Source organism: Podarcis muralis, chromosome 2, assembly GCF_964188315.1.
Source record: "Podarcis muralis chromosome 2, rPodMur119.hap1.1, whole genome shotgun sequence".
Taxonomy (NCBI): domain Eukaryota; kingdom Metazoa; phylum Chordata; class Lepidosauria; order Squamata; family Lacertidae; genus Podarcis; species Podarcis muralis.
This window is the reverse complement of record NC_135656.1, coordinates 6971064-7034330: the sequence shown is the minus strand read 5'-3', so window position 1 is coordinate 7034330 and position 63267 is coordinate 6971064. Positions and strand designations below refer to the sequence as shown.

The 63267-nt window shown below is 46.1% G+C and overlaps 3 protein-coding genes across 3 annotated transcripts; 1 reads left to right on the top strand and 2 right to left on the bottom strand.

Moving 5' to 3' along the window:
- Window positions 1–2772: 2772 nt before the first annotated feature.
- Window positions 2773–27919, bottom strand: LOC114593008 (keratin, type II cuticular Hb5-like). Its single transcript, XM_028721470.2, has 11 exons — window positions 27452–27919; window positions 19389–19597; window positions 17875–17935; window positions 17111–17206; window positions 16496–16660; window positions 14978–15103; window positions 14188–14408; window positions 11622–11653; window positions 11275–11498; window positions 3243–3725; window positions 2773–2784 (listed from the first exon to the last, which is right to left on the bottom strand). The coding sequence occupies exons 1-11, from the start codon at window positions 27917–27919 to the stop codon at window positions 2773–2775; spliced, it is 2097 nt and encodes a 698-aa protein (XP_028577303.2).
- Window positions 27920–32174: 4255 nt separating this feature from the next.
- Window positions 32175–46517, top strand: LOC114593007 (keratin, type II cuticular Hb4-like). The gene is made up of 9 exons (XM_077925304.1): window positions 32175–32333; window positions 36298–36506; window positions 37488–37548; window positions 38154–38249; window positions 38961–39125; window positions 39357–39482; window positions 41921–42141; window positions 43761–43792; window positions 46113–46517. The coding sequence occupies exons 1-9, from the start codon at window positions 32175–32177 to the stop codon at window positions 46394–46396; spliced, it is 1353 nt and encodes a 450-aa protein (XP_077781430.1). The 3' UTR covers window positions 46397–46517.
- A 3164-nt stretch (window positions 46518–49681) lies between these two features.
- Window positions 49682–62765, bottom strand: LOC114593005 (keratin, type II cytoskeletal cochleal-like). The gene is made up of 9 exons (XM_028721466.2): window positions 62295–62765; window positions 58519–58727; window positions 56754–56814; window positions 55341–55436; window positions 52815–52979; window positions 52249–52374; window positions 50824–51044; window positions 50033–50067; window positions 49682–49920 (listed from the first exon to the last, which is right to left on the bottom strand). The coding sequence occupies exons 1-9, from the start codon at window positions 62763–62765 to the stop codon at window positions 49682–49684; spliced, it is 1623 nt and encodes a 540-aa protein (XP_028577299.2).
- Window positions 62766–63267: the final 502 nt, after the last annotated feature.

Genomic DNA, 63267 nt, shown 5'->3' with positions numbered 1-63267 from the left:
AACCATTTACAGACTGCTTGATATTTTAAAAACCTGTAAACCATTTATGGTATAAAATAAAACAAGCAATGTCATTAAAACAAAAAGAAAACCAAAAATCAACAAAACAGCAGCATAAAAACAAGTAGATGCATGCAAAAAGAAATGTAAAAAAAATTCAGGGGATTTGGGCATCTGAAAAAAAGGTTTTTAAAGTAAAGGGGCAACCCAGGCAATGAGTGAAGTGCCATATTTTCCCCTCTATAAGACGCCCCCATGTATAAGACGCACCCTAATTTTTTACATTATTTTAAAGGAAAAAATCCTAGTCTTATACACGGAAAAATACGGTGTTTACATGACTTTATTTCATGTGGTCCTTATCAGGTACTTGTGCATATCTCATCCAAAATCATTCTGCTCATGTTCATTTTGGGATGACTTTGGAAGACTGACTTTGCTTAATGCTGAGTGAACTCTAGGCTTGACAAATCACAAAAGAGAGAGCTGGTCTGTAGGGTTAGTCTATGTAATACCCTTCAGATGCTGATGGGCTACAGCTCCCATCATCCCTGACTGGGACAGGTGGGAGTTGGATTCCAACAACATCTGGAGAGCTACAGGTTCCCTGTCTCTGCCCCAGAGCATAGGCACATGAGGCAGAGTTGTGGCTTCTCTTGCCCATTCTGCCTTCCATCCCCTCCATGTCTTCTGTAATGAACAGGACTCCAGATGTGTCACACAGCTGGCAAGGGAGATTTCACACAAGGCCAGAAGAGGCATGACCAGAGGTAGCCACCATTTACCGATCCGCTGGTGGGCCACCATACGTAGCTTATGACTGCATTTGGACTGAACAGGTCTGGTTTGGGCTCTGCATTTCATCATGTCCTTCTGCTAGCAGGCTGAGATGAGGGATCTCACTCACTTTTTCCTGTTGCACTCCAGGGTGTCGCTCCAGTTTTTCATTTCCGCCTGCAGCTGTGCCCTCTCACATTCCAAGCACTCCAGCTCTTTCTTCAGATTGGCAATGTACTCATTAAACATGGGCTCCATGTTACTTTTGCAGCACTTTCTCTCTTGCAAGAAGTCCCATTTCGTCTTCAGCATCAGATTCTGCTGCTCTAAGAATCGGACCTGTCAATCAAAGGAAACAATATTTCTCCCCACCAGTACAGGTGTGTTTAATTTTAGGGCTGAATCAGAACTGATTCCAATATGAAAGGCAAAGAGGGTCATTCCAGGGGTCCAGGTGCATGCCTGTCTCCCGTTAAGCTCAGTGGGTTTTGCAGAACTGTAAAGCAATGACAAACCTAGACAGCATCTTTAAAAGTAGAGACGTCACCTTGCCAACAAAGGTCCGTATAGTAAAAGCTATGGTTTTCCCAGTAGTGATGTATGGAAGTGAGAGCTGGACCATAAAGAAGGCTGATTGCCGAAGAATTGATGCTTTTGAATTATGGTGCTGGAGGAGACTCTTGAGAGTCCCATGGACTGCAAGAAGATCAAACCTCTCCATTCTGAAGGAAATCAGCCCTGAGTGCTCACTGGAAGGACAGATCCTGAAGCTGAGGCTCCAATACTTTGGCCACCTCATGAAAAGAGCAGACTCCCTGGAAAAGACCCTGATACTGGGAAAGATTGGGGGCACAAGGAGAAGGGGACAACAGAGGACGAGATGGTTGGACAGTATTCTCAAAGCTACCAACATGAGTTTGACCAAACTGCGGGAGGCAGTGGAAGACAGGAGTGCCTGGCGTGCTCTGGTCCATGGGGTCACGAAGAGTCGGACACGACTAAAAAACTAAACAACAGCAACCCATTCACCTCACCATTGAAAGCATAAGAAAAGCCCTGCTGGTGCAGAATGACTACATGCTCATTGCCAAACAAGATGAAATACATCACTAAATAAGGGACACCCGTTTGCATAAAATGTGCATGTGCTGAGTTATAGGTATAGATGCAAACTGAGAAACAATGACTATCATTTTAGTAGCGATACAACGGGTCTTCCCATAGAGGAGAAGACTGTGCCCAGCTGACTTGTGGGTCTACTCAATCTGCTATCCCAGTGATAATTGCTGAAGAGCAACCTGGGTCAGATCAAAGGCCTGTCTAATCTAGCAGGCTTAATTTAGCTACCATTATCCTCTGTATCAGGAAGGGGGAGCCTGCAGCCCTCCAGATGTTGTACTCCAGCTCCTATCAGTTCCAGTCAGCCTGCTCAATAGTCAGGGATGATGGGAGCTGTAGTTCCGCATCTGGAGGACAACAGGCTCTCCAGCTCTACTATATGCAGAAGAATGTCAGAAGTGCCATGTTGGATGATCAGAACAAAGGCCTTTTTGGTCCAACATTTTGTTTTCTGATGACCAACTGGATGCCTCTGGGAAACCTACACGAGTGCAACAGTGCTCTATTTTCTCTCCTCCTTTTGAAAAGACATATTGATCAATCTCCAACAGAGCGTTTTGTGGCACCATCTTCACAATACACAGAGGAAGCTGATGAGATGCCACCTGCCTCAAGTAAAAGGCCAGCTTAGATTCAGATCATCTATGATATGACTTTGGTTGCTTCTGAAATATATCCAAAGAGTGGTGCTTGATCTTCCAATCTCAGGCATAAGCATTCTATATACATTCCCTGCCAAACTCTTTGGAACATACCAGCCTTATGCAGAGTCAGACCATTTGTCAGGAGTGCATGCAGGAGCCAAGCCCTGTGACTGGTAGGGCCTTGCAGGACTGGGGCCTTCCTGAGTTTGGCCTGGAAGGGCAAGGCGCTGCCTCACAGGTGAGGCTTGACAGAAGACGCGTAGCACCTGGTGTCAAGGGCCAGGAGGGGTAATAAGACCAGCATTTCCCTCTGGCTCTTTGCCACAGCAACACGCTACCCACCTAGCTGTGCTTTGGCTTCCTGGCACCTGGTATCCTGAACCTTGGACCCTTGGCTTCCTGACTCTTGGTTTCCTGATTCGTGGACTCTTGGCTTCCTGACCCCTGGACTGCTGACCCTGGACTGCTGATTCCTGCTTCCTGACCTCTACCCTGGTCCCGACGTACCAAGCCGGGACTCCGACTGCCTGTAACCCGGACCGTGACACCATTGGTACAGCTAGGTCAGTATTGCAGTGTCTCTCTCCGAGGCAATGGACATTCCTGTCCTATGTGAAGATGCCAGGGATTGAAGCTAGGCCATATCTTCTGCATGCAAGGCAGATGCTCTAACCACTGAGCTATAGCCCTTCCATGACTCACCTTGTCAATGAAACAGGCAAACTTGCTGTTGAGGAACTGGAGCTCATTTTTCTCTTGGCATTTTGCTGCTTGGGCTGTGGCATCGATCCCCAGGTTGAGAGGTTGAAGCAGCGTCTCGTTGCAGATGACGGGGGTGATGCCAGGTGAACAGGGTGGGCAGACTCCAGAGCGCCTGAAACCATAGCCGTATCCAGTGCCGCAATAGCCGTATCCAGCGCCGGCACCATGACAGCTATATCCACACCTCGGAGGCAGGCAACTGTTGGCAGCCATCCTGGGGCCACATGAACCGGCGCCACCGAGGCTCCTGCTACTAAAATGACCCTCTCCTCCATAGCTGATCTCAGTGACCTTAGCGGAGCAGGAAGTGCTCACCCGGGAAGCATGACCTGCAGGATGCAGGACAGCTGAGCAGGAGCTGAAATTCCTGGGGCCACATGCAGAGTTTGAGTGGCAAGACATGGTTTCGTAGGAGAGCAGAAGCTGAAAGAGGAAAAGGGGAAGCGAAACTGCAAAGCAAAAGAGGCAGAGGTAGTGTGGTTAACTGCGAGGAAATGCTCCCTTTATATCTGTTTGGGACAGCTGGGTTTGGCCAGCATTGAAATGGAAGAGAAAGCAACTTCTCTGACATTTATTAGCTTGGGACATTTAGGGAACCAACTCCCCATGTCCTCATCCACACTGTTTGATGGCTGATCACCTGGTAGATGAAAAAGAGTTTTAGGGATTTCACAAAGGCCTTTTTTTTTTACAGCGCCTACAATGCTGTATTAAAGGGCTGATTCCACCTTCCCCTTTTAATACATGGAGGAAACTAGACTTGTAATTATGACACGGATATCAAGAAGTTGGGATTTGAAGTTGACACCCCTTCCTGGTTTTGTCAGTAGTTGGCTGTGCGACCTCTGCATCTCAGTTTATAGACCTCTTAGCAAAGATAATGAGGGGGTTGGACTAGATGACCCTTGGGTCCTTTCCAGCTCTAAGGTGCTATGATCTCCACACACACACACACCCAAAAATGTTGGGAGGCTTAATTATCAGACGTGCTGCCTGGAGATGAAAGGTTGCTTTGATGTAGCAAAGTCATTGCTGTGCAACATAATGGGACCTTTTGCAAAATCCCTCTAAGCTGCTGAAGAAGCAGAGTCTTTGTGAAGTGGAAACAGAATTAGGAATGCAATGACAGGCATGGGTTTCACACAGTCTCCCTGAAAACTGCAGCCATCAACACATCATGCCACAGATTTATGGGGTTACTCTCAGTGGAGACCCCTCCCCACACCCAATAAGTAGCTGTCAGGTGTTGCCTTCACTGTGTTAGTATCATCTCTTACTGCATGTCTCTCATTCCTCTTCAGCCTTGGGTTGAAATATGGGTCACCCTATGCTCTGCTTCAGGAACATGGGTGGTGCTGTGCTCTAAACCCCAGAGCCTAGGGCTTGCCAATTAGAAGGTCGGCGGTTCAAATCCCCGCAATGGAGTGAGCTCCCATTGCTCGGTCCCAGCTCCTGCCCACCTAGCAGTTCGAAAGCACTTCAAGTGCAAGTAGATAAATAGGTACCACTCCGGCGGGAAGGTAAACGGCGTTTCCATGCGCTGCTCTGGTTCTCCAGAAGTGGCTTAGTCATGCTGGCCACATGACACGGTAAAACTGTCTGCGGACAAATGTCGGTTCCCTTGGCCAGTAAAGCAAGATGAGCACCGCAACTTCAGAGTCGTCCACGGCTGGACCTAATGGTCAGGGGTATGTTTACCTTTACCTTTTTGCTCTGCTTCACTGAAGCCAAATTCTCCTGCCCCTTCAGGATTATTTAAGCTGTGAGGGGGACTTGCCTTTCAGAAAGGGGTATATAGGAGGTCTCTAGCATGTGGGCTCCAAGCCCAGTTATTGGAGTTACTACTTCCCAGGCTAAAGGGTGATGTGGGGTAGAACTGTCTCAGAGGGTACATGTGATCTCTGTGTCCCAACAGATCTCTCTCTCTCTCTCTCTCTCTCTCTCTCTCTCTCTCTCTCTCTGTGTGTGTGTGTGTGTGTGTGTAGTAAAGTGCTAGCTGCCTGTCTGCCATACCCCTAAGCCCTCTGGCCATACTCCACTGCTGGAAGTGTATGACATGCAGCCTGCCCTCTGTCCCCACAAGCTAGACTGCTGCCCTCAGGTGCTGAAGGGCCCTGCCCTGCTGTCAGTGTTGAAGTATGATCTGACGGTTGGTCAGTCTGCTTGTGTGTGTAGAATAGGGTGGGTGCCTTTTCATCCTCCACTCCAAGCAGCAAAACGTCTTGGGTTGTGTATGTGTATGTGCACTCTCAAGACCCAGTCTTCATAGCATAGTAGAACACCTGCTTTGCATGCAGAAGGTCTCAGGTTCCATCCCTGGCATCTCCAGTTAAAAGAATAAGGTTTCAGCTTATGGGAAAGACCTTTCAGCCCCAAGTCCTGGAGAGCCATGACAATACAGGTCTAGATGGACTAACAGCACAACGCCGTAGAAGGTTGCTTCCTATGTGTCTAATCCAACTGCATCAGAGCCTTTAAATTGCAAGAGGGAATAGCTCATCACCATTTAAAGGATGCCAAGTCAGATTGACCTTGGAAGATGTGCCAGCTATGTGGCATCAGGGGTGGGGTTAGTGCAACAGTCCCATTCTTTGCTCTATGCATGGACTGCACCTATGGCTATCATTGGTCAAGGGGCTAGAGTTGCCTGTGAATTTCATGTAATGGGCAATTTGAGAAAGTAAGGCATCCACAGGAAATTCCAAAAAAGCTTTAAAATGTTTCAATAATATTGCCATTGAATTTCAGGTAAAGCAAAAGTCAAGCACACAAAAGCTTTGCGGGGATTTTAAGGCAAAAGGAAGAAACATTATTAGAGAGAGATGGATCTCCCTTTTTCCATCTTCAATTCTCTCTGCTTCTCTCTGTTTCCACAGTAATCTTTGGATTTATTTATTTTAATCCTTGTGAAAAATTGGCATCACTCTAGAGCGCATTTCTCCTAATCCACGTACTTGCAAGCAATTTCCCTAATGCAATGCATTTTTGTATGCCATTTTCACTAATTACATCAATGTTTGTGTGCACTTTTCCTTAACATATATGCACATTGTTTCATTGGAGAACTGCTTTGCAAAACTCAGAGAAGTGTGCATTTTGATGGGTAGTTGTGTTTCGGTTCATGTATTGGTTCAAGAAGCATGAATTGGGTAGTTTTTCATCAGAATGCAAACAAAATCAAATCTGTCTCCCATCCCTAAACATCAGCAAAATTTATAGGGCTCTTGTGTGCCTATATTTTTCATGTAGTCATAAGCATAATAGTAGCACCTCTCTCCTAACTATTAATGCATGTGATCTTGAGCGTGGGTGTGGGGGATTCCCTGGTCCTGAATGGGGTAACTGTGCCCCTGAAGGACCAGGTGCGCAGCCTGGGAGTCATTTTGGACTCACAGCTGTCCATGGAGGCGCAGGTTAATTCTGTGTCCAGGGCAGCTGTCTACCAGCTCCACCTGGTACGCAGGCTAAGACCCTACCTGCCCGCAGACTGTCTTGCCAGAGTGGTGCATGCTCTAGTTATCTCCCGCTTGGACTACTGCAACGCGCTCTACGTGGGGCTACCTTTGAAGGTGACCCGGAAACTGCAATTAATCCAGAATGCGGCCGCTAGACTGGTGACTGGGAGTGGCCGCCGGGACCACATAACACCAGTTCTGAGAGATCTGCATTGGCTCCCAGTACGTTTCCGAGCACAATTCAAAGTGTTGGTGCTGACCTTTAAAGCCCTAAACGGCCTCGGTCCAGTATATCTGAAGGAGCGTCTCCACCCCCATCGTTCAGCCCGGACACTGAGATCCAGCGCCGAGGGCCTTCTGGCGGTTCCCTCATTGCGAGAAGTAAGGTTACAGGGAACCAGGCAGAGGGCCTTCTCGGTAGTGGCTCCTGCCCTGTGGAACGCCCTCCCAGCAGATGTCAAAGCAATAAACAACTATTTTACTTTTAAAAGTCATCTGAAGGCAGCCCTCTTTAGGGAAGTTTTTAATGTTTGATGCTGTACTGTTTTTAATATTCAGTTGGAAGCCGCCCAGAGTGGCTGGGGAAACCCAGCCAGATGGGCGGGGTATAAATAATAAATTATTATTATTATTATTATTATTGAGCAAACCCTCTTAGTTTCCATTGTTTTTTCTCCATCTTGGAGGACAGTATTGTGAAGCTGCGCTTCTCTGAACGCTTCACACATCACAGAAATTTAGTACTGCTGGGCTAGCAAGCAAGTTTCTAACGATGGCTAGAGGTGTTGATGTTGCAAATGATACTGCCCTACTTAATGTTTTGCAATGATACTTGCACAATTTCAAGACATTAACTTCTCCCATTGAAGTGCAATTGTGATATGACACATTCACCATAAAAATCTATACAGCCTATCATTTATTTCTCAGGGCAGTCCAAAAGGTGCCCGTACAATCAGAGTTGGGCTTCTGTTGATTGTGTGTGTGTACTCGAAATATATAATGGTTATTAGGGAGGAGTATATAAGCTCCCCACCTCACCTCTTTGGATGAGGGATGGGAACATCTGGTCCTCCAGATGTTTCTGAAGAATAATCCTTTGGCCATGCTGGTTGGGATTCCAGCTGTTTCACTTGCAAATTCCCCCAAATGTAAGGTACATATGGCTGCTGCTGGCATCACATTAGGCATGGCCTAATGTAGTGCACATGGAACACTTCAGAGGTTGTCAGTCTCCATCTCCCATCATCCTTGACCATTGGCCAGGCTGTCTGGGGCTGACAGGAGTCACACAAACAACTGAAGAGCACCATATTAGCAATACCCATCTGCTACCTTTGCTCTGTGCTGAGATGGTTCATATCTGCACATTACTCATGTAAAAGCTGGACCTAGTGCTTAGGACATGCATGTGAGATTGCATGAATTCATCCCTGTGTTTGCCTGTGACATTAAGTGCGTGAATGCAAATAAGGAGCTCACTTTTTGTTACGTAAACAGCAAGCAACCTTGGGAAAGTCTGAACAGTCTTGAGACTATGGTTGGTGGGGATGGAGAAGGGGAAGAGTTAACTTTCTCCCCTCTACAGTTCTGACAAGAATAGCCAATCCAAAGGTACAGTTTGCATTCCAAGGAACATTCCCTCCTTTGAGACCAATAGGAGCTTCCCTTGATATACAGAAAAGAGCTTCTGAAATGTGATTTTTATCAGGACCATGGCAGGGAGAGGAAAAACTAATATTCTCCTCCCCAACCCATCCCCATGGTCCCAAGGTTGTTCAGGATTGCCTCAGGAAGTTGGAGGGGAAGTTGGATTCGCTCTGCTGTTGTTACACATGGAACACAAGCCATTTGAAACTGGGTCATGTTGGGGGGCTAGTTTTAAAGTAGTAGTGATTCCATTGTGGGGATGGGCCATCCGAAGAGGTGGTAACTAAAGCTACCCTAGTTGGAATGACATGTTGTCCACTTGCTGAGTAAACCAACCTAATATTTTACATTATGTACATGGCTGAAGGCTGTGGGATAAGTTTCAGCTATGCAGGGCTAGCCAGAAACATTTTGGCACCTAGGACGAACCACAAAATGGCACCCTCCCTCCCTCAAAGAAGAAAGGGTAAGTGAAGATCTACATCAGGAACAAGAGGAGAATGCAGATCTGCACCAGGATCTGCTGCCCCTATGGATCTGGCCACCTGAGGTGGTCACCTCTCATTAGCTCCTGGGTGGCCCTGCAGCTATGTATAGGATAGCATTTGAATGGTTGGAAAGCCTTCCCATCTTGATGGCCCTACAGTTCAGAAAACACACCCTTCTCAATATCAGTGCCAAGCTGTTTCCCTCACCAGGGTGTGGTGTGGTGGATGGCACAAAGAGAGGACACAGATGATGGAGGGAACCCATTCATTGAATGAGGAGTACAGTGGTACCTCAGGTTACATATGCTTCAGGTTACATACACTTCAGGTTACAGACTCCGCTAACCCAGAAATACTGCTTCAGGTTAAGAACTTTGCTTCAGGATGAGAACAGAAATTGTGCTCCAGTGGCGCGGCAGCAGCAGGAGGCCCCATTAGCTAAAGTGGTGCTTCAGGTTAAGAACAGTTTCAGGTTAAGAATGGACCTCCGGAACGAATTAAGTAGTTAACCCGAGGTACCACTGTACCACATTGGAATGGACACAGGGATGGAGAGAGTAGACCAGGGTCATCACAAGCTTGGATAATATAAGCATGTGTGCATCTTGGAATTACCCAGCATGGAGCTTGGCAGTGGACCCATAAACTAAGTCCACTAGAAAGCAATGTCATTAAGGCAGGCATAGGTAAACCTGGCCCTCCAGATGTTTTGGGACTACAACTCCCATCATCCCCGACCACTGGTCCTGTTAGCTAGGGATGATGGGAGTTGTAGTCCCAAAACACCTGAAGGGCTGAGTTTGCCTATGCCTGCATTAAGATGGTGTTTTTGCAAGTAATCATTCAATCAAATAACCGAAGTGCATATGGGAACCAGCTGCCTGTAGATTATCAGACAGCCTTAAAACTGAAAAATGCTACCCATAATGTAGCTCAACCATAGCATTCATTCTCTGCTGCATGCTTAAAGCTAGTCAGACTGGAGTCATTGCTTAGCTGAATTGATTTATTTAAAATAGAAGTTCACATGCACACACACAGAGGTTCACATTTTTAAAAAGCAACCCACCAGACGGTAAAAGGCATGCCCAAACCTAAAACAGTTTCCACTTTCTTGTTGGGCTATTCTCTGCTAGCAGTCATGCAGTGCTAAAGCTCTGTCACTGAGATATAATTTGGCAGATACACAAGCAGCTGAAAAGCAACCCGACTCCCTTCCTCATTCACCAAAGACTGGTGTATTCAGTCTCATTTAGGCTGCCTAAATACCTTCACCTCTATAATTCACAGAAAGCACTTTGTCTTCTTTTGCAAACCGGTTTTGGTTATACATTCTTGGCTTGCATGAAGACACAGCTTTGTGCAAACCAGTGCCTAGATCGGGCATTTAAAAAGGGCTGGCAATGCAATTCTGTGCATGTCTACTCAGAATCAAGCCCCACTGAATTCATTGAGGCTTACTCCCAGTCCCTGCCAAGGTAAATGTGTACAGGACTGCAGCCCAAGAGAAATTCTTAGAAGATAGATGTCTCTGGCTATTAACCATGGCATCAAACTGCAGGTGCAGTATGTATTTAACTACTGCTGGACAAGCAATAAGGAAGGGCCATAAAATGTTTTGTAGCATCAACAAGACATTGCTGGAATCAAAATATCAGTCAATATCCCCACCTCCCTTCCAGGGAAAATACAGCAAGTTTTTTTTTAAAAAAATCTAACATATGACCCATTTGAGATACATATATATGATCATTTACAGTATTAAGACCCTGTCTGGAAGCACCCAAAGTTTGTATAAAGAAGCCATTTCCCAGGACAAAACAAAAGGAGAGAAGCAAGAAAGGGTGCAAAAGTCTGGGTATTTGCAGGTAAGAAATAGACCTTTAACACAATATTTTCAGCAGGAAGCTATGTACTTATTTTTTTATCATCAGAATACACAGCATTACCAAATGAAATAACCCTTCCCTTTCACTGTAGGCGTTGGAACTTGCTTTCGTAATCAGTTACCCTGAAATGACAACATCCTCTTAAAATCAGTGTTTTGGGTGATCAAGGGGTTTAACTGGAGCTGGAGGAAAGCCCCTGGGGGCTCCCGCCTTACCTCCGTTTGATCTTAGAATAAGGGACCACAAAAATAGCAACAGTCTTTATCCTGGTTATGCAGAAGTTGGTTGATACTCAGAATTCACTGTGAATTGAAAGTGACATAAGATTAGGGAGCCAATAAAGGTGGATGGACCTGTCCCCAAGGATTGTCCTGAAAAGTACAAGAATTGCTGAGTCAAGGTGTACAAATGCTGAATCAACAACTTCAGGCATGCAGAAACCCAAAGTCTAGATTTAACCTCTTGATGCGCAAGGAGAAGCCGCTGCTACATGTTTAACGTTTGAGCTCTTGACACTCTGGGTGCTAAATCCTTCGGGAGGAGGGGTATGGCTGTCTCCACATGGGAGACCCGCATCTCCACAGGGAGCCATGCCTCTTTTGAAACCTGCTGGGCTGCAGGAATCTCTTCCATTTGTCATGATGTGCCCACATCTTCCGGGTCCACAGTGGTGGTCAGGATTGCACACGACAGCGCCCTGGCTCCTCTGCACAGCTGGGGAGGGAAAGGGGAGGAAGGGACCACAGGGTGAGATATATAGAAAGGGTCCACCCAAAACAGAAAGAAATGAATAAATTAGCAATGGCATTTCTGGAGGCATCTCTTGGAGGTACTTACAGATGTTCACAGCACATTCTCCATCGCCCATCCTAGAAGGAATTAAATAGATTGAAATATCTCATTAGCTGAATATTAGGCCTAAATCACCAACAGTTTCATAGCTAGAAATAGGTTGTGCATGTATATGTGCATATCTCTCTCTCTCTGTGTGTGTCTGTCAATCTATCCATCTGTCTGTCTATCTATCCATCTGTCTGTCTGTCTGTCTGACTGCCCTTTAAAGAAGCAATCCAAACTACCCAGATAGAGGGACAACATACAGAAAAAACGACTTGGCAAAGGCCAGCATTAAACAGCACCCACAGCAGTAAATTCTCAATGAGAAAAGGCAAAGGATCACTGGACAGTTATGTCCAGTCAAAGGTGACTACAGTGGTACCTCTGGATGCAAACAGGATCCGTTCCGGAGCCCTGTTCGCATGCTGAGTAGAGTGTAACTCTCGACTGCATGTCTGCGCGTGCGCAGGTCATGATTCGCCGCTTCCGTGCATGCACATGATGTCATTCTGAGCATCTGCGCATGCGCGAGTGGTGAAACCCAGAAGTTACGTGCTCCATTACTTCTGGGTTGCCGCAGAGCGCAACCCGAAAATACTTAACCTGGAGCTACTTCAACCTGAGATATGATGGTATGGGGTTGCGGCGCTCATCTCGCTTTCAGGCCGAGGGAGTCTGCGTTTGTCCACAGACAGCTTTCCGGGTCATGCGGCCAGCGTGACTTAACCACTTCTGGTGCAACAGAACACAGTGATGGAAACCAGAGCACACGGAAACGCCGTTTACCTTCCCGCCGCAGCAGTACCTATTTATCTACTGGAACCTGGTGTGCTTTTGAACTGCTAGGTTGGCAGGAGCTGGGACAGAGCAATGGGAGCTCAATGAGAAAGTCACCACCCAATTGCAGGTTGGGAAAAGCCTGGGAAAAGTCAAACTAGCCAGGTCCTTCATGTTGTGAATGCTACCTGTCACCAACTGGGGGCACGTTTAACAGAAAATCTTCTAGCTTGTAGAATTGGTGAGTTTAAATCCTCCTGTATTAAATTGTTGTTTTTTAAGCATGTAAGAAAAATAAAATGAGAATCTGGCTTGGCACAAGGTCACTTTACATTCATTCTTCCCTCCTTTATTCTGATCACTTGTGCATAGGAAAAATGCATGCAGAACATATATACTTTGTTGTGTTTGCTTCTATACTTTTTAGGAAGCAGTTTGCACATGAATAAATGTCAAGGAAACTCTGCATCTATGCTATGGAACTTCTGTACATTGCAAAGGATTCTGGGGATTCTGTGGCATATTCCAGGTGTACATTCTAGGTGTTTGTGTGTGTGTTGCTATCATCTTAGATAGACTGAAAGCGTAGCCTACAGAACAGGTTCTCTGTTGCGGCTGCATATGGCAAAGGAGGATAAATGATGGAGAACTAGCTGTCTTCCAGTGAATTTTGAATCATTACTGATTTGCTTGTGGACCTTTATATGTGCACTGCATGACTAACACTCTCATTGCCTTCTGATAGCTGCCTGCAAGAATTGGAATCTCCCTTGCCCCACAACATACCGTATTTTTCGCTCTATAGGACGCACCCCCCCCCCAAAAAAAATATGAAGGGGAAATGTGTGTGTGTCCTATGGAGCGAATGCAGGCTTTTGCTGAAGCCTGGAGAGCGAGAGGGGTGGGTGCGCACCGACCCCTCTTGCTCTCCAGGCTTCAGGAAGCTATCCGCAAGCCTTCGGAGTGCGGCGGGAGTTCCCTCCGGGCTCTGAAGGCTTGCGGATAGCAGCCTGCAGCCTGAAGCCCGGGGAGCACAGTGCCAACTCCCGCTGTGCTCCCTGGGCTTCAGGCAGCTATCCGCAAACCTGGAGGGGAAATAATTTTTCCCCCTTTATTCCCCCCCCTAAAAACTAGGTGCGCCCTATGGTCCGGTGCACCCTATGGAGCAAAAAATATGGTAAGTATATGGCAGGGGTGGGGAACCTGTGACTCTCCAGATGTTGCCGTGCTACAGCTCCTGGTTTTTGAGCTGAAAACTGTATCACAGAATTTGGAGAAGTGTGAGATCTGAAGACTAATTACATCTCAAGCCAAGTATTAGTCTGGGAGATGTGAATTAAGTCAGTTCACTTAAAAATGTGGACCAAACAAAAATAACCTTCATCCCTATTTGTGATACAGTTACTAGCCCCTCCAAAAAACACACACATCAAGGTGCATTTTTAAAAGCATAGTTTGAAATAAAATATATTTAGAAATCTGCATTTTGAAATAAAGTGATATAGGAATGTATGTTTGCAAAGAAAACATGTTTACAAATATGTATCCGTCTGGAGATTTCCTGTGCGGATCTTTTTTATGCAGATTAATTCAGAAACAACACAATAAGGGTATTCACGTGTTACATTCAACAACTGTACAGTTTGCATATCTGTGCATGCCATAGGTTGATTTGTATTATACAAATCAACAAATGTACACACTTAATATTGCAGTGAAACTTTGACATTTGCTTTTCTGGGGGAGCTTTTCTAAAATAGACTTTCAAATGGGTCCAGAAGAGTCTCACCTGAACTCCTCTCCTTCCAGGAGTTTCCTGTAGGTGGCAATCTCAATATCCAGGGCCAACTTGAGGTTCATCAGGGCCTGATACTCCCGTAGCTGGCAAGCCATGTCCTGCTTGGCTTTGTGCAGGGCCTCCTCCAGACCTGCCAGTTTGCATTTGGCATCCTTCACCGCCATCTCCCCACGTTCCTCAGCTCCAGCTACCTCCTCTTCCAGTTTGCAGCGCTGTCGGCACAGAACACACAGAGGGAAGGCGAGAGACAAAGAAAAGAGCACACGAGAACAAAGTTCTGTAGCATGAACAGTCTAAGATGAATCTCCATTCTCCTTTGGTTTTCACATGACTATCAGATGGGCGGTGGCATGAGAAAAGTTCTTGAACAGCTTGTGAGTGGCTGTTCCCCAGGCTTGCACCACTGTACACTCAGGTCCAGTGGCACAGATTCAGAAGGCAAAGAAGGAGGGAAGAGGGCGAAGTTCCATTACAGAGTGGAACTCCTTGCACTTAGGGGATGTGTTAGTTACCACCCAATGGACATCAAAGGGAACAAGATAGTTCTCATCTGGATGTTTTGGAGCACACATCCAACTCACTAAGGATTGCACATAATGAAACAAACCTTATCTCATCTTCCAACACAGGCAGAATGGGTCTTGAATAACATATCCCCTTCTTAAGATGACAATGTGTTAATCTGCCACAAGAACTGTTAATATTAGCTCCATCACCGTTATGACACTCCTCAACAATAGTGGTGTTCTTGTTGCAGCCAAGCTCCACTGGTCATTCTCACCTGGGATTTGACATTTGAGATTTCAGCCTGCAGTCGGTGAACCATCCGAGTCAGCTCACCAAGTTCATCCTTGACATTGCGTAGATTGTCACAGTGTTTGGCAGCCGTTGTCCTCAGCTCCTGGTACTGCAAGGAGAGAATTGATGTGGCTGAGCAAAATACCAATACATCTGAAACCCATATGGATAAGTTGAACCTGCTTGCCAAACACATACTCTCTCACTGAGCTATAGATGCTACCTATCACAGGCAAGTGTTCCTCTACAGCAGCGGCTCTCAACCTGTGGGTCCCCAGATGTTGTTGGCCTACAACTCCCATCATCCCTGAGCTCTGGCCTTGCTAGCTGGGGGTGATGGGAGTTGTAGCTCAGCAACATCTGGGAACCCATAGATTGAGAAAGGCTGCTCTTCACCCAGCTTCCTCCAACCTGAGGCCGTGTAGCTGTTGTTGTGACTACAGCTCCCGTCATCCCTGACCATTGACCACATGGCTAGGGCTGAAATGAGTTGGAGTCCAACAATATCTGAAGGGCACCAGGCTGAGGAAGGCTGGCCTGCGTTATGGAGCCAACGAGGAGAAGCTGACACAGGGGAGCTGTTTTAGGTGGTCATCCCATGGAATGCATATCAGGTGATTCCAGCCTTATTATGTGTGTCACCCAGAAGTCACTAGGTGACTAATATACCAATGTGGTGTAGTGGTTAAAGTGTCAGACTGGGACCTGGGTGGCCAGGGTTCACATCTCCACTCAACTATGAAGCTCATTGGGTGACCTTGGGCCAGTCACTGACTCGCTGCCTAACCTACCTCACAGAGTTATTGTGGGGAAGACCTTGGAGAAAAGGGAAGGATATAAATGCAACAAAGAACCAGGAGGAGGAGGAGGAGGAGTGGCCAACCAGAAACCTTTGGGAAACCTACAAGCAGGATTTGATCACATGAGTACTCTCCCTCGCCTGTGTGTTCCAGCAACTGGTATTGAGACGCATTGCTGTCTCCAGCTATTTAGGTGAGCATAGTTGTAATGGCTATGGGAGCATAGTCGTAATGGCCATGGGCTATTTAGGTGGAGCATAGTCATAATGGGATGCGGGTGGCGCTGTGGGTTAAACCACAGAGCCTAGGACTTGCTGATCAGAAGGTCAGTGGTTCGAATCCCCGTGAGCTCCCGTTGCTCGGTCCCTGCTCCTGCCAACCTAGCAGTTCGAAAGCATGTCAAAGTGCAAGTAGATAAATAGGTACCGCTCCGGCAGGAAGGTAAACGGCGTTTCCGTGTGCTGCTCTGGTTCACCAGAAGTGGCTTAGTCATGCTGGCCACATGACCTGGAAGCTGTACGCCGGCTCCCTCGGCCAATAAAGCGAGATGAGCGCTGCAGCCCCAGAGTCGGCCACGACTGGACCTAATGGTCAGGGGTCCCTTTACCTAGTCGTAATGGCTAGTATGGGGTACACACAAAGACACACACACAAAAAAAAACATATATAACGGAGATGTTCAAGAAGACAGATCAATGAACCTGGCACTGGCACCAAGCTTCAGCCTCGGCTCGACTCCGGGAGGCAATGTCTTCGTACCGACGGTGGAACTCTTCAATGATGCAGCCCACATCCAGGCCTCGGCTGTTGTCCATTTTCACTGTGACACAAGTGTCTGAGATGCATGACTGCAACTCACTTATTTCCTATGAATTACACAGAACACATTCAGCCTGTGGCTGTTGAATTTCCTTTTTTTAATGTCACAATCCTGAGGTGGATAGTAAACTATTTTACTTGGGATAAGTTTTTTTAAGTCTAAAAAAAGGATGGTTGTACCTAGACCTTAAACATGTTTATGTCTACATAAAGTGGTGTTCACACATAATATTCAACTAGTATACAATCTGAGTGCCTGTGTACACAAATAGTTGAGGCACACATTCAGGTGTGACAATGACCCTGTGTACATATCAGTTGAGCTGTACAAGTCAAGAAGGGTACATTTATTTCCACTTATTTCAGGGGCTCTTAGGATGACAGCCTTCATCTTAAATAAGAGGGGGGGGGAGCCTCTGACCTTCCAGACGGGACCATGGGAACCATTTTGTGATGACAACCAAGCAGCATGATCAAATATAAACATTCCTTGTTACCTCTTCAAATGTATTTCTGTAAAAGCAGATGTCTTGCATTAAAGTTTCCACCTTGGCTTCTTTCTGTGATTTGTCCATGAAGACACAATCCACTTCCTAGGAGAAGACAAAAAGGTACAGTGCTGAAGCAAAATTTCATCACAGCTCCTACTATCTGGGTTGCCTAGACAGCTAGTTAGTGAGGAGTATTGTTGTACATCACTTGCATGTTAGAAGCTGATGTAACTGAGTGCTTTGTCAATAAAGAATTAAAAATCCAGTTGTTTATCCTCATTGTTCTGGTTGTGTTCAGGGCATTTATGAATAATTTGCACTTTCATAAAAGGTTTATCTAGCTGGTATACAACATGTAAAGCTATAACAAAACCAGCAAAAACATCCATGAATACATTGTTAAAAATCAATAAAACATAAATAAATACTGATCTGCTTGAAGTGCTTCAAGCCAGGTCTTTTGAGTCTTCACCTAGACCAGGGAAGGAGAATCTGACGCCTTTCAGATGTTGCTGGACTCCAGCTACCATCAGCCCCAGGCAGCATATGGGACAATGGGGAAAGATGATGGAAATTGTAGTCCCTCGTTACATGGAAGGCCACAGATTAATCTCTTTTGGTCAAGTCACTACACTGCATTGGTTCTCCAGAACAAAGTGATCATATTCTTGTGATACTTCTTCTCTACCTCTGATCCATTCTGACACCATACCAACAAACCACCAACAATTCTCTCAAGGTCTTTAGCAGAAATATGGCCCATCACTTGCCTTTTTAAGTGCAACATATTCGTTTTCAGCACATGTCCTTCGACTGCATTCTTCCTCAAACCTGGGGGGTTATAAAGACAGACTTTGTGCGTTAGTGACTAATAATTAATATCACCATGTTGAACCACAAAGAAAGGAAGGCCTTTCTAAATAGAAGGTCATTATGTCCTCAAATGACTAGCCCGATAGTGACTTGTTAAGGCTTGGGGTCTCATTGAAATAGTCCACTTATGGGTAGGCTGGACCACTTCCTAATCAAAGCTGGCCCTAACATTAGGCAGAGTGGTGGCAATGGCAAGGAGTGGCAACAAGTTGTTGGAAGACAGAGCAGTGAGTTTTGTGTGATCTGCCCTGCACTATCTAAGCTAGCCAGTTGTCCCATCACCAATGTTGAAATAAGATTCAACTGCCTGTCTGGCTGGTTTGTGTACACAGAATGGTGGTGGTGTCAGGAAGCCACCATCATTCCTTTGAATCGGGCAGCAAAATGTATTGGGCAGGCCCTGTTGTTCATATTCTAGGCACAGGCTCCATGGCTCACATGACTCAAGGTGCCCCCATCATACAAAGGTCCCTGCATATAGAAAATGAGCAAGTTTTGCCCATGCAGCCAGTTGGGGAAAAGTGGGAAATGAATGAATGAATGAATGAATGAATGAATGGAGTTTGGGCCATTGGTAATCATGACCCACTACCAGGCTGTGGCCTGGTCTGATGTGGATCGCAACAGCAGCACAGCCACCATACAAATATCTATTGGAGCTGGGTCACCCAGTGCATCAGGGACGCGGTTGGCACTGTGGTCTAAACCACTGAGCCTCTTGGGCTTGCTGATCAGAATGTCGGTGGTTCAAATCCACATAATGGGATGAGCTCCCGTTGCTCGGTCCCTGCTCCTTTCAACCTAGCAGTTTGAAAGCACACCAAAAAGTGCAAGTAGATAAATAGGTACCGCTCCGGCAGGAAGTTAAACGGCGTTTCTGTGCGTTGCTCTGGTTTTGGTGTTCCATTGCGCCAGATGCAGCTTAGTCATGCTGGCCACATGACCCGGAAAAACTGTCTGAGGACAAACGCTGGCTCCCCCGGCCTGTAAAGTGAGATGAGCACGGGAACCCCAGAGTTTGCTACTGGACTTAACTGTCAGGGGTCCTTTACCTTTTCAGCACCCAGTGCATGATTGGGTTGAAGGTGGGTGCCAGGTCTGAAAAAGTTGAAGAGTTCTCAATGTGAGCATTGAGAGCATTGAGCCAATGGCCACCTGCTGCCAAGCAGTGCAACTCACACCACACGGCTTCCCACAAAGAATCCTTGGAGCTGTAGTTCAACCGTCACAGAGCACCTGTAACAATCTACCTTGAACCCAGATTTACCACTTCATTGAGGAAAACATGGTGGGTCTAATGCAGAGAATAACCTGCAGAGAATAACCCTGTTACTCAGTCATGCTGCTGTTGCGACCCACCTCAGACCAGGCCACTTAGAAGAAAAATGCTGAACCCAGCCCTGGAGTTCACCTCTTCTTGTTCCCTTCCATGCTTTCTCTCCAATTGTTCATTTCGACCTTCAGCTGATTCCTCTCCCATTCCAGGCACTCCAGCTCCTTCCTCAGCCTACTGATGTATTCGCTAAACAGGGGCTCCATGTGGCTTTTCTGGCGCTTCTTCTCCTTCAAGAAGTCCCACTTGGTCTTCAGCATCAGGTTGTGCTGCTCCAGGAACCGGACCTGAATGGAGAGCAAAAGCAGCTTAAGGGAGACCATTTTTTATTTTTATTTTTAAAAAGGGTGATGTATTGGTTGATCATGTTATTTATTCACATGCTATGTAAGAAACTAGACAGCTTCTCAAAAAGCAGAGACATCACCTTGCCAACAAAGGTCTGTATAGTCAAAGCTATGGTTTTCCCAGTAGTGATGTATGGAAGTGAGAGCTGGACCATAAAGAAGGCTGATCGCCGAAGAATTGATGCTTTTGAATTATGGTGCTGGAGGAGACTCCTGAGAGTCCCATGGACTGCAAGAAGATCAAACGCATCCATTCTGAAGGAAACCAGCCCTGAGTGCTCACTGGAAGGACAGATCCTGAAGCTGAGGCTCCAATACTTTGGCCACCTCATGAGAAGAGAAGACTCCCTGGAAAAGACCCTGATGTTGGGAAAGATGGAGGGCACAAGGAGAAGGGGACGACAGAGGATGAGATGGTTGGATAGTGTCAGGGAACTGCCATCGGAGGAACCGGTGGTGAAAGGGATCACGCAGGCTGGGAGAGACTCAGCAGCGGAAGCAGGAACCAGCAGAGGGAGAGGTGGGTCTCCCAGGGAAAGCGAGCAGGGGGGAGGGCTCAGGGACTCTTCCAGCGAGAGCAGTGGGGGGTATCTGAAGCTCCCATAGGGAGACCCACTCCTCGCCGGAAACTGTCACGCCGTGAGTCCAGAAGACGTGTTTCCGTTAAGGAGCTTTTATGCTGGAAACGATTCCGAAAGCAACCACTGTCGGAATCTGCAAGTGATTAGAGCAGCCATGTCTGAGGGGCTCTGTCACAGACAGAAGTTTGTGGGCTTGAACAAACTCTGAGGGACTGCGAATTTACGCACAAGCAGCTCATTATCCCATCACAGATAGTGTTCTCGAAGCTACCAGCATGAGTTTGACCAAACTGCAGGAGGCAGCGGAAGACAGGAGTGCCTGGTGTGCTCTGGTCCATGGGGACACAAAGATATGGACATGACTAAACAACAATGTAAGAAACTAAACTGGAGAAAAATGCTTGGCTGGAACGTTCAACCATCCAAAACCCCATGCACTTTGAACTGGTCCCCATGTGCACTGTGATACAGACACAGGAAGGTCCTACATGTACTTCAGTTGAGAAGGCAGATATATGTGCAGAGAAATGCTTCTTCTGATCTGCCTCCATACAACACAGAATGTCTATAAGGGCATAGATTGGGGATGAGGATCCTCATGTCCTGGGTGGACCACATGTGACTTTCTGGAGTTCCCTTTCTGGCCCTTGACAGTCCCCCAAGCCACATCCAATTCTGAGCCACACCAGCCTTTCTTTGTACTTCCCTTGAATGTTTTTGCCTAGCTGGAATATGTACTCTGATAATGCTGCTTGCTTGCCTGGGCAGAGGATAGAGAGGGGCGTGTGAGATATGAATAAACCAGGCTATGGCACAAAAGTAAAATTCCCATTCCTTGCTCTGCCCACTTTTGCTCTAACCTTCACTAACAGGTGGCCCCCAGAAGGTTGCCCAGAAAGGAATGTGGCCCTTGAGCTGAAAAATGTCATCACCCCTAGATTACGGTATCAGAGAGCATTATTTTCACTCTTTTTTGTACCATGTGACATAGAGGGCCACCCCGGACATGCCATTCTCCCATGTAGCTGATTTGGATGTATTCACAAGGAGGAAAACACATGAAAAGGGATTTCACTGGGACTGATACCCCCATATCAGTTTTGCAGAAAAGTTCTGCATGAGGACTAATGATCCTATCTTCCATTGCATATGTTGTCTCTGTATCCATTACAACAACCAGCGGAGATTGACACTGAAAGAGCACTATCTCAAAGTTGAGAAAGGAACAGGGGGCATTTAAATTCACAACGCCTATCCATTAGCTCTTGTATGCAGCTAGCAAGTTCCATGCTAATTTCCTGGGGGGGGGGGGAATCATTTTGTATTTTTATTTCTTATGTCTGATTTCCCAAGCACATTCTGCTACATGTATAATATAAGTGTAAACATTAGTGCCTGGAATAGTATTTTGTGCTCTGGAAGGAAGAAAAGAAGGAAAATTGAAATAAACATTGGCAGGGTTAGTTTCCTCAGAACAGAATACACTGGAGGCTTATCGTGCTTTTACAATAAGTAAAATTGTTGCAAATACATAGGGTATGTGACCAAGCATTATGGGAGAATACAGAGAGCACCCATCTCTCCTTTCAAAAAGTGGGCAGCGTAGATTTAACATATAGAATAAGAGAACAAGAAGAATGTATGTTTAAAGAAGACTGGAAAATGTTTACTGAATATATGGATGAAAATTGTGTTCATTTAAAAATGGTGGTAAAGTAAAGGTAAAGGGACCCCTGAGCATTAGGTCCAGTCGTGACCAACTCTGGGGTTGCGGCACTCATCTTGTTCTATAGGCCGAGGGAGCCGGTGTTTGTCCGCAGACAGCTTCCGGATCATGTGGCCAGCATGACTAAGCCGCTTCTGATGAACCAGAGCAGCGCACGGAAACAGCGTTTACCTTCCCGCCGGAGCAGTACCTATTTATCTACTTGCACTTTGACGTACTTTCGAACTGCTAGGTTGGCAGGAGCTGGGACCGAGCAACGGGAGCTCACCCCGTCGCAGGGATTTGAACTGCCGACTTCTGATCGGCAAATCCTAGGCTCTGTGGTTTAACCCACAGCACCACCCACGTCCCTCGGGTGGTAGCATTAAGATAAATTCAGCAGTGTAAATAAATTTTGATAGATGTAACAATGGATTACTGAATGGTTTTGTTCATGTGTTTGCAATAAGTTTTTCAAAAGCATCTTACCAATTCACTCTTCAGGGAGGATACTGGACTAGATGTGACTTGCCCAAGACAACAAACTGAATGCAAAGCAGATATGGGGGCTTATTCCCAAGGCTCACTTGATCCCCACAACCATTTCTGCTTCAGAAGGCAAATGTGTCAGACTTGGGAACAAGTGATTTGGCTGAGACCACAAATTTCCAGCCTCTGCAAAACTAAACCATCAAAATATTCAAATCCTGAAACATTAAGTTCTAATAACCCAAGCCCAAAACATTAATTTCCTTTCCATGTCTCCCCAAAATCAATTCACCCCCTCCCAAATTTTCTCAACCACAACAGCAACAAAGAAGTGCCCCGCCCCGCAAAAAGAGAGTGGTTCAGCTTCAGCAGGTTTTTAAATTGTTGCTGGAAGTGTTTTATTCTTATTCCCTGGCATTTCCCAAACTGTTAATTTCCACATTATACTTGAGCGTTCACATGATGTAAAAGCTACTTCTGGAGAGCTAATGGCATATAACTCATGTTTAGGGGTCATTTCTATGTTACATAATTCGGGGGGGGATCCCTATGCAGCCCCCTTAACCTGAAAAATTGTGAAAGTGGTGAAATTTGGGGCAGTATACCAGCATACATTTGGGATGCGGGTGGCGCTGTGGGTTAAACCACAGAGCCTAGGACTTGCCAATCAGAAGGTCGGCGGTTTGAATCCCTGCGACGGGGTGAGCTCCCGTTGCTTGGTCCCTGCTCCTGCCAACCTAGCAGTTCGAAAGCACATCAAAGTGCAATTAGATAAATAGGTACCGCTCCGGCGGGAAGGTATACGGTGTTTCCGTGCGCTGCTCTGGTTTGCCAGAAGCGGCTTAGTCATGCTGGCCACATGACCCTGAAGCTGTACGCCGGCTCCCTCGGCCAATAAAGCGAGATGAGCGCCGCAACCCCAGAGTCGGCCACGACTGGACCTAATGGTCAGGGGTCCCTTTACCTTTACTATGTTACATAATTGGGGGGGGGATCCCTATGCAGCCCCCTTAACCTGAAAAATTGTGAAAGCGGTGAAATTTGGGGCAGTATACCAGCATACAGCTGTTTCCAGGAGAGGATCATGGGGAAACAAAATCACACATGTGCAGAAATTGTGGGAGAGTAGTGTGACACTGGTGTGAGTGAAATTTAATGCAACATGCTGGTATACAAGTAAGGGGGTAGGGAGAGAACACAGATCCATAATGCAACAGGCACTGACGTGTGAAAGGAACATTAGCAAACCTGAGAGAAGAATTAGCATTATAATCAGGAAAAGCAATACAATATGTCCCACTGAATGAACCCACTGCTGGCTCTTTTAAAACTGTTTTTATTGTATGCTGTGAACAGTCCTGCGATTAAAAAATAAATAAAAATCAAAGAGCAATATGCAAAATGATCCCAGCAAAATAAAGAGAAAGAAAATTCCAATTTCTCCCTTCTCCCTCATGAGTTCTCTGCATCCTTCAGCATTCTCTATCTATGTACACATAAATACAGAGCCAATGACCTGCGATTTTCACACTGTTAATGCTCGGGTGAAATAGAATTCCCCCTTTGTCTTCAACCACATACAATTATCTGACCACTGCTTGATCGGCTTGAAAGCCCATTCAGCTCAGCATCCTGTTTTCATAGTGACTAACCAGACACCTCTTAGAAGCCCACAAACATGCTATGAGTGTTACACCGCTCTTCCCACTTGTTCTTCTGGACAATTTCTAATCTGGATTTTTTTGTTGGCATTGGCATGCTGAAAAAGTTGTTTCAGGTGCGCACAGGTCATTCTTGATTCCACACCACATGGTTTCTAGAGCCACAAATCCAATAAGCTCTAAACAGACCAGAATCTAATAGAAAAAGAAAACTCCCAAACCTTCTGCAAATAAGCTATAGGAACTTGGGAAGTTGCCTTATGCTAAAACAGACAACTGGTCGATCTAGCTTAGTACAGTGGTACCTCTGGTTACGTACTTAATTCGTTCTGGAGGTCCATTCTTAACCTGAAACTGTTCTTAACCTGAAGCACCACTCTAGCAAATGGGGCCTCCTGCTGCCGCTGCGCCGCAGAGCACGATTTCTGTTCTCATCCTGAAGCAAAGTTCTTAACCCGAGGTACTATTTCTGGGTTAGCGGAGTCTGTAACCTGAAGCGTATGTAACCTGAAGCGTATGTAACCCGAGGTACCACTGTATTGCTCCAGGCATGACCAATCTTGGCCTTCCAGATGTTTGGGGACTACAGTGGTACCTTGGGTTACAAACGCTTTGGGTTACAAACGCTTCGTATTACAGACTCCACTAACCCAGAAATAGTACCTCGGGTTAAGAACTTTGCTTCAGGATGAGAACAGAAATTGTGCTCCAGTGGCGTGGCAGCAGCAGGAGGCCCCATTGGTTAAAGTGGTGCTTCAGGTTAAGAACAGTTTCAGGTTAAGAATGGACCTCTAGAATGAATTAAGTTCTTAACCAGAGGTACCACTGTACAGTTCCCATCATCCCTGACCACTGGTCCTGTTAGCTAGGGATGATGGGAGTTGCAGTCCCAAAACATCTGGAGGGCCAGTTTGGCCATGCCTGGTTTACACTAACCACAACTAATTCTCCAGGGTTTCAAGTAGGGGATACCCCTAGTCCTACCTGGGGATGCTGGGGATTAAATTTGGGACCTTCTGCATGCAAAGCAGATGCTCAACCACCCAGCTGTGGCCCTTCCCATTTTATCCCCTTTTCTCCTTTCTGCATTCCTAGGGTAATCTGTTTCCGCACACCCCAGGAACTGGCCATTGAAACATGTTGAAAAGGTGCTTCTCTTGCAGAGGGTGGACCATTCAGCTGATTTAGATATCAGTACCAGCTGCTGCATGGACTGGGTACACCTCCCATATTCTTACGCCGCCATCCCTCTTTGTTTTCAAAACCCCGGCTTTCAAAATGCGTTTGGAACATGACTGAGTAACTCGCCAGTGAGGCCAAGAGAGCAGCTGGTGCCACCAGAGCAGGACTTCAGGGCACAGGCCAAAGGGCCCACTCAGCAGAATGAACACTCACACTTTACATTGTGGGTGCCCTTTGCGGGGTCTCACACGGTGCTACAGTTCCCAGGGAACTTACTGGCAAACAGGGACTGGCCTGCCTCTCAGTGTTATTTTTTGGAGGTTCATGCCCAGCCTCAGTATTCAAGTTTCATTGCTGGGAGGTGGGGCCAGTCCCATATATATAAGGGGGTGGAGCTGACAGTATCCAGGCAGTTGGCTTAGGAGATTCACACTCCCTGCCCTCCCTTAGTTTAATGTTTTCTTGTATGCAGGTAAACTTTTTCTTCCTGTTTAGCGGGTGCTGCTACGGTCTATGACTGGTTGCTGTTGAAAGACCGGGAAGAAATTTTCCTGCTTTGGCAGGTTTTGTCTTCCCAGTAGCAATTCAACACAACTTTGGCGGTTATGGCCTTGGGTGGAATCCTTTAGTCTTTTCTTCCCTATAATGGGGGGGCGTGAAGTGGTGACTCACCCCCCTGTGGCGGCGATTCCAGGGTCCCCTCTTAAAGGGGTGTCACTAGCCATACCCTGAAAGGTTGTCAGTGAACTACCCTGCGTGCGGGGATATGGACTGAGCTGCCTGCTACACTTACATCTCGCAGAGCACCCCAATATCCCATTTACCCTGATGTGCCCCAGTTCCCCTGGCTGTGGGGCTGGGAGGGATACACGCCCAAGACCTAAGCCAAGTTCTTCCTCCATTCAGAAGTTTGGTCCGGGGACAGTCTGTCCCCCGACCTCTTCTGAAGGCTGGGGGGGGGGGGACAAGGGCTTTTCTTCCCACCGCCAGCCTTCAGAAGGCTGTTCTGAAGGCTGGCGGTGGGAAGAAATGCCCTTCTCCCCACCTCCCGCCCCGCAAGCTCCGGGGACAGGAGGGCTTCGCTGCCGCCCGCCAGCATTTTAAGATCGCCCCGGACAGCGGAGAAGTCTCCGCTGTCCCGGGAAGGCAGGCGGGGGGAGCAAAGACTTTTGCCCCCCGCCAGCCTTCAGAAGAGGTCCAGGACCTCTTCTGAAGGCCGGCGGTGGGCGAAAGTCTTTGCTCCCGACCGCCAGCATTTTAAAAGAGGTCCCCGGAGATTTCCCTATGGGCTTTCTTCTTGCGAAGCAAGCCCATAGGGAAATTCGTCTGGCGAAGCACCTCGAAAAACGGAAAACTCTTTCTTCTTGCGAGTTTTCCGTCTTGCGAGGCATTCGTCTTGTGAGGTACCACTGTATTCCATGTTGCCATCTAAAGGGGTTGCAGAGGACATAAAGCCATTAGGTTCAGAGTCTAAGATTACCTAACTGCATTACTACCTTGGAGAGGAGCGAAGTCCGAAAATGTATAAGAGAATCTCACACTGGCCACTTCTTCTACGTAATAGCAACTGTTGTCCATGTGCTCTCAAAGTGAGTAAGGATGGGCAAACCAGTCCCTTCATGGTTTGTGACACTTTTCCATGTGTTCAACCAGAAGTCTGCCCTGCCCTCTTTCCACGTGCTCCCCCTGCCCCACAACAGCCACATGAAAACCCACATTTAAATATGTATTTAAAAAACATTTTCTCTCCAAATATGCATCTCTAAACATTATTTTCTTACAAAATACACATTTTTTAAATGTAATCCAAACCTTTTTTGCATAGAAAACTGGATCGGAACACTTGGACAACAAAGTTCCAATCTGCACATTGGTCCAAGAGATGCAGATCAGTTTAGTATCAACTGGGAAGGGAGGGGGACATCTCTCCTGAAGATGTCATTGCATTCATAGGAGAATCAGAAGCAGTTGGCATCTGTCTTTGGTGAGCAAAAGTCTCCCATCTCTGACATTCCCTTGCACAAGTTCATATTTTCCTATTTCAGTTTGCTTTCCAGTATTTTTTATGCATTTGTAATTTAGGGGCTTTGGGGCAAATGGCATGTAAATGATTGAACAGCAGGCTTTAAAGACACATGGTCAAAGCATCGCATTGAATGCTGACCTTTTAACTCACCTTGTCAATGAAACAGGCAAATTTGCTGTTCAGGCACTGGAGCTCGTTCTTCTCCTGGCATTTCATTGCTTGGGCGGCAGAGTTGATTTCCAGGTTGAGAGGTTGCAACAGAGACTCATTGCAAGTCACAGGAGTGATGAAGGGCGTCCCAGTTCCGCTGGCAACGGGTCGCCTAAACCCATATGAGCCATAAGGACTGTGACTGAATCCAGTTCCAGAATAGCCGACTCCCCGATGGCCATATCCATATCTAGCGGAGTGGTAGCCACCGCTGGAATTTCTGGATCCTCTTGAGCTGATGCCACCCAGACTTCTGCTGCTAAAGTAACCAGCTGCCCTGAACCCAGAGCTGGATCCCCTTGAAGGGCTGGGAGAGCTGGTACGGTCTTTGCTCCCGATCGGCGGAAGGACAGCTGAGCAGGAAGTAAAGCTGCTGGGTCCGTTTCCAGGGCTCGATGGAGAAGACATTGCTTCTGAAGTTCAATGCGTTCGAAAACGAGGAGAGTTAAAAATTGCAGGAAGGGCCCACACGAAACAGCCTGATCCACTCTGAAAAGAGCTTGGCCTTTATATCTCTTTGGAGAACTGGGTTTGGCAGTCTCATAATGGGGAGATCAGAACGTTTCCAGCATTTATGAGCTTGGAATGCTGTGCTTAATTAAAAAAAGCAAAGTGCGGCTTATTGAGCCTATAAAATATACACAGCTACTAGTCATTGTCCAGAATGCAATTCTGTATTTTTCACTCTCCCTGGTTCTTGTTTTTTAGATTGTTAATGGCAGGGGTGCCAACTTGAATAAAATATTGGGAGGGGGCAAGTCAGCCTCGCCTTGTGCAATTGATCACAAGATGCTGCACATGCACTCCAAAATGCCCATCAACTTTGGGGGCAGCCCCCTGTCTTCTACACAAGTTGGAAAGCTAACATTGAAAGCTGTTGAAATGAAAAGTGCAATAAATATAAGTGTGTGTGTGTGCATACCCTACATTTCCCCCCTACAAAGCATGTGCTCAATGCAGCTTACAAATAAAAAGCAAACATAAAACAATGATGAGCCAACCATCAAAAGACTATTATTATTACTACTACTAATAATAAGTCATACACAGGATAGACCTATTGAAATCAATAGACCAATATTTCAATGGATCTATTGTGAGTATGGGGACGCGGGTGGTGCTGTGGGTAAAAGCCTCAGCGCCTAGGGCTTGCCGATCGAAAGGTCGGCGGTTCGAATCCCCGCGGCGGGGTGCGCTCCCGTCGTTCGGTCCCAGCGCCTGCCAACCTAGCAGTTCGAAAGCACTCCCTGGTGCAAGTAGATAAATAGGGACCGCTTACTGGCGGGAAGGTAAACGGCGTTTCTGTGTGCTGCGCTGGCTCGCCAGATGCAGCTTTGTCACGCTGGCCACGTGACCCGGAAGTGTCTCCGGACAGCGCTGGCCCTCGGCCTCTTAAGTGAGATGGGCGCACAACCCTAGAGTCTGTCAAGACTGGCCCGTACGGGCAGGGGTACCTTTATTCTGAGTATGACTAATTGAAAATAACAAGAACAAATGATAATATTGTTAAAATATGCAATAGTTTGTACAATATTATTTCCTGATATACCTACAGAATGAGTGAAAAGTCTCTAGCATCTCAAGGGATGAAAATCTCAACTTACACATTTCTTCAAATATTTTCCCGAATTCAAATACATTCAAATACAGCCAAACACATCAATAAACACAGATAAAACTTGCATAGATTTAGATTTCCATAAATACATAATTTCACGTATATTTATGCTCTTCCCTGAATTATGATCACAAGGGGAACGTGGACTGGCTCAATGGGAATTAGCCAATGGGGTGACAGGCAGGGACACTATGTTGCATGTCCAGCAGCAGCTGATGACTAGACCTGCAAATCTACCAGATAACAAAAGGAGGGAATGCTGTGTGTGTTTTCTTCCACCCTTTTATACTTTTTTAGACCTTTATTTTTGCAAAACGTTTTTAAGCATGCTTATGACTAAGTGTCTCTGTGGGTTAAACCACAGAGCCTAGAACTTGCTGACCAGAAGGTCGGCGGTTCGAATCCCCACGACAAGGTGAGCTCCTGTTGCTCGGTCCCTGCTCCTGCCAACCTAGCAGTTCGAAAGCACGTCAAAGTGCAAGTAGATAAATAGGAAGTGCTCCAGTGGGAAGGTAAATGGCGTTTCTGTGCACTGCTCTGGTTCACCAGAAGCGGCTTAGTCATGCTGGCCACATGACCCAGAAGCTGTACGCCGGCTCCCTCGGCCAATAAAGCGAGATGAGCGCTGCAACCCCAGAGTCAGTCACGACTTGACCTAATGGTCAGGGGTCCTCTTTACCTTTACTGCATGCATGTGCACCTCTTCCCTTAAAATCACCCCGCCATCATTGCAATGTCTCCCGTTCTACAGCAAATTGGACCATAAATTTTGGTGGTGCTATTGCCCCCTTCCCTCTTTCATCTCTCTTTCTCCATTATGGGTCTTTCCTGCCAACTGGTAGGCAAATCTGTCGGTTTTGGTTTCTCTCAGTTTCTCACAAATTCAGTTCTCCACGTTTCCACATCATTTTGCAATTATTATTATCAGTGTTTTTTTCTAAAAACAAAACAACACAACACAACGTTTAGGGGTGCTCTCATTTTGACTCAAGAAAACCACCATTTTATAGTTCAGATCAGGAAAAATATATACAGTTAATGGACAAAAGTGCAAAGATTTACAAAATGTTTAGGGGTACACGTACCCCTGTGTCCCCCCACAAAAAAGCACTGATTATAATTATTATTAAAAGTCTTCATGCAAATTTCTCCTAATATACAAGTTGTTATGCAATTTTGCCTAACACATACACATGGTTAGAAAGCCATGTTCAAATATATAAAAGGATGCCATATAGAGGAGGCAGAAAGGTTGTTTTCTGCTGCTCCAGAGAAGCGGACACGGAGCAATGGATCCAAACTACAAGAAAGAAGATTCCACCTAAACATTAGGAAGAACTTCCTGACAGTAAGAGCTGTTCGACAGTGGAATTTGCTGCCAAGGAGTGTGGTGGAGTCTCCTTCTTTGGAGGTCTTTAAGCAGAGGCTTGACAACCATATGTCAGGAGTGCTCTGATGGTGTTTCCTGCTTGGCAGGGGGTTGGACTCGATGGCCCTTGTGGTCTATTCCAACTCTATGATTCTATGATTCTAAATACATTTTTTGTATGTTCTTTTTGCTAATATATGAATTTATGTGTACATTTTAGCGATGACTTCTTGGAGGAAGAACTGCATTACAAAATTCAGAGAAGCGTGGATTTTGAAGGACACCTTTGCTTTGCTTCACATATCATTTCAGAAAATGAAATAGGGGAGCACAAGCAACTTTGGCTTATTAATTCCAGTGGGACTTCTTTGAGTAGCAGTTAGTTAAATTCAACCCGCTGTGACCCAGACATTTTCCTCTCTTTACTGGTGGGCTTAGCTGATCCCCTCAGAAGACGCCAATAAATATATTTTTTAAAAAATCAGGAAGGAGCTTGACAAAGTCCCAGAAGTCTGAGTTCACTATAGACCCCTAGATACCCCAAACAAAACAATAATATAGCTGCTAGTTGTGGAGCAACCAGAGAAGAGAGAGAGACAGAGACAGAGAAACCCAAAGCTACTAATAATGATTAAGTAAGCCTTCAAAAGGGCGGCAGCAACAGATCCTATAATCATAGTTTTTATTGGTAGATGAAGCTGGGATGGCAACAAAAACCACAAGGTTAATTATGGCATCTGCTCGCTTCACTATCCCTCACAAGGGCCTAGGTACTTGGCTTGAGCATCGTGATGGTCATCAGTCTGTAGTGTAGCCGGTTAAGCAAGCATCACGAAGCGCCCGCCACACTCAGGAATGTGCTTCTGGTGTGGTGATGACATTTCTGCAAAAGCTTCCATGGGGGTTAATGAATGTTTAGCACTCAAGAGCCCTTCTCCCTGGATGCCTTCACTCACAATGAGCTAGTTAGCCAGCCTGCAGATTTTGCAATTAGCTTGCATGGAAAGGTTCAAAAATGCCTCCTTTTAGAAGGAGGGGCAACTGGAGTGGCGTTCTGCCTTGGCCTTGGCCTAATATTGTGTGACACAGATCCATGGCTGCTTTATAGGAGGCACACTCAGAAGGGGAGCTGCCAGGGTTTCGCCTGGTTATTAAGCCCATCACATGAGAAGCCTATTGCCCCAAATTCCCAGCTCATAAATGCCTAGAAATTGCTATTCCTCCACAACGAAGCAGCCAAACCCAGCTTCCCAAAATGGATATAAAGGACGACTTGCCCTACTTAAACCCACAAAGCCTTTGCCTCTCCTCTCCCCCTCTCCTCCTCCCCCCCCCCGGAGTGCACCTTTTGCAATTCCTTTCATCTGCTTTTGCTCCAGCTCCTCCAGGCAGCAATGTCTTCCCACTGTGGTTCTGGATCTGATCCAAAAAATTACAGCTCTTATTCTGAGGTTCTGCCCACCAAAGGAAGCCAGGGCCTTATGAGCCAACCTCTGTGCCCTCCAATGGGTATTGGGATATATTATGGAGGAGCAGGTGGCTTTAGCAGCAAGAGTGTTGGCACTTACGGACACAACCTTTCCACCAGTAGCAGAAGTGGCCGTCGTGGTGTTGTTGCTGAGCATAGCTATCGTGGCACAGGATATAGCTGCAGCTTCATGGATACTGGAAGCGTCATGACTGGTATATCACGCACCATCGCTCCTGTGATTTGCAACAAGTCCCTGCTGCAACCTCTGAACCTGGAGATTGATACCGCAGCCCTAGCGGTGAAGTTTCAAGCAAAGAATGAGCTGCAGAGCCTCAATAGTAAATTGGCCTCTTTCATTGACAAGGTGAGTTGTGGGAGGGGTGGGGGGAAATAGGTGTCAATCAGGATCTATCAGAGGAACACAGCAGATTGGTTATGGTGAAAGGGAGTCAGATTAGAATGAGATTCTAATGTCAAGTTTTAGGCAAAAGGCCTAGCAGAACAATCTGGAAGAACTTGACATTCTTGACCTTATGCTTGCAAATACTACTGGTGAAAAGGCCTTTATGTTCTCTCAGAGCAATTAAAAGGGAATTGGACAAATGTCTTGCACAAACATTGAGCAAGGTTTCATTATAGAAACGTTTGTCCCTGGACAGAATAATTGTTGACCTTTTTTTTGCCAAAGTTGTTGAGCGTTTCAGAGTAGGTAACAGTGATATGGGCCGATATGGGCTGCCATACGTCCGGATTTCCCCAGATATTTCTGCAATATTTCAGCCCGGACTTGCGGCTTGCGGCTACAGTTTTCTGGAAATTCTGGATGTATGGCAACCCTATTTGGCCCAAGTATGTGGCAAATGTGGGGACGCAGGTGGCGCTGTGGTCTAAACCCCAGAGCCTAGGACTTGCCGATCAGAAGGTCGGCGATTCGAATCCCTGTGACAGGGTGAGCTCCCGTTGTTCAGTCCCAGCTCCTGTCAACCTAGCAGTTTGAAAGCACGTCAAAGTGCAAGTAGATAAATAGGTACCGCTCCAGTGGGAAGCACTGCTCTGGTTCTCCAGAAGTGGCTTAGTCATGCTGGCCACATGACCTGGAAGCTGTACACCAGTTCCCTCGGCCAATAAAATGAGATGAGCGCAGGAACCCCAGAGTCGTCTGCGACTGGACCTAATGGTCAGGGGTTCCTTTACCTTTATATGTGGCAAATGCACTGTACTGACCCTAGAGATAGCTGATGAGTGGGCCTTGTGTTACATAATGACCGCTCCCCACATCAAATGGGGGGGCGCCTTTTGTGCAGTTGTGTGCAGCCCCCCCATCTCATGTGACTCCCAGCAGTACAGCCTGGATATGCCCCCCCCCCCCCGGCTGGACACCTGGAAGTAGCCGTCTACCTCTGCAGGATACCCAATTCCAGCTTGGGGGGCGTTGCCAGGAGACAGTTAGCCAGGTAAGGGGAGGGATCGACCAGCCCACACAACAGTGGGCAGAACTTACCAGGGAGTTCTCAGTTGGCTTCTTTTCTGGGGTTGCAACAGCAAAACTGCCATGGGCACCTGCGGTTTCCAATAATAATAATAATAATAATAATAATAATAATAATAATAATAATAATAATAGTTGTTATTATTATTTATTTATACCCTGCCCATCTGGCTGAGTTTCCCCAGCCACGCTGGGCGGCTCCCAATCAGTGTTAAAAACAGTACAGCGTTACATATTAAAAACTTCCCTGAACAAGGACTTGCAATGCTCCTATACAAGCCTGATGCCCAGAATTGTCTAAGGGACAGGATAGCCTCAATGGACCTATTTGAGACTAGAGGAAAATTCTGTTTGGGTATAAGTTTTTCCCCAAGTGTGCCTCAAACTCATTTCCCATATGGCAATTGTCTACATGACTATCGCCTCCATGTAGGAGGTCAGCATGTAGAGGACACTTGTTCACTTGTTCACCACCATGATTCATAACAAATGCTCGCATGTCTATCCCACCTTTGACAAATTCTCTCAGCTCTGTGAGAACTGCTTTGCCATAGGTTCACCCCAAAGCACTGCTACAATGTTTCATGACCCACAACCACACAGGGAAAGCCATTCACGCAGGCCTTTCCCTTGGAATCAACATCCTTCATCCCATCAGAGTGCTGAGTCAATGGGGAAAGCGCATATGAACAGTGTTGTTTTCATGGTTGCAAGCCTTTACTCATAGGATGAACACATGTTAGAGCAGCTCCCCCATTACGGCTACTGTGTTTAACGAGTTTAACACAGTGTATGTGCTATGTGTAGACACACTGAGATACTGTGGGAAGTCATGAGGAAATGTTATTTGTTTGCTTGTTCCATGTATGTCCCACCATTCATCAATTCCACTGATCCCAGGGCATGCTACATCTTTGCACACTCTATAATGATGCAATGCATCATTTTATATAAATAAAACATCACTATCCATTTTACCACGGACGTGGGTGGTGCTGTGGGTTAAACCACAGAGCCTAGGACTTGCCGATCAGAAGGTCAGTGGTTCAAATCCCCGTGAAGGGGTGAGCTCCCGTTGCTCGGTCCCTGCTCCTGCCAACCTAGCAGTTCGAAAGCACGTCAAAGTGCAAGTAGATAAATAGGTACCGTTCTGGCGGGAAGGTAAACAGCATTTCCGTGCGCTACTCTGGTTTGCCACATGACCCGGAAGCTGTACGCCGGCTCCCTCGGCCAATAAAGCGAGATGAGTACCGCAACCCCAGAGTCGGTCACAACTGGACCTAATGGTCAAGTCCTATTCACTTTACCGCTTTGGCTCTTTAGAGCCTATTGACTTCCTTCCCTCCCACCTCATGGCTTTCAAAATTAACCTTTATATCATTACATTTTGTACATTTCCCAATTCTAATTACACTCATTACAAAATAGCTCATTTTTTAAAAAATAATAATAATAGAAAGATAGAAAATTTCTCATTACAAATCTTCAGACAACCCTGATAGTGATGTTAATTGCTTACAATAATCTGGGTGAATCATTGTATTTTAATATTCTCTTGGAAGCCGCCCAGAGTGGCTGGGGAAACCCAGCCATATGGGCAGGGTATTAATAATTATTATTATTATTATTATTATTATTATTATTATTATTATTATTACAAATATTGTATAAATTTACTCCAGTCCTTTTGGAATACTTGATCATCCTGGTTTCAGATTTTTTCTGCCAGCTTCGCCAGTTCTGCAAAGTCCATCATCTTCATCTGCCACTCTTTTTTTGTTGGTACTTCTTGTTGTTTCCATTTTGGGGCTAAAAGAATTCTTGCCACAGTTGTTGCATATATAAACAGTCTTGTATCTTCCCTTGCTATCTCTTCACCCACTATACCCAGTAAAAAGGCTGGTTTTTTAACAAAAGTATTTTTAATCATTTTTTAAAACTCATTATATACCATTTTCCCAGAAAGCCTTTACCTCTTTACAAGTCCACCCCATGTGGTAGAAGATACTTTCCCTTTCTTTACATTTCCAGCACTCATTAGTTCTTGTTATAAGTAATATTAATGATGTGGTAGTAGGATTGCTCTAGACCAGCCTTTCTCAACCTGTGGGTCCCCAGATGTTGTTGAACTACAACTCCCATCACCCCTAGCTAGCAAGGCCAGAGCTCAGGGATGATGGGAGTTGTAGTCCAACAACATCTGGGGACCCACAAGTTGAGAACCGCTGCTCTAGACTATCAATAGTGACTGGTGGAACATTTACTTGGCCCCCCACAAAAGGCTGTGGTTTTAGGCTTCACTGAGAAACAATAATGGTGCTTGCCTCGTTTCAGGAAGGAGGGAATTCCGCAACCAAGGTGCTACCACTGAGAAGGCTCTCTTTCGTGCCACCATGCCATGGGCCTCTCCGGGTGGTGGAACCACTAGGCGGGACTCTTCTACAAATATTAATGAATAGGCAGGCTGATATTGAACAACAGGTTGACACATGAGCAGTTGTCACATCTGTGACAGTGCACATGGTCAGCACACTAATCCACACAGGAAATTGTTGTGTGTGAAGTGCTGCTTAAGTCATTTACAGATAGTTTGGCTGGCAGTGCAAAATTATGGAATGTTTACTCTGGCCCCCAGATCAACCTTGTTTCTTACATCACCATTGTGGTGCACAGGCCTGTCGTCTCTGTGGTCCTACCCCATGGATTCTAGTAATGTTTGGATGGAGGTAGGGATGTTGGAGAATTCTGAGGAAAACGGGAATGGAAGCAGAAATTGCCGGTGTTTGTTTATTTGTCCCATGTCTGGAAGAGCCACAAACATTTTCCTTTTGGGATTCAGGTCCGATTACTGGAGCAGCACAATCTGATGCTGAAAACTAAGTGGGATTTTGTGCAACAAAAGAAACGTTGCAAGAGTAACATGGAGCCCCTCTTTAATGAACATATCGGTCAACTCAAGAAGGAGCTGGAGTGTCTTAAGCATGAGAGAGAGAAGCTACAGGCTGAGCGCAACACTTTGGAGCACACTGTGGAGGGCTATAAAGCGAGGTGAGCTCTAAAGATGTCTCTAAAGATTTCAAATTCCATGTTATATAGAGCACCTATAAAGAAATAAGAAGGGTGTGTGTGTGTGTGTGTGTGTGTGTGTGTGTACACACAAACACAAACACTGAGAGGCATGGAAAAAAACATTGTGGGGGAGAATTCAGATTTACTGCATAATGTAAAAATCACAACATGCACATGGAGTTATACCCACCTGAGGTCACAAGAAAGAATAGTCTAGTACTTTCCTCATATTTCTGTAAGCCTCACAAGAATCCTCCAACTTTCTCCCTCATCATATTACCCTTCCCCAAAATGATCTCCTTCAGATGTTAGAATCCACCTTCCATCAATTCCAGACAACATGGCCAGTGGTCAAGGTTGATGACAATTGTTACCCCAAAATATCTGGAGTTTGCAGAAGACTGCCATGAAGTGTTGTGTGGTTATAGATAGATTATATCCTTTTAAAAAGGGACGCGGGTGGTGCTGTGGGTTAAACCACAGAGCCTAAGACTTGCTGACCAGAAGGTCGGCGGTTCGAATCCCCGCGATGGGGTGAGCTCCCGTTGCTTAGTCCCTGCTCCTGCCAACCTAGCAGTTCGAAAGCACGTCAAAGTGCAAGTAGATAAATAGGTACTGCTCCGTCGGGAAGGTAAACAGCATTTTCGTGCGCTGCTCTGGTTCACCAGAAGCAGCTTAGTCATGCTGGCCACATGACCCAGAAGCTGTACACCGGCTCCCTTGGCCAATAAAGCGAGATAAGCTCTGCAACCCCAGAGTCGGCCACGACTGGGCCTAATGGTCAGCGGTCCCTTTACCTTTATCCTTTTAAAAGCTTCTGTGTGGATTTTATAACTTCCCCTAAAAATGTCTTTCCAATACTGTATCTAATTCTTTATGAATTACTATTTTCTTTGGTGTTTTGTTTTAATGATTAAAATGATTAAAATGATTAAAAAATATTTTCCCTTATTGTATTAGGTATGAGGAGGAATGCAACAGGCGAACGTCTACAGAGAATGAATTTGTGCTACTGAAAAAGGTTATGCACAGCAACATTTTTGTCAGAAGTTGCAATTTTTATCTTACTACCTATGTAATCACTTTATCTAAAAACTCTGAAATGTATTTATATAATCTCTGTGTTTGCCCTGAATTATTGAGGGTGATCTGGGTCATGATTATTTCACTTTTCCAATTGCGCCATTAAGAAGGCTTCTCAAGGCACACCAGGGATTCCCCAAGTTTCCAAGTGGCCATTGCTATCGGAAACAAAATGCACAGCCATTCCCCTCAGGGGGAAAAGCCAAGCTAACTAGGAAAATCCCCAGAGTTCATAACAGAAGGGGTGGATGTTTTGCTGGGGGGGGGGGGACGGGGACTTCTTTGTCACAGACAGGTCGAGCTTATAAAAACAGAGAAATATTTTCCGAGAGCACTCCAATTAAAAAATGCTTGAATCTAGTTCAAGGGAGAGATCTCCATGGAAATATGTGGGTGAGGGCAGAAGCTAACCCACACCAATGACTCTTGGGTTCCTTGGGGACCAATCACCACTTTTGCCTTTTGAGCTTCATGCCTCATCCCATTCCTTGTCCCCGGTGGTAAAATGTGGTACAAATCGCTGTGGTTTCCTTTCTTTTGCAGGATTTGGACTGTGTCTATTCACACAAGGCAGAACTGGAAGCCAAGGCAGAAAGTCATATGAAACAAATCAGCTTCTTGAAATGTGCATATAAACAGGTGATAAGGTTTTCTGCTATTGTGGTGAAGTATTCTCACTCAGTTCTCCTAAAGAAAGGTCTAAAACAGTAAAACACAAAGTTCTCTTGGCTCCCAGGATGTAACCAAGATCTTTGCTACTGGAAGCAAAGGACATGATGGTAGCCCGTTCACCCATTCCAGAAGCTGATTGGACTGGCAGGCCACATTGGCAGGGATAGATTTAAAGCACTACAGTGGTACCTAGGGATGTGAACGGGATCTGTTCCAGAGCCCCATTCGCATCCTGAACATAACATAAGATGCAACAGCGCGTCTGCGCGGGTGCGGGATCGCGTTTTGCTGCTTCTGTGCATGCGTGTGATGTCATTTTGACCGTCTGCGCATGCGCGAGTGGCAAAACCTGGACGTAATGCGCTATTTCCGGGTCGTCGCAGAGCGCAACCCAAACGTGCTCAACCTGAAGCGTATTTATCCCGAGGTATGACTGTATTAAATAAAGCACTATTTCCATAACTTTAAAGGAAGGCCTAACATATTACAGAAGCTGTCTAGGCCTTTGTGTTGTTTACCTACCTACTAAATCTAATTTTGTTTGTTAGATTAATGCCAGTGTGATTTGTTAAAACCCAGGTTTGGTCAAAGGTTTCTAAACATGAAGTTACTTCAGCACTTGTCTCAATTCCTGGTTACACATACATAACTGAGACTTCACATACTATGTCACTGCAGGAAATTTGTGAGCTCCAAAACTGCATTTCCGACACTTGTGTTATGGTGCAAATGGACAATAGCCGAGGCCTAGATATGGACCATGCGATTGAGGAGTTCCGGCGTCGATATGAAGCAATTGCTTCCAGAAGCCGAGCTGAAGCTGAGGCTTGGTTCCAGTGCAGGGTAAGGAATTGGGAAGATTTCGTCCCAGGGATCCTTTCTCCTACATCAGTGGTGGGGAACCTAAAGCCCTTCAGATGTTGTTAGATTCCATGGCCAACTGTCAGGGGTGATGGGAACGATAGCCCTGCAACACCAGGAGAGCCACAGGTTCCTCACCCCTGTCCTTGGGGATACATGGCCGAATTCTTGCCTGCTCCACTTCTTAACCAGCTATTTTGTTTTTCATGGTAGTATGATGAGCTCAGGACAGCAGCAGCGAAACGTTGTGATGATCTGCATAATGTCAAGGAAGAACTTCAGGCTCTGACCCGTGTTGCTCACAGGATGGAGTCAGAAATTGCAAGCGTCAAGGCTCAGGTGAGTTTAATGCAGGGATGGTGAATTTGTGGTCATCCAGGTGTGTTGAACTACAGCCCCCATCATCATCCCTGACCATTGGCCACGTTGAATGGTGCTGATGAGAGTTGGAGCCCAGGAAGAAGTGGAATGTGACAGGCTCCCCTCCTCTGGTCCATTGGTTTGTCCATTCAATAGACAACTTCAGGCAGCAAACCTGAATATCAAGTGCCACATAGAGGGGCATTTCTTAGGAAGCCCCTCACAAATTTTGAAAACAGCCTAAGGGCAGATACAGATGTTCCCCACAAAGATGTGTAAGCTGTTTCCCTGTGATCCCTTCCCATTTCATCCCGATAACCTCTGGTTCCAGGAAACTTTGGGGTTGGATCCACTTATTTTTATTTGTTGCTTTCTTAAAAGCATTTCCTAAACCATTTAACATGTTGCAAAATCTCAAAGTGGTGCACACTATGTACAATATAGAACAACACCCATGGGGGGGGGGGAATACAGCCAAAAACAGTATTAAAAAGATAGAAAAGGAATTAATAAGCAAATGCCACCATCTCTCACAGATGGCATTTCATTGACTCGTTTGGGAACAAGAGCAGGGCAGGGAGTTGCGAACTCTTTCCCTCTGTTTTCCTGATGTAAATTTCACAGTACCAAAAAAGTGCCATGTGCCTTGCTAGAGGAGGCAGACATATATGTTACTTAAGGGATCATCTTACCTCATACGTTCTGACTTGATCACTTCAATCTGCAGAATTTGCACTTCTACGAGTGCCACACAATGTCTGTTTGCGTTTCTGAGGAAGCGTACTTTGCAATTCCCTGACTGTTCACAATAGGCAGGCACCATCACTGCATTCTTTTAGATACCTGCTGAAAACATTTCTGCTTTGGCAGACCTCTCCAAACACACAATTTGCTTATAATGTTTTATCAAGCGTTTTTAATAGATGTTTTGAACAGTTTTGAACAGATGGCGGCTAACAGATTGAGGTTGAATCCTGACAAGACAGAAGTACTGTTTTTGGGGGACAGGGGGCGGGTGGGTGTGGAGGATTCCCTGGTCCTGAATGGGATAACTGTGCCCCTGAAGGACCAGGTGCGCAGCCTGGGAGTCATTTTGGACTCGACTCACAGCTGTCCATGGAGGCACAGGTTAATTCTGTGTCCAGGGCAGCTGTCTACCAGCTCCACCTGGTATGCAGGCTAAGACCCTACCTGCCCGCGGACTGTCTTGCCAGAGTGGTGCATGCTCTAGTTATCACCTGCTTGGACTACTGCAACACACTCTACGTGGGGCTACCTTTGAAGGTGACCCGGAAACTGCAATTAATCCAGAATGCGGCAGCTAGACTGGTGACTGGGAGTGGCCGCCGGGACCACATAACACCGGTTCTGAGAGATCTGCATTGGCTCCCAATACGTTTCTGAGCACAATTCAAAGTGTTGGTGCTGACCTTTAAAGCCCTAAATGGCCTCGGTCCAGTATCCTTGAAGGAGCGTCTCCACCCCCATCGTTCAGCCCGGACACTGAGATCCAGCGCTGAGGGCCTTCTGGCAGTTCCCTCATTGCGAGAAGTGAGGTTACAGGGAACCAGGCAAAGGGGCCTCCTCGGTAGTGGTGCCTGCCCTGTGGAACGCCCTCCCAGCAGATGTCAAAGCAATAAACAACTATTTTACTTTTAAAAGTCATCTGAAGGCAGCACTCTTTAGGGATGTTTGATGCTGTACTGTTTTTAATATTCAGTTGGAAGCCGCCCAGAGTGGCTGGGGAAACCCAGCCAGATGGGTGGGGTACAAATAAATAATAATAATAATAATAATAATAATAATAATAATAATAATAATAATTAAATGTATTTTAAATGCGTTTTATTTTATTCGTGGTTCTATTTTTTTAAAAAAACTGAAGATATGTCTGCTTCCCTGAGCTTATTTGGGAAGAAGGGTGCATAATGAGGAGGAGGAGGAGGTGGAGGATGTTTCCTCAAAGTGTGTAAATTTAGATGAGGAAAATTACCCTGGGAAAGGATTATCCCCTTTCCTCCCAGGGCAACTTTCCAATTCAGCTCATATTTATTTATTTTATTAAATTAATACCCCTCTGTTCAAATATATCACCAGGGGAGCTTACAATAATAATAGCAGTACATTGGACCAATAATAACAGTACATTGGAATCAGATACAAAGCGCAAATCTCTTTACTCTGTGTATCCACACAACTGCTTTTAAGTAGTAGTGAAGATGGCAGGAGATCTGATAAAATGAAGTATACTGGCCCTGATTTGGAAGTTTCAGAAATAATAGCACAGTGGAGCACTGCAGGATATCACAGCTTGCCAATGACTCTCTTCATATGGAACAAAGGTTGGCTTGGGTCAAACTTCCAAGCACACTGAGGACGGTACATAGGGAAATGTCCTGTGCATTCTGCATTGACAGCGTCGCAAATTGGAAGAGGAGGTGTCTGGAGCTGAGGAACGCGGGGAGATGGCAGTGAAGGATGCCAAATGCAAACTGGCAGATCTGGAGGAGGCCCTGCACAAGGCCAAGCAGGACATGGCTTGCCAGCTACGGGAGTATCATGAACTGATGAACATTAAGCTGGCTTTGGATATTGAGATTGCCACATACAGGAAGCTTCTGGAAGGAGAGGAAAGTTGGTGAGTGTAATTTAACCTTGTTAAAAACATTCTGTGGGAAGAATTCCAAGCAATATGTCTTTTCCCAGTATGATTCCAAAAAGGGCACTGGCTCCTGGTAGGCAGATATATTTTTTAGGGGTCTGGGCCCCCTCAGTGTTCAGAGGGCCCCTGCATGATGTCAGGACATTGTATCTGTTTTCCTCAATCCTCTGGAGAAGTTGGCGCCTCTGCTTTCCAAACAATGTTTGCTTTACCCCCTGTGTTCAGATTAGAAATGAAGTTATTTGCACAAAATTCAACATGTGGCAGATTTCCAAGTCTGAAATAATTGGGTTCAGGCATTTGAATTTTGAAATATCAAAATGAAAAGTTTCATTATGGAAATGAAAGTTAGGTGCTCCAATATGAGGGCTGCTTGTTCTCTTACTAAAGCAGACTCCAACTCCAGAATTCATCTGAGATTTCAGGCTTTGAAATTGGACATTGAAATATAAAATAGTTCCATTTTGAATGCTGCATCTTGACAAAATCTAGAGATAATATTTGAAAGGGGGAGGGATGCATTTATAACAAGTATTTCACTTCTGGTTTGACTTTTAGATCTTCAACGTTTTTTATTTTCTTTTTTTCTGGTACACATTATCCTTTCATATCCTCGGAAACAGAACAGATTTTTTTTTAAAGCACTTTTAATACTTTAAAAGGAGCTGCAAAGGCTAATTCACATGTCGTCCACTCACTTATTGACTATAGTTATCAAGAAGTGGCTTGCATCTGTAAAACAGACATCATAGGTAGGATATCTGAACAAACTCATTGGGGGTGCCAACTTGAATAAAATATTGGGGCCCCCAGATGCACAGACACCATTTGAATGTCCATCAACTTTGGGGAGACCTGCCCCCCTCAAATATTTTATTGGTGGGGCCAAAGTGACCTCAGCCCCTAGGAGTTGGCTCCCATGAGGCCCATTATCAGCACCCAGCCTGATAGCCTCACTCAACGATATGCTGAACAGTACCAGGCTGAGGAAATTAAGGAAATCAGCCCTGAGTGCTCACTGGAAGGACAGATCGTGAAGCTGAGGCTCCAATACTTTGGCCACCTCATGAGAAGAGAAGACTCCCTGGAAAAGACCCTGATGTTGGGAAAGATGGAGGGCACAAGGAGAAGGGGACGACAGAGGACGAGATGGTTGGATAGTGTTCTCGAAGCTACCAGCATGAGTTTGACTAAACTGTGGGAGGCAGTGGAAGACAGAAGTGCCTGGCGTGCTCTGGGCCATGGGGTCACGAAGAGTCGGACACGACTAAACAACCAAACAACAACAACAACCAGACTGAGCACAGCCTGTCTCCTTAGTAATATGGTTTTTTAAGGGATTACGAACAAAGGGCCCATCAGGGTGTCATCAGGGTGGTCTGGAGGGTGCCTTTCTCAGGGTTCCCCTCATACCTGGCACCAGCCTTGCTTCTGCATGATGGTTTTCAATAGATACATTTCAGTCATTTGACTGTGAGTCATCAAGTGACAATGACCGCTAACAAATCAGTGAGCCCTAAGTGGCACCTCAAGCCAGCTGTTGAGCATATACAGAGATCTGAAATGGTTCTTCTTCTTTTTTCATTTCTCACTAGGTTGAATGAAGGGGAGTGTGCTGTGAACATCTGTAAGTAGCTTATAAACTGAAATAACTATATGACAAGTTCTATGAGACCATAGTCCACATCCTCTTGGTGGTTGAAAAGGGAAGGGTGCTACAGCACACACACACCCAAATCCAGGGCCATCTTACACATAGGTGCTAGGGGTGCAGGGCACCTGGGCGCCAGACTCTCAGGGGCACTAGGCCAAGAGTCCGGGGCCGAGAGTTGAGTCCGAGGAAGAGCCCGCCCATTGGTTGGAGTGCTGCGGCAGGCTCTTCTGCTGTGGGTGGCTCTGCACCACAAGTTTGAGGATGACCAAGCCAGCAAGACGCTGAGGCGGCTGGCCGGCTCAGCCCTCCTGCGTGCCTGAGACTGGGCAACCTGTGGGGCAGCGCCGGGTAGATCTTTGCACCCTGGCACCACAAATGCTTAAGACAGCCCTGCCCAAATCCACATATATTTGCAACCCAGTCCCTTCCCAGACCCTCAAAGTATCCTTCCTAGGGCTAAAACGTTTACTCAGTTACTCAATTAGACTAGTGGATTAAAAACCTTTGAACTGTTTAAAAACATGCCACTATTGTATCACTATTGCTTACTTCTTTAACAAGCTTTACTCGAAGCACTTGCAGAACTCCAGATTGCAGGCTCCATTTTAGAAGAGTGATTTCCCCTAAACTCTTACCAGTGACTCTTCTAAGATGGTGCCTGTGGTGATGTGTGTGCCATCGAAACATTCCAGTATAATTTGTTTTCCTTTTGGAATATTGCTTTTACTCCAATTGAAAGTTACGCAGATTTCATTGATGTATTTATTGATCAAGTACACAGTCGAATCAAGTTCAGCATTTGAGTTTTAAAAGGAGATTTATGGATTGGGTACGGGACGCGGGTGGCGCTGTGGGTAAAACCTCAGTGCCTAGGACTTGCCGATCGTATGGTCAGCGGTTCAAATCCCCGCAGCAGGGTGAGCTCCCGTCGTTCGGTCCCAGCTCCTGCCCACCTAGCAGTTCGAAAGCACCCCTAAGTGCAAGTAGATAAATAGGTACCGCTTTATAGCGGGAAGGTAAACAGCGTTTCCGTGCGCTGTGCTGGTGCAGGCTCGCCAGAGCAGCTTCGTCATGCTGGCCACGTGACCCGGAAGTGTCCTCGGACAGCGCTGGCTCCCGGCCTCTTAAGGGAGATGAGCACGCAACCCCAGAGTCGGTCACGACTGGCCCGTATGGGCAGGGGTACCTTTACCTTTTACATGGATTGGGTGCACAGCACTAATCCCCATCCACCCACACCACAAAGAGGCAGTAAGTGTGAGACCAGTGTAAACCAGCCACCAGCTTTGCCACCTTTAAAACAAAAAGTGCCTTGTTGCATCAGTTCAAAGCTTTATCTTGTCCTCCTGCATTCCTTCTCCAGTGCTGGGCCTCCAGCTGCCTATAAGCTCATAGATCATCATGAGACCATGAGAAACTGCCTTATACTGAAATATATATATATAAAAATTAAAAAGTCCAGTAGCACCTTAGAGACCAACTAAGTTTGTTCTTGGCATAAGCTTTCCTGTGCATGCACACTTCTTCGGATACGCTGAAACAGAAGTCACCAGACCCTTATATATAGTGGGAGGGTGGGGAGGGGTTTTTTCTCAGGAGGGTAGTAGGAGATGGGTGATTGCCTCAATGGGTATGGTAAACCTGTTGACGACTGTTAACAACTGCAATTAGTCCTACAGGAAAAAGCAAGGAATAGTATGCAGATGATTAGCATATGTAAAGAGACAGGAATCCAATATCTCTATTAAGACCTGGTCTCTCCATAGTTTGCAGTTTAGTGATAAGCTGTAATTCAGCAACTTCTCTTTCAAGTCTGTTTCTGAAATTCTTTCGTAATAAGACAGCTGCTTTGAGATCCTGTATTGAATGTCCTGGGAGATTGAAGTGTTCTCCTACTGGCTTCTCTGTCTTGTCTTGTCTTATACTGAGTCACACCGTTGGTCCAGCAGCAGCTCTCCACAGTTTCAGGCAAGATACATCACCAACTGCAGATTTTGGGGACTGAACCTGGAATCTTCTGCATGCACAGCATCTCCTGTTGTTTGTCTCTAACATCTGCCATTGGTAGCATACTGCTTCTGCATATGGAAGTCCCATGCTTACCCATTAGTATGTCTTACAACTGGCCTTGATGGGTCTACCCTACATGAATTCATCTTCTTAGATAGTTGGCTAGCTGAGATCACTTAAAGGCAGGAAGCTTCCATAAGAAGTGTGTCCTTATTTTGGTAGGAAGCTAAGTCTAAATTCTCTAAGAAACGTAAATGTGCTGTTCTCTTTTCTTCCTCCTCAGCTGTTCAGAGAAGTGAGGGGGCGATAGTGAGTGATGGTGGCCCCCACCGTGGAGCAGGAGACACACATGGAAGCAGCCATAGAAGTGAAGGTGCTTGCAGCCGTGCTAGGGCCACCTCTGGCAGCGGCACAACCACAAGGAGCGTCCAGACAAGTGATGGGGATGTTCGCAGTTCTTCTTGCCCAGTGACACATGCCCCTGCTCAGGGCTTCAGTGGTGGAAGTACTAAGACCACCACATTGCGCTTTGTGTCTGCTAGTTACTCATGTGGGCCACCACATTGAAAATAAGGAGTCCTGTGTAGAATGAAACACAAATGTTTCTCAGCTCCTGATATCAGAAAAAGAATGTCTGCTTCTGTCATTGCTGAGCAAGAAGCGGGGGCCGCTTGTTGATGATTTGGAGAACAAGAAGCAAGATATATAAATCTGAAAGTGGAAAAAACCCTGTTTTCTCATTGTAGTCTTTGTCTGATAAAAGGGCCTTCTGATATCATCTCGGTAGAGTAGGAGGCTGCCGCCATCTGTCTCCCTCTGGGGCTGCTCTGGTAACAATGGAAGCCCAAAATTATTTGGGAGGAATCTACAACACTTTCCCATAGCACCACTGCCTCAGCTTCTGACCAGAGAAGGTTCATTTGTCATATTTATTCTTACATTTAGATCCCTCCACCTTTCCTCCAAGGCAGGGGTCAGCAAACTTTTTCAGCAGAGGGCCGGTCCACTGACCCTCAGACCTTGTGGGGAGCCAGACTATATTTGGGGGGGGGGGGATGATGCAAGCAGCAGGGGCTGGCGGTGGCGGAGGGACGATGAGCATCGAACAAAAGGGCTCCGGAGAGGGGCTGCTTAAAAATGGTGGCCACTCAAGCGCTGCTGCTGCTGGCACCAACAAAGCCCACCCCCTTCCTCCTCTTGGCAGGGCAGGGAGAAGCCAGGAGGAGGGAGGGAAGAGGAGGCTGCACTGCCGTGTGAGGGAGAAGGAGGGAGAGGGGAAGAATGTGCATGCTGGCGATCCATGCAGTGATTCCCGGACCATCCGTGGGCCAGATCCAGAAGGCAATTGGGCCTGATCCGGCCCGCGGGCCTTAGTTTCCCTACCCACGCTCCAAGGTGATTTACATGGTTCTTCTCCTTACTTCTTTATCCTCACACAACAACCCTCTGAGCTAGATTTGGCTGAGAGACAGTGGCTGGCCCAGGACCATGCTGTGAGCTTTATGGTCCATCTCCCAGGTCCTAGTCCAACCACTATGGTACCTTGGCTTCAGCCACCTGGAGGCCTCTTGAGCTTCTCTTAATCTGACAGGTGGTAAAGGGGACTCACCTTATCTCTGATGGCTTGTGGGGCTGGAAATGGGTCATGAGATCAGTTCCTTGGTAAGACTACCTGATTTCCTCCTGGAGGGATCAGCACATTGCCTCCTAACTTCCCCTTTGGCTGCTTCTCACCCCTTCAGGACCTCAGCTTCCAGTACTCCATCCCTACCTTGTCACTCTACTGTCCTTCCAGTGTTGGAAGAAGTAGGCTGAGCTGTTACTTTTTGCATGCAAGACAAATAGTCTACGACTGGCCTATAGCCCCTCCCACAAGTGCGACTAGTGGCAAAGGCATGGGGGAGAGTGGGGAGGGATGGCACACCTGGGCATGTGGGTTCTTGGACTTGGTTGTGGCACAGAATTGGATCCACCCACTTATCTGCCACTCAAAGTTACTTGCCCCCTAAGAAGACCAGAAGCAAAACTATACCAGGCATGAGAGCAGCGAGAGGCTGCGCACTAGTGTGACACTAGCCCCATAAAGACTGCCTTCCACTAAGCAGGTGTTTAGGATTTTTTCTAGTACAGGAACATGATGTCAGCAGCCTTATAAGTAAGTATTAATCAACTCTGAATTGTTGTAAGAAAACAGCCAGTGACTAAAGAAAGGTGCACTCTGATCCTGAAAAGGTGTTGCAGATTGGCTGTGGTTACCTAAATTTGTGGGAGAAGAACTCTGCCTACCATGTGTTTTTATATTCAAAGCTTTGAAAAAGGTTGCTTGTGGATACTTGAAAGAGAATATGTTGCAGTATGGTGGGCTCCTGTTCAGAATGCCAGCCAGCCAGCCAAACTCTTTTTCCAGGATTCTCCCATTCAATTCTCCTCCACCCCTCCACAACAGGCAGTCAGCACTGCATACCCACTATGCATGCTTAGTCCTTACCAAAATGATTTTAGTCTCAACCCCCAAACTTGCTTTTTTGTACTTCTGCAAACCTTGGTATTTCCCCAAACTTGCAGATTACTTTCCTCTTGTGCATAGGTGATGCTATTTTGGTTACATAAAGATTCACACTTGAAGAATGACTTCACTATTATTATATATCTGGCTGGGACTCACATCAGAAAAAATAACAATTATTATGGAGCCTTGCATTTTTTCCCATAAAGCTAAGATACCATCACACTGTAGGTCATGTGCTGCTGTATAGGTTTATTGGAAAATACAGAAATAATCCAAGAGAAACGCAAACCATGGGGACAGCAGGAGGAATAATCAGCAATGTCCCCACCTCTACTTGTACACTGGATAAAGGAATGCAACTGCAATTCAGTGCAGCTAGCTGACAGTGTGGTAAGCTGAAAAACGACAGTTTTTGCATGTGTGTAGTTGCCCCATTGGTGTGCATGAAATGATCTGAAGGAGTTAGCCACCACTTAGCTTCATCTATCCAAGAGATCCCCACAAAATCAAATCCCTGCTTATTGCAAAAAACAGTTGTTTAAATAGTCTGCTCTCGAGGAACCTCAGAGTTCCCCAGAAGCTTATCAAAAGCTTTTTTCTTTTTTCTTTGCTTTTTATTTTAGCTGATTGGTAATGGTGGAAAACAGCTTGCCCACCAGGACCAAGTCAGCAAAGAAGTTTTGGGTGGGTGTGTTCTGCATTTTACTGTCAGTTGGGATCTTGTGAGTGGTAGGGGGAAAAGATGTGCTTCCCTGCTGGAAGGCAAAAAAAAAAAAAAAGCTGAGTGCATAATACTAGCATGCACTGTGCATATTTGACACAGTCCACATATATTTTGTAACTAGGTGATAGGGATGGAATAGTTTTAATTGGTCTCAGGTGGTCTCCCCCGCCCCCCCCCCCAAAGTTTAATTCTTCCCATTTCTACACCAGTCTGCAACCCTTAAAAAACCCAAAAAAGACCACCTGAAAATTAAGGTGCATTTTCATCTGCATTTCACCTAATTCATTCAAGGAATGAAGTTTTGTGTGCACTTTCCCATAACACGTGCTTTGTTGCGTGCTTTTGGGTGTCATTTGTGTTGGAGAACAACATATCAAGTCTCAGAGAAGTGCAAATTTTAAGGACATCTGTGTTTTGATTCACATGTTGCTTCAAGAACTGTGAATTAGGTAGGTTTGCATTTTAATGTGAACGAATGTCTCACCCATCCCTACCAGGTGTGCATACCTGGCTAAAGAAAGGAGTATGCAGAGTAGCCCTAAATGCTCTTCTAGAAGGCTTAGGTGTCCCCGCTGAAGCACCGAGTTCCCCTTTCAGAATGCTCCTTTTTGTTTTCGTTTTAATATTTTGTTCTAAAAGAAGTGGAAGTGGACACAAATTTGACATTAGAGCTTTTTGCACTTCCCGCACTGTGTGCCCCAACTGATAGGCAAGGGGCACCCAGTTCACTGCCACCAGCCATGATGCTTCTTCCAACAATCCCTCCACCTCGGACTATGGTTCTGCTGCTCGAAGCATATCCTCCACCGATACAAGGATCAGAATCATACACAGCTCCTCCCTGGGTCCGACACACTGCTGCAGCAATAACAGGGAAACACAACACAGGCTTCATTAGTTCAAAACTCAAGAGAGATCCACAGGAGATCCATAACAAAAGTGAAAATATAGAAAGCAAAGTACGACTTACAGATATTCACGGGGCAGACCCCTTCACCACACAACCTGTTCAGAGAGAATGGGAAAGTCTCATATTTCCATTGTATCATGGATGCTGAAATCTGAACTGAAGTGATCCCCCCTTGTCTTGGTTCATGTGGCTCGCCACATGTTGCAGTTGAAATCAGTTTCCAAATGGTGGCCCTCAAGGGTTGGGTCATGCTCAGATGAGATCAGAGGTAGCCAACATGGGGTTCTCCGGTTGTTGCTGGATTACAGCTTCCCATCATCCCTGACCATTGGCCAGGCTTGCTGGGGCTGGTGGATGTTGGAGCCCAGCAACATCCGGAGGGCACCATGTTGGCTAGTCTGGCATAAAAAGATAAAGGGACCCCTGACCATGAGGTCCAGTCGTGGCCGACTCATCACGCTTTACTGGCCGAGGGAGCCGGCGTACAGCTTCCGGGTCATGTGGCCAGCATGATTAAGCCACTGTTTACCTTCCTGCCGGAGCGGTATCTATTTATCTACTTGCACTTTGACATGCTTTCAAACTGCTAGATTGGCAGGAGCAGGGACTGAGCAATGGGAGCTCACTCCGTCGCGGGGATTCGAACCGCTGACCTTCTAATCGGCAAGTCCTAGGCTCTGTGGTTTAACCCACAGTGCCACCCGCGTCCCTGGCATAGACCTCAGGAAATCTATGGGACTTGTTTGTAATGACTAGCCAAAGTCCCAGTGACTTCAGCAGACCTATTCTACATGTGACTATCTCTGGATCCAACCTGGTGTGTGCACCTTGCATCGAAACAATCAACTCACCTGCTCTCCTCTCCTTCCAACAGCTTCCTGTAGGTGGCAATCTCAATATCCAGGGCCAGCTTGACATTCATGAGCTCCTGGTATTCCCGCAGCTGTCGGGCCATGTCTGCTTTGGCCTTCATCAGGGCATCTTCTAGCTCTGTTAGCTTGCACTTAGCATCTTTGAGAGCCATCTCTCCACGATCTTCTGCTTCTGCAATGGCAGCCTCCAGTTTGCTGCGCTGCAGAGGCAAAACCCAGAGACATTCTCATCCATTGGGCTGAACAATTTAAGCTACCATGGATAAATTGGACATTAGGGCTAAAGTTCTAAAGGAGACTTTTCCAGCCTGAGGACGACATTCCCTTCTGGGAAACAGTGGTGGATGGAGACAGAGGCAAAAAAGGGTTGTGCAAGGAGTGCAAATTTTATCTGTGTACAGTAGAGTAGTTTCTATGCACATTCACACACCCCTCTGTATCCTCCATCCAGGCAACCAAAAGTTCAAGGACACATTCAAGTCAGGCCAAAAAATCTTAAGCAGGATGCAAAGCATAGTCAGGGAACAGATGTGGCCTGGGAAAAGTCCTGAGGGCCAGATGGAGAAGGCTGGAGGGCTACTTTTGCCTGAGCTTTTACCCAGGCCTGAGGTTCCCCATCCCTGCTCTAGAGGGACTGTACTGAGACTGACTGATATTAGAACCTAAAACTCTTCACATTGAATGAGTTCTGGAGACCCCAGAGAGGCAGCTATTGTATCATCTTTGCAAGAATTACACAATTCAAGTCAAGGCTCTCTGTTGCGCCAGGCACTTCATTTATACACTTTATAGCAGGAAACATGAAGATCCCCCCGAATCTTGCCTAGAGCAAAACTAGAAATCAATTCCAAGGATTCTGCTCAGGTGAAATATCTGTGGGAGGTTTCGGGGTAGTTAACAGAAAGTTGATCAGGCTTTCACTAGGTTTTTTAAAAATTAACTATATTTCTTCTTTCTGTCAATATAGTCCCAAATGTGTGGTCTGAAAGGATGCGAAGCTGCAACCTTGCTGAAGTTAGGCAGCTCTGGATCTGTCCGGTGCCTGCTTATTAGCTAATAATAGACGCTATGGCTCCCACTCCTTCCAGTCCTCTTGCCTTCACCCTTTGCTTTCATCAATATAAACAATATAAACAAACAACAGAGTTTCTTCAGCATTAAGAGCTGGCTAAAAAAATCCCCAGGAGATTATTTATTGAGAAACGAATATCACATCCCATGCCAACAATATTCGGCAAAGCACACCCCTCAATTTTCCTGCCCACAAATAGCATGAAGAATTGGAGGGTGAGGTTGCCCAACCTTCATATTTTTCCTCAGCTTGCTGTACTGATCAGGAGTTTCTTCCAGGCACAAACTGGTATAATTGTGGCAGACACCCACACAAAAGTTGCCCAGAGTTACCTGTCCTTTGGCACAGTCAATTTCAGCCTTCAGTCTCTGTATCATGCGGTTCAACTCCATGATCTCGTTCTTTGTGTCACGTAGGTTGTCACAGTGCTTGCCAGCGGTTGCCCTCATCTCTTCATACTTAGAAAGAAAACATGACATGTGAAATACCTTCTGGGACAGTCAGACTTCATAATTATCCAAGCAACTCTTCCCTCTTAATAATCCATGGTTTACTAAAGTTCACTGAAGTTTCAGTAATTTTCATGGTAGACAACAATTAACCATAGATTGCATCTCATTTTTAAACACACCAATCTTCCTATACACCTTTTTTTAAAACAAAAAACACCAAGCTTTATTAAAACATCATCTTTTTTTTAAAAAAAGTTTGTATTTAAACATCAACAATGCAATCAGCATCTATCTGATAGTACCTGTGAACGGCATTATCTTAGCCATCAAGACAGAAAATGTTTCAACAATGCTCCAGGAGCTGCTAGTGATTTTGGTTGTGAACTTTCTCTGCTAACATATACAATATCAACTATCCTTTCCTCCCAGAGAAATCTAAATCTCACCTTGCACTGGTACCATGACTCTGCCTCAAAGCGGCTCCTGTTTGCGATGTCTTCATACTGGGCTTTGACCTCAGCAATAATGTCATCCAAATCTAGGGCTCGGCTGTTATCCATTTGCACAATAACAGAGGTATCTGAGATGCAGGCATGGAGTTCCTGGAGTTCCTGTAAGAAGCTAGGTATGAGATTCCTCTTTCACCTGTTATTGCAGACCCTCCAAGTGTCCCTAATTTCCTGGGACAGTCCCAGATTTACAGAAGCTGTCCTTTTTTCTGATTTGATCCCAGAATGTCCCACTTTTCCTTAGGATGTCCCTATTTTCATTGGATAAATGTTGGAGAGTATGGAGTTATCCAACCCCCAAGTCATCTAAAGGCAGCTCTGTATAGGGAAGGTCTTTTTAAAATGGTTAATGTTTTGTTATGTTTTTATATATGTTGGAAGCCGCCCAGAGTGGCTGGGGCAATCCACTCAGATGGGTGGAGTATAAATAGTAAAATCATCATCATCATCATCATCATCATCATCATCATTATTAATATTGAATAGGGTCTCCTATTTTCCTTGGAGAAATGTTAGAGGGTATGTTATTATTAGATGACCATTTTCTGTATTCTCAAGGGCCACTCTCTAGGCCTGGGGGACTGGATCAAACCAGTCCCATCTTGGATTTCATTTGCATGACATAGCAGTATGGGATCCACATATGTTGGGATGGAATAAGTCAGGTGTGACTAACTCCCAGGTCAACGGCTTGATGTACCCACCTACCCACCCCCCACCCCCACCCCAATATCCCACCATTTTAGCTGGCTGCAGCAAAAAGGGGAGGAGTGTTAAAGCAGACACAGTGCTGGGTGGAGCCCAGAGCCTTGATTCAGATCAAACATTTGATGAGCAGAGAGGGCAGTGACAGCCCTGCCTCCTCAGCTGTTCTGTATGAATCAACTGAGGAAGGAAAGCTGAGTGCTTCTGTGTTTGTGTATGTTTGTCTCTGCCTGTGTGTGTGCGTGCGTGCATGCGTGCGTGCAAGAAAATACATGTGAATATGTGATGGGTACACCCCCTTTTGGCCACATCAACTGCTGAGCATGTGCCCATCCTGCCTGAAGTTTGGCCATGGGTGAATTCTTGGGCCCAAAACTGGTTAGCCACTCTTTACTTCCTGAAAGGCTCCAGGAATTATTAAAGAGATTATTTGCCATTGGGGAATGCACCCAGACTGATGTGGAATACACAGCAAGGCACAGGGCTGCATAAAAAGGGGGGTTGGTGGCGGGAGAAGAATACTAAAAAAAACCTTCAGCACACCTGAATTAAAATGTAATGAAGTGATCAGAGGCCAGATAAAGCTCCACAGCAGAGACCCCTTGCAGTAGGGGAACTTAGGTCTGGTGATGCCTCCATCCTCTCTGCTTGAGGAGGTAACCCTATCGCTCTTCTGACTCACATTATTTGCCCACAGTATGTCCTGCAGTTCTGGAGCCACCCCTCCACTCTCACGCCACATCCAGGGGCATAAGGAAGTTTCCCAGCTCCAATGGAGGAGGCAGTGCCTGTCAGTTTTCCCTCAGGAGATGGAGCGTGAGGAACTCTCCAGACAGCAAGGCCACTTCAAGCTTGCACTTTGCTCCAGATTTATGCCAGGGAGACATTCCAAACGCTCTGGGTGTCAATTTGCCTGCATCAAGTTTGAACTTGTAATCGGGTACTGCAGTGGGCAGTCTATGGTCCTGACTGGCCTATCTTGGACTTCTTCCATGCTTGCCTGGGAGACTCCAGTAAACTTCTGTCTCAAACAAGACAGACTGGATCTGGCCTGTGGAATGCCAGTTTTCACTGTGTGTGTGTGTGTGTGTGTGTGTGTGTGTGTGTGTGTGTGTGTGATCAGCTCCAACTGCATAAGATTGAATACTATGCATTGACTTAACATACCTGAAGTTTGGTTGTGCTTCTGAAAAATCAAATGGGCTCATCAGACATATGTAAAAATGCCTCTCTATACTGGCTAAAGGGACGCGGGTGGCGCTGTGGGTTAAAGCCTCAGCGCCTAGGACTTGCCGACCGAAAGGTTGGCGGTTCGAATCCCCACGGCGGGGTGCGCTCCCGTTGCTCGGTCCCAGCGCCTGCCAACCTAGCAGTTCGAAAGCACCCTCGGGTGCAAGTAGATAAATAGGGACCCCTTACTAGCGGGAAGGTAAACGGCGTTCTGTGTGCTGCGCTGGCTTGCCAGATGCAGCTTGTCACGCTGGCCACGTGACCCAGAAGTGTCTGCGGACAGCGCTGGCTCCCGGCCTATAGAGTGAGATGAGCGCACAACCCTAGAGTCTGTCAAGACTGGCCCGTACGGGCAGGGGTACCTTTACCTTACCTTTATACTGGCTAACCTTAGACTTTCCCCCTCTTTTATTACCATACATTCTCATTGTTGCTGTGGCTGTTTAAAGGTATATAGGCTTTCCCCACTTCATCAAAAAAAAAAAAAGTGGGCTACAATGTGTATTGCAGATTAGGAAATGTCATTACCGCCTCGTACAAGCATCTCAGAAAGTTGATCTCCTCAATTAAGCTTTCCACTTTCGCTCCCAGGTCAGCCTTGTTCATGTATATGCAGTCAACATCCTAGGGACCAGTTAAACATATGGTAAGACAGGGTGCTTTTAAATTAAATTGCAATTTCCCAGAACACAACCGTGGGCCATTGGTAGAATACTTTGATAATGGCCCATACCCAGTATTTCATGCAGCAGAGCAGGAAGCCTGTTTGAAGCAGATACAAGTGGGACTTCTGACAGTGTAGAGTGCTTGCTGTTTAGGATTTCAGCCTCTCCATTCCATTTCCCCCCTTCAATACCCAATCAACATCCCATGGCCACTGAGCACGCTCAGTTCTCACTAGAGAAAAGACCCTTGTTGAATCAGACCATTTTGTGCAATTCAGTCTCCTTTTGTGCCTTGGAGGGGACTGTCCTTTCGCCAGTGCTGAAGTCAGATACACCTGCCAATCTGGTTGGCTCCTTGGGGAGGAACTATCTCATTCTTCATTCTCAGGAAAGAAGAAGCTTTGGCTCAGCCCTCGAGTATCATCTTCTGTCTGGAGAGGGCTAGAATTGTACTATCCTTCCATGTCTCAACATGGCTTCAGGACCTCATTGGTTCCTTATGGCCTAGCTATGAATCATCACAGGTGAAGCCTGTTTTGATTTGCTTTTTAACCTGGGCAGCAGCTAGATTCTTGACTGTGTACCTCTTTAGATAATTCCCCATTACCTGCACTTACCATCTTATTCCCCAATCTATTTGCCTGTCTGTAGACTCAACATGCAATTCTGCTTCCCCCTCTGCTGTACCCCAGGACTGGTCCTACCATTAGACAGACCGAGGAAGTCACCTCACGAAGCATCCCAACATGGCTGTGCCCACTGCTTTTTATCTTTAAAAAATGTTTAGGGGTACTCTCATTTTCCTACCCATATTGAAATACTGCCCCTCAATGAGTCCCAATTTAGATTCACAAAGTGTTTAGGGGTATACGTACTCCTGCATCCCCCCAGAGGGGAAAAATCACTGGCTGTGCCTGACATATTTTTCTCAAAAGCCTGCAAACCAATCTTTACAATGCTGAAACTTGGAAAGAGGACCTCCAGTCACATCTCTGCCTTTAGATAAACTAGTAAATGGACACTTTTTATATCCAACACCAGAAAGAAGAGATGTCACTGGAGAAGAGCCATAGCACAGTGCTAGAGCATCTTCAGAAGGTCCCAAGTCCAATCCACAGCATGATCTCCGGGTGGAGCTGGAAATGTCCTCTGCCTGAAACCCAAGGTCAGCTGTTGCCAGTCAGTGTAGATGACATGGGCCAATGGTTTGACATGGTACAAGACAGCTTCCTCTGCCCCATGCTCATTTATTTCAATCAAGCTGTGCATCACGTACCTTTTTAAGTGTTACAAATTCATTCTCAGCACGGGTTCGTCCATTGCACTCCTCTTCATACCTGGTGAGAAAGTGGATCAGTTCTGGACAAGGCAACGTGCTCACCCTGATCTGATTGCACAAGATTTGTGCAGAGCTTATACGATTCCCGCTGCGTATTGACATTCATTCTGAGTTGTTTGCACTGAGGGTATATGACGTCACTCAACATCGTCTTTATCTCACCTTTTCCAGTGCATTTTCCCATCAGTTTCCTTACTACGTATTATGTGTGAAGCAGATCTGTTGGCCAGGAGACCAAATTCACCTTATTTGTGCAACTTGAATTTGCTGGCACACGATTGATTCATACTGCAAAATAGCAACAGCCCAAAACTGGCCCTATTCTTAGTCCGTAAAAGGTCTGTGACATTTGAACAGCATAGCAAATTGGTTTTTCTTATAGTTCAAAGAAATACAGGCATCGTTGGAGATATTGGGGGTTTGGTTCTAGACCACTGCAACACAGTGAATATCGCAATAAAGTCACACATTATTTTGTGTGTGTTTCCTAGTGCATATAAAAGTTGTGTTTGCACTATACTGTAGTCTTTTAAGTGGGTGGGCTGCCTGTAGGTGCACTAGTGTCCTTGTAAAGTGCAGCAGGAGTCGCTGTGCAACGGGTACAGGTTTCTGCAGCCTTGTCTCCAACCCAACAGCAGCAGCAGCAGCAGCTCTTCCAGTCCTTCAACTTGTAAAAGAACACAATTTCTGCAAAGTTCAATAAATCAAGATGTACCAGTGCTATGTTTTTTGGCAGAGCTATCATCTAATTTCTTGTACGAGACTGGGAATGTAGCTTTAGTTAAGGGTCAGGTTCTTTAACCTAGCATGGGAATATGGATCCTTTATAGACCAGGGGGGAAGAACCTGTGGCCCTCCAGAAGTAGTTGGACCACAGCTCCCATCATCCCTGACCATCGTCCATGCTGGAGTGCAACAGCTCATGGAGGACCACTGGTTCTCGTCAAGCTATCCCTGTAGTAAAGATAGGAAGAGGATAAGCAATGAAAGTGGGGAACTGGCCTCCTGAACCTCTCATCAGCACACAGGAGCCAGGAAGAGGGATCTATCACACTTTTGTATTTAGTTTTCTTATTATCCTGCTTTCCTTCCATCATGAGAACCCAAGGAAGCAGCGATGTGGTTTCCAGGTGGTCACCCAGAAAGGTCTTCAGACCTGCTCAGCTTCAGCAAGGTGTTAATCTCATGAACCTTCAGACCACACCCTGGAACTAAAATATGCAGACCCAACAGATATCTATGCTGCACTGCATAAGCCTTGCATTGTGCATCAAACGCAGAACATCACAATTCTTTGCAGAATGAAGTCCTGGGGGGAAAGGTGAAGTCTTTGCAGGATAGTTTAGTGTGCTTAGCCTCAATGCATACGGATCAATCAACTGTGCATGCAGAAACAGCGGCAAGTGGGGCTTATCTGAGGCCTTGAAAATGGCTGCTTCTGAGGGAATACTTCACAGAAGCAACATCTTCAAACTTTGTGTAAGCAAAATCTATGTTGACTCAGACTGGCAATAAAGAGATTTAATTTATTTCAATCTGCTATGTGTCACTAAACTTTTGAAGAACTGCATGTATTAAGGATCTGGTTGTATGGTGTCCATGTGTAGTAGAATACCCCACAAGAAAAGCTTTTTCTTCTTCAAATGAAGCTTATGCAACTTCAGAAAACATGCTGTGTCGCAGATAAATATATGCCACTTACTTTCTCCTGTAATCCTCCAGTACATCTCTTGAGTTGGTCAGGTCAGTCTCCAGCTTACTTCGGTCGCATCCGAGACCCTCCAGCTGCCTCCTCAGGTTATTGATAAAGGAATCAAACAAGGGCTCTATGTTGCTCCTGACTCGTTTCTGCTCTTGCAGTAAGCTCCATTTTGTCTCCAGCACCTTGTTTTGTTGCTCCAAGAAGCGGACCTAGCTCCCCCCACCCACAAAGCAACTGTTGTTATGATGAAAGTAGACAAAACCCTATGTATTTATCTGCATGTGTCCTATTCCAACAGCCCTTCTCCTTCCTGCCACCATAGTTATATCTTCCTCCAGCATGGAGACAGGATAATGGAGGATATGGAACACTCAGACCCTACCTACTCAAACTTGGCTTTGTAGCCACATCTCAAATAACTTACTGTAGTTTGGTGTGTTGAGGTGCTGCTAGAGTAGTTTAAGAATAAATCCCTCTTGCCAGGGAACTCTGGGAAATGTGAAGGGGAATAGGATTCTCCTAACAACTCTCAGCACCCGCAACGAACATTTTTAGAGGAACCCATGACTGTTAAAGTGGTATAATAGTGCCCTAAATATATGAAATAGAGGGATGCGGGTGGCGCTGTGGGTTAAACCCCAGAGCCTAGGACTTGCCGATCAGAAGGTCGGCAGTTTGAATCCCCTCAACGGGGTGAGCTCCTGTTGCTCGGTCCCTGCTCCTGCCAACCTAGCAGTTCGAAAGCACGGCAAAGTACAAGTAGATGAATAGGTACCACTCCGGCGGGAAGGTAAATGGCGTTTCCATGCGCTGCTCTGGTTTGCCAGAAGCGGCTTAGTCATGCTGGCTACATGACCCGGAAGCTGTATGCCGGCTCCCTCGGCCAATAAAGTGAGATGAGCGTCGCAACCCCAGAGTTGGTCACAACTGGACCTAATGGTAAGGGGCCCCTTTACCTTTACCTAAATATATGGAATAGATGTGGCCACAATCTGTTTTCTAAGTTAAGCATACCTAACTCCTTCAACTTTTCCTCATAGGACTTGGTCTCCAGGCCCCATCCAAATGTTACTTGCCCTCCCTTGGACATGTTCCAGTTTGTCAATGTCCTTAAACTGTGGTGCCCAGAACTATGCTGCATCATAGCTGAGTGGGAATTTGGACCCTGGTCTTTGAGATCCTAGTTTGACATTTTATCACCACCTTTACTATGTCTACTGCTTGGGCATACTGAATTGCTGCAAGCAATATATATATATAACGACTTCCCCTCATTCCTGATCTCCACGGCCAACGCAATAGTTGCATAAGAACATTTCCCCTCTCACAATACTCCCTACCCACCAATCATTTGGAAAAGCTCTGTGTCTACCCATGGGACAAAGTTGTACAGAATACTGGAATGTGTCCTCCAAATGTATCAATTTAGGTCAGAGATTTCCAGCTTTCTTCCAGTGCTGTAGGATCTAATATTTTGGCCAGTGTGTACAGAAATCCAGTATTCTGAAACTGGGAGTTGAATTTGTTTGGCATTAAGTAGTAGAACCCATTCTACTACTTTGCATGCTGAAGACTCAAGGTTCAAGTTCCTCACATCTCTACTCTTGTGAAAATGCCATAGCTTTATGCTAAGGTTGCATCACACCCTTTAGAGGGTGGATCAAGGAACCCCCTAGAACCATGGTCACTGGGAATACAGGTGTTAATTGCTTAGGTTTCACTTTTAGCAACCACTTGCACCCTAAGGCAATTGGGCTACAACTGCTGCCACATGCTAACCCACCTCCCTATAAGCACCAACGTGGAATTGGTCTCAGAGAAGACCAAGAGGGCCATACCACAAAACTACAGAAAGTAGAGGAGGAGAGACTGTAGCACAACAGAAAGTAACAGTGGATCATAGCTCTGTAGTAGAGCAAGTATTTTCTATGTGGCATGTACCAGGCTCAATTCCTGATACAGTGGTGCCTCGCAAGACGAAATTAATCCGTTCCGCGAGTCTCTTCGTCTTGCGGTTTTTTCGTCTTGCGAAGCACGTCTATTAGTGGCTTAGCGGCTATTAGCGGCTTAGCGGCTTTAAGAAAAAGGAAACAAACTCACAAGAACTCGCAAGACGTTTCGTCTTGCGAAGCAAGCCCATAGGGAAATTCGTCTTGCGGAACGACTCAAAAAACGGAAAACCCTTTCGTCTAGCGAGTTTTTCGTCTTGCAAGGCATTCGTCTTGCGGGGCACCACTGTATATCAATTTAACGGATCATCCTCAGGTAAGCAAAGTGGGTAAAAAATTCTATCTGAGACCCTGACAACACAGCAGGAACCTGTGGCCCTCCCTCCAGGTGTTGTTGGACTACATCATCCTTGACAATTGGTCTTGCTGGCTGGGGCTGAAGTCCAGTAGCCTCTGTTGGGTTCCACATCCCTGATTTAGATGGATGAGGCCACTTAATGTTCTTCCTCCCAAAGGTGCTTTGAGAGTTGTTGTGTTTTGTTGTTGTTATTATTTTTCAAAAGTCAAGCAGCGCCTGTGGGTCTCAAACTGCTGGAAGCAATTGGGGGATCCAAGCAATGCGTTGGTCAGTGGAACCGCTGAGCTAAGCTGGTTCGCTTTGAGAGTTTTAAAATAACCATCAGTCCAGAAGTAACATCCAATGTGTTTCAAGTCAGCAAGGCTCCTTACTAGGGAATTACGAATTACCCAAAATATTCGCATGTCAAGATGTTTCTGCTGTAAAACATGGTTTCATTCTCATCTCCCCATTGGGACATGACTTGATGGTATTGGGGGATGGATGGCAGTTGGAGGATGGATAGCAGCTAACAGATTGAGGTTGAATCCTGACAAGACAGAAGTACTATTTTGGGGGGACAGGAGGCGGGTAGGAGTGGAGGACTCTCTGGTCCTGAATGGGGTAACTGTGCCCCTGAAGGACCAGGTGCGTAGCCTGGGAGTCATTTTGGACTCACAGCTGTCCATGGAGGCACAGGTCAATTCTGTGTCCAGGGCAGCTGTTTACCAGCTCCATCTGGCACACAGGCTGAGACCCTATCTGCCTGCAGACTGTCTCACCAAAAAAAAGCATGCTCTAGTTATCTCTCGCATGGAATACTACAATGCGCTCTAGGTGGGGCTACCTTTGAAGGTGACCCGGAAACTACAACTAATCCAGAATGCGGCAGCTAGACTGGTGACTGGGAGCGGCCGCCGAGACCTAAACGGCCTCGGTCCAGTATACCTGAAGGAGCGTCTCCACCCCCATCATTCACCCCCTGAGGTCCAGCGTTAAGGATCTTCTGGCAGTTCCCTCACTGCAAGAAGCGAAGTTACAGGGAACCAGGCAGAGGGTCTTCTTGGTAGTGGCGCCCACCCTGTGGAACACCCTCCCACCAGATGTCAAAGGAAAAAACAACTACCAGATTTTTAGGAGACATCTGAAGGCAGCCCTGTTTAGGGAAGCTTTTAATATGTGAAGGACTACTGTATTTTAATATTTTGTTGGAAGCCGCCCAGAGTGGCTGGGGAAACCCAGCCAGATAGGTGGGGGTATAAATAATATATATATTATTATTATTAAAATAAGTTTTCCTCAGAGTAGACCTGCTGAAATCAATGTTAGGTCCATTCATTTCATTGTGTATACTCTGAGTAAAACTTAGTTGAATACTACCAACTGCATGCTTTCTTGCTGAAGATTTTGGTTAACGAATAACTTTAACTCCATCCACTGAAATATCTATACGAGTTGTTTAGAGTGGAGACCACCATCTGATGACTCACCTTGTCAATGAATGAAGCGAATTTGTTGTTGAGGGTCTTCAGCTGCTCTTTCTCCTGTTGTTTCACCATTTGGACGTTGGGGTCAATGTCCAGGTGGAGAGGCTGGAGGAGGTGAGGGTTGACCGTGACAGGCGCAATGCCTGGTGAGCAAGTCCCGCTGACTCCGCCAACCCTGTAGCCAAAGCTGGAAGTACCATAGCCATGTCCAAAACCAGCGGCCCCCAGAGCATATCCATATCTCACTGGGCGGTAGCTGCCAGCAGCTATTCTGGGCCTGCAGGACGCAACACCAGAAAGACTTCTGCTACCAAATCCTAGCCCTCGGGGGCCCACACTGCTGCCCCCTTTGTATGAGACGGTGCTAACGGCACTGTAGCGTTTCACATTCCTTGGTACCACAGCTGAGGATGAGCTGTAATTCCTGACTGCACCACCCCCTCTAGTACTAGCACAGAATGACTGGCAAGACATAGCAGCTGACAGACAGCGGAATGAAGGATGATGCCTTGTGTCTCTGTGTGCCGGAGCAGGCAGGGAAGTTATCCACAGGCGGTACCCTCACTCTGAAACCAGAACTGGAACTTTCTCCTCTTTTTATCTGCACGGTGGACAGCTCTCATCAGCCCCAAATCTCCATTTACATCCCGTTTATTAGCTTGGGGTGTTGGTTAACCAGTATGCTTGCCCGTTTTGCTGAGCAGAGATCTGAGCTATACTTAAAAGCACATCTGCCGTAACTTCTAATTTAATGGCAGGGAAATCCAGTTCCATAAAAACTAGACTTGAAGGCCTCCACTTTTTATAGTGATGATGAAAAGAGAAAAGCAAGAGAAAAGGACTCTTTTGATGTCCTCAGCATGTTCAGAGTTAGGAAAGAGTCGCTTGATTCATTTTACAGGTGAGAAAAAACAAATGGTGATACATAAGCCTGTGAGAATGCTTAGCTGGTGATGAACAGATGTGGTCAGAATCT

Excerpts from the sequence above, each read along its gene's own strand:
- LOC114593008 (XM_028721470.2), bottom strand. The coding sequence starts at position 27,919 with ATGTCTTCTCCATCGAGCCCTGGAAACGGACCCAGCAGCTTTACTTCC. Across the intron at positions 14,409-14,977 it reads TCTCAAATGTCAAATCCCAG|CGCTGCAAACTGGAAGAGGA; the intron begins GTGAGAATGACC and ends CTGTGCCGACAG. Across the intron at positions 3,726-11,274 it reads AGAGCTCAAACGTTAAACAT|CTTCTGCTCTCCTACGAAAC; the intron begins GTAGCAGCGGCT and ends TTCCTCTTTCAG.
- LOC114593007 (XM_077925304.1), top strand. The coding sequence starts at position 32,175 with ATGACTGGTATATCACGCACCATCGCTCCTGTGATTTGCAACAAGTCC. Across the intron at positions 37,549-38,153 it reads AATTTGTGCTACTGAAAAAG|GATTTGGACTGTGTCTATTC; the intron begins GTTATGCACAGC and ends TTTCTTTTGCAG. Across the intron at positions 39,126-39,356 it reads AGGCTTGGTTCCAGTGCAGG|TATGATGAGCTCAGGACAGC; the intron begins GTAAGGAATTGG and ends TTTTCATGGTAG.
- LOC114593005 (XM_028721466.2), bottom strand. The coding sequence starts at position 62,765 with ATGTCTTGCCAGTCATTCTGTGCTAGTACTAGAGGGGGTGGTGCAGTC. Across the intron at positions 52,375-52,814 it reads AGTCATGGTACCAGTGCAAG|TATGAAGAGATGAGGGCAAC; the intron begins GTGAGATTTAGA and ends TTTCTTTCTAAG. Across the intron at positions 49,921-50,032 it reads GGTCTGCCCCGTGAATATCT|CAGTGTGTCGGACCCAGGGA; the intron begins GTAAGTCGTACT and ends TTATTGCTGCAG.